The sequence below is a fragment of the Trematomus bernacchii genome, unplaced genomic scaffold (assembly GCF_902827165.1).
Source record: "Trematomus bernacchii unplaced genomic scaffold, fTreBer1.1, whole genome shotgun sequence".
In the NCBI taxonomy this organism is placed as follows: Eukaryota; Metazoa; Chordata; class Actinopteri; order Perciformes; family Nototheniidae; genus Trematomus; species Trematomus bernacchii.
The window spans coordinates 3,183,707-3,254,948 of NW_022987689.1; the positions used below are offsets into that span (position 1 = coordinate 3,183,707).

The 71,242-nt window shown below is 41.2% G+C and overlaps 4 protein-coding genes across 8 annotated transcripts; 3 read left to right on the top strand and 1 right to left on the bottom strand.

Annotated features, from left to right (window-relative positions):
* The first annotated feature begins 7,794 nt into the window (after nt 1–7,794).
* LOC117488833 (aquaporin-4-like) lies at nt 7,795–12,293 on the top strand. 3 transcript variants are annotated; one of them, XM_034137969.1, is made up of 5 exons: nt 7,795–8,220; nt 8,683–9,100; nt 9,179–9,343; nt 10,135–10,215; nt 11,178–12,293. In XM_034137969.1, the coding sequence occupies exons 1-5, from the start codon at nt 8,162–8,164 to the stop codon at nt 11,427–11,429; spliced, it is 975 nt and encodes a 324-aa protein (XP_033993860.1). In that variant the 5' UTR covers nt 7,795–8,161; the 3' UTR covers nt 11,430–12,293. The 3 variants fall into 3 exon arrangements, with proteins under 3 accessions (XP_033993860.1, XP_033993859.1, XP_033993856.1); XM_034137968.1 differs by having other exon boundaries at nt 7,795–8,071; XM_034137965.1 differs by lacking the exon at nt 7,795–8,220 and having other exon boundaries at nt 8,548–9,100.
* A 6,682-nt stretch (nt 12,294–18,975) lies between these two features.
* On the top strand, nt 18,976–31,348 carry LOC117489033 (BTB/POZ domain-containing protein KCTD1). Its single transcript, XM_034138266.1, has 5 exons — nt 18,976–19,302; nt 24,893–25,071; nt 26,100–26,244; nt 27,750–28,055; nt 30,129–31,348. The coding sequence occupies exons 1-5, from the start codon at nt 19,294–19,296 to the stop codon at nt 30,288–30,290; spliced, it is 801 nt and encodes a 266-aa protein (XP_033994157.1). The 5' UTR covers nt 18,976–19,293; the 3' UTR covers nt 30,291–31,348.
* A 20,716-nt stretch (nt 31,349–52,064) lies between these two features.
* On the bottom strand, nt 52,065–55,371 carry psma8 (proteasome 20S subunit alpha 8). The gene is made up of 7 exons (XM_034137343.1): nt 55,128–55,371; nt 54,108–54,234; nt 53,779–53,903; nt 53,459–53,581; nt 53,230–53,349; nt 52,658–52,720; nt 52,065–52,563 (listed from the first exon to the last, which is right to left on the bottom strand). Exons 1-7 carry the CDS (start codon nt 55,227–55,229, stop codon nt 52,465–52,467), a joined length of 759 nt encoding a protein of 252 aa, XP_033993234.1. The 5' UTR covers nt 55,230–55,371; the 3' UTR covers nt 52,065–52,464.
* A 521-nt stretch (nt 55,372–55,892) lies between these two features.
* Nucleotides 55,893–64,997, top strand: ss18 (SS18 subunit of BAF chromatin remodeling complex). 3 transcript variants are annotated; one of them, XM_034137342.1, is made up of 10 exons: nt 55,893–56,085; nt 56,566–56,642; nt 56,734–56,818; nt 57,667–57,823; nt 58,681–58,905; nt 59,069–59,239; nt 60,454–60,576; nt 62,123–62,253; nt 62,692–62,754; nt 63,494–64,997. In XM_034137342.1, exons 1-9 carry the CDS (start codon nt 56,017–56,019, stop codon nt 62,707–62,709), a joined length of 1,056 nt encoding a protein of 351 aa, XP_033993233.1. In that variant the 5' UTR covers nt 55,893–56,016; the 3' UTR covers nt 62,710–62,754; nt 63,494–64,997. The 3 variants fall into 3 exon arrangements, 2 of the variants coding, with proteins under 2 accessions (XP_033993233.1, XP_033993232.1); XR_004556533.1 differs by having other exon boundaries at nt 62,123–62,754; XM_034137341.1 differs by lacking the exon at nt 62,692–62,754.
* The last annotated feature ends 6,245 nt before the right edge of the window (nt 64,998–71,242 follow it).

The following is a 71,242-nucleotide window of genomic DNA, read 5'->3' on the forward strand; positions in this document are numbered from 1 at the left end:
TTACTGAGGAAAAATGGACTTACAGTCTCCAGTTGTGACATGTACTCATTTAGAAAATAAACATCAATCACAAAAAGTGTCAAACTGGAAAGTTAGAACCTCAAATTCCTTGAATGTAACAAGAGGCTCCGAAGTTGATATGATACTGTCTATGAGCAATACGTGGATACTGTCTGAAAGCCTAGGAAACTACAGTATCAATGTTTACTCACACCAGCCCTCCCACAACAGAGAACAATTTGTTCCCCTCTAATGCGCCTGCCCTTTGCGGAAATCAAAAAGGGAAAGATGTAGACAAAATCACTCAACAGTGCTTAGTTGCTGTGAAAGCAAGATATTTATGATCTTTGCTCACCGGGCGGTATAACAAACTGATCTTGAGAGAACAGGACAAGCTTGGCAAGAAGGGTTTTTCCAGGAATAGAAGTGTCCAAGCGGCCCTGCAATTAAATTCTGTTGACAGGGTATGACAAACTCACAATGCCACTGTGCATGTTTGTACTATCTTGTAAAATGTGCAACTATGGAGAAAACTGTGTTTGTTAGAGAGTCTACAGTAGTTTCTTGTTTGTTGTTTTCCAGCCGAGTAATCACACTGTAATGTTGCTGTCTTCTCTATTTGTAGTCTGAATGCTCACATACATTTTATTATTTCTGGAGCTTTATACCAGTACTAGCAATGGAAAATCTTATCAAGCCACTGAATCTCTTTGAAGTCAAAATGAATGAGCGAGACAGAGCAAGAGCGGAAGAGAGAGGTCTTTAAACTAAATCCCCAGCAGGTGATGACTTATGCCGAAGATGATGCGATTTTCTCGTAAAAGCCCCTCATGACACGAGGCACCGTCACGGAATGAGTGTGGAGTGTTATCCAGACTAGGTGATCTATAAGGGGAATATACCTGCAAATAATGTGTGTCTCTTTAAATGAAAATAGATTTTCTGTGCCTTCATGGTGCACATTTTGCTAACTTCCAGCAGGGACATTTTCTGTAATGGTTTATTAACATTTCCTGCCCTGCATGTCGCGAACATGGGGACGACCAGAAAACAACAATGCAGGACAATAGTTATCTGTTCTGTGTGGGATTACAGGCAAACCCCCCTTGGCCATCAATGGTTATGTCTGTGTACAAACACTAGGCATGTTAATGCTTTGTAAATTAGGTTGAGCCTTTCCAAACCTATGATGGCCGCCCCAATCAAGGGGCACAATGGTCACACTGTTCTTCATCTACTGAGAATGAAGTGGCACTGAATGGCAGGATGATTTAGGACCAGCATTCTCCACTAGGGGGGGACTCCCTGGCTCTGTGGTAAGATGGGTGAAGGCAAAGTAGGCCACCCTCACTCATAGAATCTGCCATAACACACTGACAGGTCAAATATAGTCATAGTATTTATTTTAATTAGTGAGCTGAACACACTGTGAATGAATTTTCCCCATTTAGGTAAATGTTATGTTCTTTTATAGAAAATGACTAAAAGTCTTGAAAAAAAAGAATGAAAAGTTACTTGAATTCAAAAGATATATTGTTTGTTTTTTTAGCTCTATATTCGTTCCACAGCAATGATGCCTTTTGCTCAAGTTAGCCCAAGTAGAACATCTGAGTATCCTCTCTGGATGATTGAATAGGAGTAATGAGGCTTACATGGAATGTGCCCTCTCCCCACAGCAGAAAACATTGGGATCTTGTCAAGTTGTTTTTGTCCAACAGCACTATAATCTCAAGGTCTTTTGAATGCTTCTGAGAGACAGACAGGGAGAAACAGAGAGAGAAGGGGAGAGTGCAGGAAAGAGAAAGTGTACGTGTGTGTTTATGGAGCATAGGATCGTCTCAGACTGCCAGCTACTGGAACTAATTACATTTTGGTCGGCGGACTCACAGGGAAAACTTTTATTGATATGTGCAAACTGAGTATAAGCAGTTAATGTTTAGCATTTAGGCCCTGTGTCATCACGCCCTGCAGCGTTCACTCGAGGCTGCACACAGGGAGATTGGGAAGGACTATAACAAAGTATTTCCCTGCAGTAAAACTTAAAAGTCTTGGCCTAGAGGTGGGGCTGATTAAATACTACAGGAGCAGCAACCGAGTGCAGTGATGCTTGCAGTGTGAAGTGTATAAACTGACAATAAGAGTGAGCAGAGTCTTGCCAGCCAACTCTTTTTTTAAGACTACATTGATTATATGTTGCAGTGAGTCAATCCCACTAACACAAAAGTTCACAAAAGGCATCTCAGCTTTTCAGAAAATCCACTGGAATTACTTTTGGCCTGCAATATGACACTGTAAGATCCTGGTTGAACTAAGCAATAATCCCCTGACTTTCCTTGATGAGATCAACAAAGAAACTAAAAACATGAGCTCCATGGTGGAAGTTCAAATACATCTATACATTTATTGTTTGTTTGTTTATTTGTTTTATTGGCACGTTTATGGGGAAATCACTGGCTCAATTTACATTATATAAAACCTGGTTAAAGAGTGTATAGCGTTGGCTGAGGAAGAACCCATTTAATGTTGGAGCAGATACAAATAACTGTGTGGTACACACACTTTGACTATAAACATAACAAGGGCATGTTTTTGTTGCTGTTCGTTAGGTTCCTTTTCTGATCTTTATTTACATTTTTGATATTGTTAAAAGATTGTTAATTCATAGTATAAAATGTCCATGTTGTTGTTCTTTGGCAGAAACAACATTACGTTTTATACCTACCTTTTGCCATTAGCAGTAGTTTTGAAGTAGGTTTATAATCGAGAATGGAGTGAGATATTTTGTTTGTTGCCAGAGTTCTGTCTGTACAACTTTTGTGTTTGTTGACAGGAAGTGAAAATCAGTCCAAAATCAAAAGTTGAAAACAAACATTCAGATCAGATGCAATCACAGCACAAACAGAATGACAAATACTGTTACTCTAGTTTTATGATCAAAGTTGAAGGCCTATAATAGGGCTCTTTGGGCTATGAATCCATTGCCTTTAGAGTACATTGCATGTGCGTGTATCATAATCCCATTCACTCCAATGGCTCTGCATCTATTTGATTTTCTTTGCAGCTATATCTATTTGACATAATCAAGAGGAAGTGAGAGAAGATGCAGCCGTTAACTGTATAGAGAAGTTTAATCACTGGAAGTTTTATCTATGTGGCTTGTAAGAATACATCATCTTCACTATCCCTGGTAAACTATTCTGGTTGCATGTGTGCTGGATGCGTGCACATGCTAACTGTGCCATCCTCTTGCATGATTGCAGGATTACCAGATTTTACAGTTAACAGCTTGTTTTTCTCTCTGTGTCAAAGGTTAAACGAGCATGGGGGCAGATTCCCCCTTGGTTAATTTACTTCAATAAGAATCAAACCTTTAACATGTCCTGTCTTTCAAGAGGAGGTCCCTGATTTGTCAAGCCTATAGATTATATAACAATGTTGCGATTCTCTTCACTCTGGCATGTCGAAAACTTGGCACGGTGCTGAGCTAACAAAGGCGATAGCTTGTGTCTAACGAAGCATGGCGGTATTAACTCAGCAAGGAAAACATGTTTTCTACCAGAGACACTCTGCTTATGCTGCCTTTGGTAAATCACGGTGGCAGTCTGAAATATTTATTAAAAAAAATATGTGTTTTGAATTACACTGATTTGACCTTGTAACTTTAAGACTATATAAAAATACATATATAAATATATATATAAAATAATGTATTATATTTGGATAGGGTAATAACTTCATAATTAACTACGTCTGAAAGCAGAAGTCTGGGGCAAATAATTGCAAATCTCTTCAGTGTGCATGTCACAAAATGATTTTAAAAGATAAGCCAAATTCTGGAAAAAAAGTCAAAATCAAAAAAAGGAAGTGACATTTAAAGAAAAAGTAACATTTAAAAAAAGGAGATGCATTGTGGGAGATGTAGTTTATGGGCAACGTGCTTCTGTAAATCATCATGTAACCGTATAATAAACATATAATATTCTTTGCAAGCTCTTGTGGGGCCACAGAAAATGAAGTCACGGGCCGGATTTGGCCCCAGGGCCTTGAGTTTGACACCCCTGTGTTAGAATGTATGCACATGATTCAATTGTACGATAGCTTCTTTACATATTTGAGTGGTAAGAACAAACACTCTGGTTGATCAGAAGCAAATTGATGTTGTTCTCAACTCACTTATATTGCATTGGTTGTAACACAGAATTCGAATGCTACAGATCGCTCTTACCAAAATTAAGAATTGCGCTTTAACAAATAACTTAAAACAACGTAACCTTATCTGGAGGACAGCTCTCTGATCAAACAGATATCGCACTGTATCAACAAACACTAATTGACTCAAGTGTAATTTAAATGCATGCAAGTCTGTAGAATTAAGGGAAGCTTTTAATTAGTAAAGAAGTGACTCCTCTGATGTGTGTGACGCCTGGAGGAGCTATAGAAACAGGATAAAGGAAAAGAACTCTGCATGATACTGAGAAACTGTTTTATAATTACTAATGTGGTTCATTAATATGCATGTTTGTATAGTGTGCATATTTAAATTGCAATGTAAAATGAGCAAGCCTAGTGGCCATATTTACCATTGTAAATAAAACCAGATCTCATGCATAATTCTGATATTATGCATATGGTGCATGTTGTATCTAATTGTATGGTGAGTATAAGGTGCTACTGCTTGCTCTCTTATCCATGCTGTTGTTTGCTTTTATTAATTAAAAGTCAAAACTTAGTCGCACTGACATTGGAGGAGAACTTTTGACCTCGAATACCTCATTTCCATAAAGTAAAACTTCATATTTCCCCAACCTTAAGTTGCCCCGTAAAGCGGATGTTAGAATATAAGATTCTCTTAACATGAAAACGGTGCCGCCCTTTGCTCTTGCTTTTGCTGGATGTGCAAGAGGATACAAGTTGGCATTGGTTAAGACTGACAAGTGACGACGATATATCTTCCTCCCATGTCCTTTACATCCGTATAGAGACTAAAAAAACTCATCTTGAAATGTAAAAAATGACGACTCCTATCACAGGGAGGATCATGTCACTCTAATAGTGATGCACAGTTGTTTGCAGTATGCACTCATGATATCCTCACAGCCCCTCTACGTGTTGAAATTCTAGAGGTTTACGTCTACCACCCACATAGCCATCTCTAGGAGAGCAGGTGAAGTATTCAGAGCAAAGGTTAAGTACTGGCAGCACAACAAATCATTCATTTATGTACAGTATGTTCAATAAAGTTCAGATTCTACACATGTTAAACGTTTGCTATGTGTGTGTGTGTGTGTGTGTGTGTCTGTGTGTGTATGTGTGTTATCTTTTGCTCACATGTAGGGCAAACATTTGTATTTTATTCACGTCAATGGTTAAGACAGATAAGAAAAAAAGACTTAAAAATAAGGAATATAAAGAAGTTTATGTTCAATCTATTCAATTATTTCCAAAAAGAAAACCCCATTTAATGCATTTTGCTTAAAGGGGACCTATCATGCAAAATGCACTTTTGTACGTCTTTTATATATGAATATGTGTCCCCGGTGTTCCAGGGAACTCACCAAGTGTCAGAAAACACAACCCTCTCTATTTTCCTCCATACCCAAATCTCTAAAAAAGGGGCTGCAACGGATCTGATAAAAACTGATCCAGATTTGAACACTGTCCTGACGTCAGGACAGTGGCACTACGGCTATTGGGCCAACTCCACCAATCAGGAGGAGACAGCCACGGCCATTGCCGTTCAAAAGCGCTGGAGACGCTGTAGTACATATGCCAGGCCTGTAGATGGTGCTGTTCTCACATAATCTGCCCTTGCAAAAACAGAGCTAAAAAATGTCAAATTGAGCAAAATGAGGCATGGCTAAAATGCATGATCTGTTTGGTATTTTGAAAAAAAAAAAGTATAAATATGACTTATATAGGTATGTTCCTACACTATATTATTCAAATATAGCATGATAGGTCCACTTTAAGATAAGAAGTGCAAGTAGTTATCTTTCCAACACACCTTTTATTATATAAAAATGTAAAATCACCTTCACTTTCCTCTTGACCTTCTTGTTGTTTGTTGGTGAACATAGCTCGTGTTGGCCTTGTGTTGGCCCAAAGGCGCATGAAGGATTTTTAAGGCAAATATTAACTCGTGAAACAAATTACTGCATGAAAACTCCAGGGACTGTTCCTTCAGAGCAAGGTCACTTACAGATTTCATTGAATGCATCATTAGGTTTGGTCACACAAAGTAAATATGCATTGTGTTTCTTGTACATGTGCTGCATGGGTCACTGGCTTTACATTTAAAAGTATTCCCTTAGTACCTCAAGCATCTCTAAAGAGAGCAAAGCTGATCGATTTTGGCCATAGAATTTCTCTCTCTGACTGACAATTAAATTGACGATTGATGATAAATATTTCACTTAATTATTTTATAGTTTAAGATTCTCCAGTAAAAGCCAGAATGAGCATAGATGTTTTAGTTGCAAAGAGTGTTTACATGACAAATTGCATCCAGTTTATTTAAGATTGGGATCTGGCATGATTGCATTTACATTTTTTAGTGCATGCTAACTCTGATTATTAAAGCTAACAACGATGGCTCTGACAGGATGCACCATAACAAGTCACAAGTCAAATACTATGTTAGGAATGTCACAATATTGCCAGAGCTGGACTACCATAACAAGCAGATGATAATGTGATGTGGCATGACGTTTATCAGAATAACCAACCAAAATAATAAACACATCAGTATGTACCGTTCAGCCTGAAAAGTAGCTGCCAGTTGTCGTCTTTTAAACCTGAACTGACAAATAAAAGAGCAAGGTACTTTAGTCATGTAAAGTAGCTTGGGTTTCCTCTTGAGTCTTGACTTCATCTTGAGTGATGCATTGATAATTTTTGTTGTTATGGAGTAGTTAATAAATCTTAGCAATTAATGAAAAATCATCCTATGACGATTTCAAAGGACAACTTTTTCCTCACCATAAAGATAACTTGTTTATTTTTACATACTTATTAGGCCATGTTTCTTTTGGAAGCTAATCATTGAACAAATAATAAATACATCTATGTGTGTTTGCTAGTGTGAAGCCACTTGGTCCAGATAAAATAGAAATGTGGAATTTTATTTGCCTATTTCTCAACTCAACGGTTTATGGCTTCTTGGCTTGTTACACATTCTCCAAACCTGGATGGTAAACCAGGAGTTTGTTGACATGAATTCTAAGATCCAAGCCGTTACACAAAACACAAGACTGTGACTTTTTCCTTTTTCAAATATGAGGTGATGTTGACCAATAATTAAGTTATTTAAGTATTAAGAGTGAAACAAATGTTATTTAGTATCATCTCTTTCAGAAGTTTATGTTGCATACAATATCTTATTGCACGTAGAAGTCATTTCTTGAAGAATTAACATGCAGGTTACATTTTAATGATGCAGCAGGTTAAGCTGGAACAACTTTATTACAATGCCTCATAATTTGTAATGATGATATGTTGTGGTTATATGTGTTTGTACTGTAAATATATCTAAAAATAATAAATGTTAGTAGCATAACATCATACAGTTAATAATTGTACTTGAATAGTTGCTGAGATTTCCGCTGATACTAACACAAGGTATGTTGCATCTTCTATAATATCCTCTTGTATCTTCTAAAAGTGCACTAGGATAATCATTTTTGAATGGGGTAAGTAATATAATATAAGATAAGATAGTTAACAAGTCTATTAAATGACCACATAATAATTTAATGTGGAGTTGTGCAGTGGTTTTGTAAATAATATTGTGCATGCTCCAGTGTGTTATCTAAGCTCTGATATGACTCAGATGCTGAGGCTGACTGAGTTACTATGCGGTCTCACTTTGTGCAACTGTGAAACTGTTTGCACAGCAAGCAGATCTCACGGCTCCTCCCCCTGTGCAGGCTGTTTAATTCCCGTGAGGTGATGCCCTGCTAGTAACTTAATAAAGCTGCTGGATTCAATCCCGGGGCACAATGTGTGGATCATGTTCATCTGACAGACCTGCTCTCTTCTCCAATCCTGCTCTCACACAGCCTGCTGCTTTTCTGTAAGTACTACAGGGTCACACAACCATTTCAACTTTCAGATGTGATCAAGGGAAAGATGTCTCGGCTGCTTGAATAACTCACCAGGATTTATGACAGAGCACACAGCACACACATACAGGACAGAGAGAGTGGGAACAAATTGCATTGGGTAAGTTTTAGCCTTTTGACCTGGGAAAACAAATGACTGAATATATCAAACTTTTTTGCCTTGGAGGTATGCTGATATTTCATTGTGTGTTAAACAATTATCTGAATGTACATTAACCGAGCAGATGCACAAATGTATGCTTATGACGTTCTCCTTATCCTTGATAGTGAAAAATGTAAATGTACAGTATCATCCATCCTGGTTAAAGTTCAATGATTGACAGCAATTAAACAGTGTATGCTTTGACTGTAAGTGCGATAATTTGCCCCTGTACACAATGTTTAAAGAATGCTTTGTATGGCATTTTGTGATGGAAAGTCACTAGCTTATATCCCAAGTGGAGTTATAAATGTTGTGCCCAGAGGCAGCCATGCTGATAGGGTTCAGTACATTTCCAGCCAAATGCACACACCAGGAATACATAAGTAGGTTAATCATTTTGCTCATTATTCTTTTCGCCAGGAGGTTCCTGTCCTGGTGTAACTGTCAGAGCATAATGGTGGCATTTAAAGGGATCTGGACCAAGGACTTCTGGAGGGCTGTGTCTGGAGAATACCTGGCCACTCTCATCTTTGTCCTTCTCGGTCTGGGCTCCACCATTAACTGGGCTGCAGGGGAGGAGAAGCCTCCCCCGGCTGACCTAGTCCTTATCTCCCTGTGCTTTGGCCTGAGCATCGCCACTATGGTGCAATGTTTTGGTCATATAAGTGGCGGACACATTAACCCCGCGGTCACAGCAGCGATGGTTGTTACTAGAAAGCTGAGCCTGGCCAAGGCGTTATTCTATGTGCTGGCTCAGTGCCTCGGGGGTGTCACAGGAGCTGCGATCCTCTACCTAGTCACACCTGCTGCTGTCAGAGGGTCCTTCGGTGTGACCTCGGTAAGAACATGACCATTTCTATTTATGTGTGTATAACTTTACAGTTAAAGTTCATGAGGTAAATGTTCTGTTTCCAAGGTGAACCCCAACATCTCATTGGGACACGCTCTTCTTGTGGAGCTCCTAATCACATTCGAGCTGGTCTTCACTGTGTTCGCCACCTGTGACCCTAAACGCTCAGACCTCGGAGGCTCTGCTAGCCTTTCCATTGGCTTTGCTGTAGCTATCGGTCACTTATTTGCAGTAAGTACCTTCCAGTCAGTCAGATAAGAAATCTTGAATGAGGTAAGAAGGAAAGGTGAATATTTCTACTGTTGCAGTGATTGTTATATAAGTTCATATTTGGCCTCTTACCCTATTGTTATGTTCGAAAATTCTTATACCTCCAGCATCTAAATTACATAGAAACCCTGAAGTACTTACCCAAAATTCCTACAATTATATTAAAACCTACAATACACCAAACTTAGACATTTTATGCAACCACATCTACTATCAGCTGACACATCCTGTGCTCCAAATCCTGGAAAAATGATTCAAAGATTCATCTGAAAAACAAATTCATCACACCACTTTAAAGAATACAAGACTAGTTACAAGTGCAAGCCTCTTTAGCATGTGTTGAAAGCTGGAGCAAGATGCTTCTTGAGAAAGAGCAGGCGCATCAAAGCATCTCTTCTTCTTTGTGTGATATTGTACGCTTCTCGCTGATTCACACCCACGTGCACATCTTTATTGGAGGCTGCCATCGCATAGCAACCAATCTCTGGGGGCTCCCTGAACCCTGCAGAGCAAATGAATGCACAGGGAAATAGATGTTATCTCTTGCACTGCTCTACGGATTTCTGCCCGGGTCTGTTTAGCAAATACATATATACATACATACAGAATACTGTCCTGTGTTACATATATTTTGCAGTAATAGACATGTTCTGTAAGTCAAAGTAGCACAGCATCATACCCAAAGAAATATCTGATAATGTTATGATGTTTGATCAATTGCACTTAAACCAATGCTGTTATGTGTCTTCTAGATCCCTTTTACAGGAGCCAGCATGAACCCTGCTCGATCTTTCGCGCCTGCACTGGTCACTCTTAACTTTGAGAACCACTGGGTAAGAGATACTTGCTTAAAAGGATTATATTTCGTCTAGGAGTTTGCATGGCGAAATGTACCCAGATAGTGTCTGCGTAAGTTTGGCTTGTCATTTATTCAATGTTACTCAAGTATAATATATCAGTTCACTGCTAATTTTATGCCATGGTAACATGTCAAAATGCTCTTAAATTATTGAGAGTATAAAATGATGATGACCTGCAGAGAGTAAGCTCTACAGTAGGCTCGCAATGTTGAAACCTGGTAAGGTCGCATTTCCAGCACCATTGCCAGAACAGTAAAAACAGTTGTCACCTAAAAATATAATCAAAGAATGGTATTACACTTATATCATCGAATGCAAAGAGAAAATCTTGAAAAAATTGAACATATGGCCCTTTAATATTTGACTTCACCTAATGAAGAAAGTGCCAACAAATCTCACAAACTTACAGCATTTTCATCCTCCAGCTACATAATGAGATGTCACTGAAAGAGGTGTAAAATAGTTAGCGCTGAATTTTTGTATCCTGGCAATTATTTCCACTGAGCTATTTTCAGGCAACATGGTGTCAATGATGTGTGTGTGTGTGTGTGTGTGTGTGTGTGTGTGTGTGTGTGTGTGTGTGTGTGTGTGTGTGTGTGTGTGTGTGTGTGTGTGTGTGTGTGTGTGTGTGTGTGTGTGTGTGTGTGTGTGTGTGTGTGTGTGTGTAAGGAGATGTGCTGGGGTTTAACACTGGCAGTAACTGTCACTGTGGCTGGTATCATATTCAGAAGTGTCCTTTCTTGGAGGCAAATGTAGGAAGCTGCAGACACTGATCTACCTGCTTCTTATGCAGGTTGACCCTGTTTTTCCAAATCTGTAGCGTATCGAAAGCAGTTTTAATAGCGATACCAGTGTCGCTTTTTATAGATTTTAATAAATAATCTCCCATGGGTAGAAATGTAACAGCTGGCTAATTGAGGTGTTTGTTATTGCAGGTGTACTGGGTGGGACCCATACTGGGTGCCATACTTGCTGCTGGCCTGTATGAGTACCTGTACTGCCCTGACCCTGAGACGAAGAAGAGGCTGAAGCAGGTCTTCCAGAAGGACCCGTCAGGAATATACAGGGAGGTGGAGACAGAGGACATTGCCATCAAGCCGGGATCTATCCACACTATTGATCTGGAGAAATCTGAGAAAAAGGATCCTTTCCTGGACTCGACGGGAGAAGTGCTGTCTTCAGTATGACTATCACGTGCACTGGAAATGGAGACCAATCTGTAGAGCACAATGACAATCAAACTTTGGAGGATCCATCTTGAGCTTGTCCCCCTACAAAGCAGAAAATAATTTCTGTCCATGAGGCCTTACAGCAAGTCTAAATTACTCTCATTGTCATAAAACGAATATGATGTTATGGCTCAATCCCACAAACATCTACAAACTGTTCAATACTCCTCCTGAAGCCCTCCTTTAATGATTTTTTGTAGCGGTGTTGGCATGTGGCGCACATTGAACGCTGCAGAAAGACGGTCCGCAATACATTGTGGAAGAGAAATATGTGTGAGGTCAACCAATTATGTGGGGTCATCACGCTGAATTGGAGAAGTGAAGAAGAAAATGCAGGCTTGTTATTTTTGGATTAGTGTCACATTTGGTCCATGTACTTTATATTTAATAACAGGAGAGCATTTTCTTCTAATCATTAAGCACATTACAGGTCCCAAGCAACGTAAGCAGTTCTGACAAACTTTATTACCAGGGGTTTTATTACAGTGCTCTCTATTTTCAGTGCATTAGTCAGGGGAAAGAAGTAGTGCATGGACATAGAAACAATTTTTGATGTTTATTATGATTATTGCTACATGATGATTTTATTTTTTCAATATCGTAAAAAATGTGATTGTTAGCTGTTGTTATTTTATAGACCTAGATCATCTTCCTTTTAGCACATATCACATTTCACTTTATTTCAAACACAAGTTTTAACTTGTTATTGAGATGTTTGTCTGATGTCTTTATGATTTTGCGTTTAGCTAGGTTCTTGTTTTAAGCTCACACACTTGCTAGAATACGTAAAAGATCTTAAGTAGTATTAATAAAGTTCCTTTTGTTTATCTCCTCGTCATATCATTAATGATCACTTTTGGGGTTATGTAAACAGGATAGTTGTAGAAATACATCTTCCTTACAATCAAAAATAAATCTAGTGACCATCCCCAAAAGGCTTTTCACCTGAGCTACTTGTTGCTGATCGTAGGAGCTGGGCACTGGGGAGCGGAAATGTTCAGATCAATGATGGATTGGCTCATCTACCTTAGATGATGTCTCCCTATGGCCAGATAAATGTCCAGGATGTGTGATCCTTGTGAGTTAAGTCTCTGAGAATAGCTTCATGTAATCTCATTCCATCAGCAGATAGCACAGGAAATGATACCACTTTGTGATCCGAAATAGGAGCAATCTGTTTTGTCTGAGGTTTATTTCCTTTTCTGAAAGAACAGGTGCAATTCAATTTATTTGTCTGTAATGTAGAGGAAATGATCAGCTTCACTGACCCTACTGCATCAACTGGTGTTGTCTACATGCTGCAACTATATTGAGTTTTCTAGGCCACAACGCCAGTACATTTCAGATACTGAATCAACATTTTTTTTACTCCGACATGGACTCACTTCCCCTATTTCACCTTTCTCCCTATGTAAGTGCAGTCTTTTTGTGTGACAACAGCATCACCTACTGGCCACAGTGTGAACCACCTGCTCTGCAATAATGTTCCTATTTGTATTTCTCCAGGGGAGGGCACCCAAGAGCCTTGGATGTACAGGTCTCACTGCAACCATGGGAAGACATAAGTCAGTTGTATTCTTAAGTCTTAGCCACATTTCATTTGAAATTGTCAACGTTTTTTATTCAGAACTACACAGAAATGATACGTGTTGCACTATAACATTACCCCAGTACTTCAATTGAAGCCCAAACTCATAGTGAAATCGTTTTTAACTCAACCTTGGACATCTTAGAAATGTTGACCCTTTTTTGACTTGAAATGGATCCTGACTGTTTTTCACAGATTTAACTCTTGAATAATAGTGGTGTGAGATTGTTTCTGTTAACAAATTCTGTTCTTCACAGCCTACTGGGGTTAAAAATGGACATCACTGTGTTTCTACGCAGCACTGTCCTTTACCTGCAGGCAAGCTGCTTATATCGCTCAAGGCTCAAGGCCAACAACCTCTCAGCTCCCTTTAATCATCTTTATAGCCCAAATAAATGAGTACATAAATCTGATGCTTCATGCATTAACTATTTCCTCTTGGGACAGAGGATGGTGAATGGGCTCACTCTGTTTTGATTTATTAGCCTGTGCTCATCTGAAGATTAAAATAAGGGAAGGCAGGTGAGGAGAGCAGTCCCTGTTGGATTTGAAATTAGGTTTTGTTCTGAATGTCATATTAGTGACTGAGAACACAAATATTTGTATGCGTCTGTGTTCATACAGAGATAGACATTGGTGAAATTCCATGTAATGCATTTTCATATTCTTGCATAAACGAGCAAAGTGCCAATCATATCCCAAAATGTTATTAGAAAAATGTCCTCTCTGTGACAAACGTCCAAAGGCTTGCTGCAGACATGTCAATTAGTACAAGGCAAATCAAATGTGACAGCAAATGATAGACCATCACTTTTTTAAGCTGTCCGTTTGTTAACATTGTGGCTTATCAGTGAGAGGTTGAGCAGAAAACTGATAATCCATGGACAGCCTTCACAGTTGCTGCCTCCATAATTCATAAATCTACATTCACAGTCATTGCAAATACCAACAATGCCTATATGATGGGATTATTGTTATGACTTGGGCTTCATTTGCACATCTTACAGATGCCAGCAAAGTATATCTTGAAGTGCATCTCATGCTTATCTAACTAATAGCAGATTTCTTGTGACTTGAAAATTCAGATTTTCAATTCCCAGCATACAACAGAAGGGGGAAAAGATAAAACACACACCTTAAAGATCATTAGCAATTAATATTTGGGGATTCATGAAGAAAAACAGCGTTAAACACTTGTTTAATAATTCATACTATAAACAAGAAAGTCTCCCACTTCCTTAATAATTTAGACGTAAGCTAATGTTGATTTATTCAGGAAGGTCTCTGCCACCAGCACCGCCTGCAGTGCCCAAATTTGAATTAAAGTAGGACAGTAGCAGGCGAGTCTGTAATAACATTTGTATAATTTTATTATTGCTCTGGGCTCAGTTCATTTCCTCCTCCAGTAGCTGCGTGAAATTGTTTGATTCTGGAAACTGCCTTGAGTCTGCGGCTCTGGGGTTGGAGGGTGGTACAGGAACAGGAAGGCATGCGACACTCTCTCTCTCTCTCTCTGTCTGATGCTGTCAGACACGTAAACACACACACACACACACACACACACACACACACACACACACACACACACACACACACACACACACACACACACACACACACACACACACACACAACACACACACACACACACACACACACACACACACACACACACACACACACACACACACACCACACACACACACACACACACACACACACACACACACACACACACACACACACACACACACACACACACACACACACACACACACACACACACACACAGAAAGAGAGATAAATAACTTTGTTATTCTGGGTTTTGTAATACTATTACATTGCTCACTTAATAACTCAAGCTGTCTCGAGAATATGATTGATATTCTCACTCACCTTGTCACTTATGATAAATATTTCACTGCATTTATGCAAGATAGCTAGAAAGTGGAATAACTCATTCATTACATTATCAAATTATATAAATATGAGAGTTTGTGTCTTTTTCCAGTAGGGATATTGCCATTTCTTGTTAATATTAGTGAAAGAAAGTCACTTCGAAACAGCTCGTAAAGAAGCTGATATGATAAAATTCCAGCTTTTTGTAACTTTACTACTAAGACATATTTCATTTAGCTCAGGCCCACGAGGAAATATTAAACTTCCTCATCATTTGTAAGTTTGCTAAACTATCAAGTCTTATTTCAAGTTTGTGGTGTTCCTCTATTGTACCGTGATTTTGTTCCCCAATGATAGGACTATCATTTCCAAAATTGTAATTTGCCAAACTCTGATTACTCTAACACAAACAATCAAGTTTGGAAGGTATTAGCTCATGTAACACACACCTGAGACCCCGGTGGCTTTGACTCAGGAGGGGCGGGTGGATAAGCTCTGATTGGTTTCCTCGGGGCCTCCTTCCAACTTCCCACCCGCACACATTCCCTCACTCCTCCTCCCCCCTTCAATTCCTTTATGCAGAGAAGCCCAAACTGCAGTTTGATGAAACACATTTGTTTGACTTAACTCTTGCCTCGCCATCACAGCTAAATCTCGAAGGCCTGTCGGTGTAATGTGGCCCAACAGCAATTGGGTTAATGAGAGGATATATGTACAAGTGTGGGACTTGACCGGAGGAGCTGTTTTCCATTTGAGTTTGGTCTGCTCGTGTTATTAGGGAAACCTTTATTATTGTTGCCCTCTAGTGGGAACCATATAATAGGATTACATTTTATTAGAGCCTCCCAGCATTACCCAAGCAGCCCCCTCCTCTTGTCTCTCTTCACCTCATGGTAGTGTCACCGACTTCTCTGTCCACTGTGGGTGGGACCGGTGGATTCGGGGCTGAAAGGTAAATCAAAGAAAGGGGATGTAAGTAATCCCAAACAAAGGGCATCCCCATCTTTTTCTAAGTTACAGAAAGAAGTGACTTTTCATTACAAAATCTTGATTTCTTTTGTAAAAAAAAAAAGAAACTATTTCATGAGCACAATGGACTCTGACGGGTGTGCCATGCTTGCTCTGTAACTGGTAATAACCCCATTGTAAGAGTGAGTCAGAGACATGTGCATGCACAGCTCCACAGAGTCTGCATACAACAAGCATGAACAAAGACACAAGTGCACAGTATACCGTTTGCTAAAATGAACAAAGGAGCTCCTCTGTCATAAAATGATTACCATTATTAATGTTTAGCCTTTAAATGACAACCTTGATTGTATGGGCTCCATTGGAGTAATTCTCTAGAGCTCCATTTCATTGTGCCAAAGATAATGTTTGATGAACAGTTCTGGCCTAAAATTGTGCAACCCTGCAGGGCATATTGAGTCAGGCTCGGGAGCAGCTTCAGCACTCTTCCTTATACATCCCACTCCCTTACATAACAACAGGCCATTAGAGGGGTGTGGCGAGTATAGACGCAGTTGTTAACATGGACTGAGGTGGAACCAACATCTCTCTTAGCCCATGCTGACTACTCTGTGAGAAAAAAGGAAGGCTGATGTCTATCCGTATATGCAATGGTTATTCACACTTTAACACTATGTAAGGTCATAAAGAGCAAATCATTATCTATTCTTCTAGCTGTTAAAATACATAACTACATATCAGAACGTCTAGACAATTTTATTGTTAAATTGATAATGATGAAACAGGTGCTTATTTTACTGTTGAAATTGTGTCATATTCAAACTTTGAAACTAAAGTTTTGCTTATCTGCAGCCACCTTGGTAAATTGTACAGGTTCATTTTAAATGCTAAAATGCAGTGTAATTGTAGCACAAGTAAAGAAGAGTCAAAACTCAGTTGTGTCTGACTGTGTCTCGGTTGTGACACCAACATAATAAGAGTTCAATAGCAAAAACAGATAGGCTACACATCATTCTTATGTCTTGGATGAACCAACACCAGTTTGATTGATAATGCCTGGATTAAACAGTCAAACAAACATGGAGTAAGTTACAGAGATTTCTGTTTTTGCAAATAAATATATATTGATATATTTCATGTTTGCTAACATTAGCCACCATAAGCTACAGGTCATACCACACCAAGTTAGGCTGTAGCTGGAAATAGTGCAGTGAGTTGGGAAAGTGTTTTAATTTTTAGGAACTTTTTATTTATAAGAGCAATATTATGTGACATATTCTTGCTTCAAGTGTTTAAAATATGACAAAAAATATAGATCACCAAACTAACTAGCTTTTGTTGAGTCCGTTCCAAAATTCCCTTAAGCAGAATAGGTTTTCCAGAGCTTTTCTCTCATGTGTATGCATTAATATCCCTATGATGTCATTCAGGCAAGGCAGTTTCTGTTTGGGGCAAACTCACATCTGTAACCAATCTGGATAATTTGTCCACCAAAATATGGCGCAGCCAGCCAGAGCTCGCCTGCTGTTGCAGTTAGGTCTTGATCTAAGGAAAAAGTGTCGCTTCCACAGCAGCCTTAGAACAATTGCTTTGTTTTTTGGTATCAACCACCACATGTATTCAAAGATCTCCACTGGTTAGCTTCAACAACATCTGATGCATATTTTGAAGGATCCCATTATGAATGGGCTCCATTTGTGTGGAAAATGGATAACGCATGGGATTTTAAGGCCTGGGGCGTTCTCCGTTCACTACAGTTTGTCAGACTAATGGCATAAAAATGTGTGTGTGTGCGTGTGTGTGGGATGATAGTTGAGGCTTGGTGTATCATGCGCCAGCCAGTACCTCAGGGGCACATAACTTCATTGTAACACTTTAATCCTGTGTTTGTTTTCCTGTGGGACATGCAGGTCAAAAAGTGGAAAGTTTAATGGTCCTTGGATAGAATGAGCAAGGGATAGCTGGCCTTCGATCAAAAGCGATTCTGTTTATCATCCACAAAGATGCTGTGAGAGGGAAAATCTTTTGATGAAAAGAACTGGAAAATGTTTTTGTTTGTATACTTGCATCCATCAGTTTCTGGTTCCTTGACGTGGTTTTGTCGTTCCAATGCTGCCTAAACTTGAGAACAAACTTGGATTCAGTTTTCTGTCTGGCTGAACATTAAAGCACACAGAATGTTTGTAAATATTTATGTCAAATTAATGTACTTTCTTTGTGTTTTTTCCTGCTTTTAAAGTTGGGTTCAAATTTCAAAATTGATTTGCTCAAAGAGCTGCAGTTGAAAAAGTTGATCATCTCAACAGTAGGGGGCGCACGAGCAGGTATTTCATCCTTATTTCACTGTGTATGAAGAGGATAACTGTTGAGAATGTAAATAAATGTCGAGTCCAGATGTGCACGGAGTAACACTGTTGACTCAGACAGAATAATTATGCATGTTCCCATGGAGGAATTTTACAAAGGACTGACATTAAACATGTGCTTCCTTTGCTGACTGCATTCGCCAAGTAAATCTGAAAGCCTCAGAAGTGCCTCAATCTTCCTGAAATCATGCATGGTTGAACATTTGAAATGAGCTCGCACATCACCCTCAGGCACTGATTCCGACTTGATTGGGGCAAGGCAAGCTGCAAGTGCTTATTTATACAACTACAACTACGTCATTTGGAGGTTGTCCAAAGGGAGGAAAGAGAATGAAAAGAGTGAGAATTTCATTAACCACATTCCATTAAATTAATAAGTTGATTCCAGGCTAATCAACAAGTTGCCTGATGCTGCGTGGATGGCATGTGTTAAAGAAGCACACCAGATAGATTAGATGTTTGAGAGTAGGAAAAAAAAAAAATCAAAGGACTCCACCAACAATCTATATAATTATCATCATCTGCTGCTTTTCCTCCCTGGCAGAGAAACACTCCATCCATTTGTAGCAATCGCCCGGGGGAATGTTACATCAAAACTAATCATAACGATTAAAATCAGCTTCTCTGCGAGAGGGAGGCAATAGGCAAGTTAGAGGCAGGAGGAGTGAGGGTGTTGTAAATGCAGAAAAAAAAGATTTCTTTATTTTATTTTATAAAAACATAAACTCAACAAACACTGAGGTAGCCTACTGCTGCTGTGATCTGTTCCCTTGCTTGGAGTTGTATCCTGCAGATTGGTTTAGACTGGGGCAGAGACATGAGCTAATTGTATCCTGATCTTTGCCTTGAGGGGTTTCGGAGCCCTGGAGCAAGTATTCTCTGTATTTTGTTCTGTCTACCTTAGCCAAGCTATTGCATTTCTCACTGGTGTAGGAAGAGAAGCAGCTCGTGGGCCAAATCGGACGGAAAAGGTGCACAAAAAGATACTTTATGCCTCTCTATGTATCAGGTAAGCGGAGATTTATTTGGTTTGCTATTATTTCCGAGGCTGGGTGGACTGGGACATTGAGGCACAGCAGCTTTTACGCATGTGCCAAGCGATTCGAGCGGTACACTTCTTTAAAAATTATTTAACCACTTCCTGGCAATTGTTTCTTAGTTACTGTGCAAATGTATGCGCGTGACTGCGATATACGAGGCTTCGATACATCTGGTGTAAATGAACAGCGGATTAGACTGCGATCTTGTCGAGCAAACACTCTACTTGTCCACCGTGTGAATTCGCTTCTGGCGCGTTTCAGGTCCTAACACATCGCCGTCTCCGTGTCGCTGTTGCTGTACAACTTGCTCATAACTTACTCAAATGTGTGTTTGTCGTTTTTATGAAGTATTTTTGAAGTCAGTTTTGTCGTGAAACATTTCTATTTCCTGGCTGCCGCAGATCTTCTAATGAAAGACGCCATTGTGGAGTAATTTTGCCGCAGGCGTTTTTCTTATTCTGTAAACAGGATGTACCTTTTACACACGTCAATGCAGTGTATGTGAATCATGCTTTAATTCAAACCGTGGCCGTGCTAAGAAAATCATATTTATGGATACGCAGATAAAAATAGGAGCGAATTATGTCCTGTCCTGTCCTCTCCTGGCTCTCTGACCGCGCCGTGCGTAATCAACTCCAAGGTCCGACTGAAAATATAGTTTAATAAGTAATAATCTGGACCCGTTTTTCCCATTTGGGCATGTTTTGTGAAAATAACCATCTACTAAGGTTCACAAAGCTTTTACTGGAATATGAATATGTTACAACCCTAACATAAAAACACATTATATCTGGTTACTTAAATGTATCTCACTATATTGTAGGGAGGAGGAGACATTAAATGCCATTTATTAAATGTCACATTTTAAAGAAACCTCTAAGTTTAAGTCACCTGCAATGAAAGTAATTTCTCCCAGTTTAAGAGAGCGATGAATAAACAGAATGAGATTGAGATGTTTGGTTGCCAGGACTGATCACTTGATGGCGCTGTAGCAACAACACGATGCTTATGTACAGCATCTGTACATCTGTGTCCCGGTACAATGACATTTAACAAACACACAGAATCTGGTGGAAGATAAATATTTAAAAAGCAAGTCAGTCAGTCTGCACTTTAGTCCAACATTGGTGCTTTTCCTGCTTAATTGGAAACTCTTGGGAAAAAATGCTGAGATTATATTTCACATTATAGCTCTGCCACTCCTGTGCCTTGGGACACTTTGGTCTGTGCCAGTGAACATGCACCACTGTCTCCAACAGCCTGCAGCAAAACAAAACTGATCACACTTCCTCATCTGTGTTGTCATGCTCATGCACTGCTACAATAACTCCACAAAGAATTATGTTGAAGTAGACAGTTAAGATGCCCAGCTTGTTATATAGGGGTAATAATGCGTTTCTGGTGCTGCTGTGAAATTGGATGTACAATGTAAAAAGTTGTGTCCGTCCCTATTGCCCTTTAGTCATTGTTAATGGAGTGGCTTGGGTTTTACAACATTGTTGATTCTGTAGATCTTCAGACACAGACTGAACAACCATGACCCAGAGGCATTGTAAATGATAATATCCCTTGTTTGCCACCTTTGCTTTTCAGGCTTAAAAAGAGGTCTATCCAGAAAATAAAATGTATCTTACCTCAGGAGCAGGTCAGCAAAGTCGGTTTCCGATGGTAACTTTTTTTCCCGCTAGGCACACTCTACATCCTTTCCCTAAACAGCAAAGTAGTTTTCACACTGAAAACCTTTCTGCATTTTTCGCCACAAATATGCAGAGCTACTTTTCCTAATAAGAAAAAAATAAAGTCAGCTTTAAGTTATGATGTGTGAGGTTGACATGACGCAAACTAAAGAACTATGTGTACATGTCGTATAAAATATCTGTAGTGAAGACAATGTCTGACATTTTATTTAAAAGTCCTCCTTATAATGCCTTACGACCATTTATAAAGTCCAAAGTTATACACACCTGACCAGACAGCCTGCCTACAATATTTACAAAGCATTCTGTCACAACAGCCTCTACACATTATTATTATTTTTTTTTTTGCCTCAACAGTCGGTAGTGGCTGAACTGAACCTAAAGTCTGTATTTGTCTGTGTGTGGACATTTGAAACAAATGGCCATGGGCACCAAAGCAGAGACAACCCATCCAGATTATGTAAATACCAGTCTGCCTGCCTGGAACTGAATGTTAATGCTCTGATCTGAAATGCTAATTGTGTCTTGTTGTGCGATATGTTGAAACAGTGAAGAGCTGCATTGTGGGATGGAAAATTGAAAGCTGGTTTGTTACTGATGTTGATCAGGCCCTTTGATTATTTGCAATAGCAGGCAGGCAATTGCTTCCTAAGATTTAGGAACATTTGTGGATAACACCGTGCATTGGCTTACTAAAATGCAACAGTACTATAGTGTCTGTTCCCTGAGATGTAAAGAAGATGTTAAAATCATGATTTTGCATAAAAGGATTGAAAGACTCAATGCCAGCGATGGAAAAACAACTGGAGTAACTGGAGCAGCCCAAATACTTCAGGCTTTGATGCCCTGTGCCTGTTTTAGATTTATTTGTGCATACTGTGGTGCAACAAAATTACACAAGCTGGATAAACGAGCAAATTTCCTGCATTTTACTTGTTTTACAAAACTTTGGGAACACGTCTACAAAAACCCCCATATGAGAGATTTTTGTAACACTGTGTTTATTCAAAATGGCAACAGGTAGGAGAAAGTGCTGTTGTGGAAAATCGGCATTGCACATCTCGGTTGATGGGTGATATATAAGCATCACTGATCAGCTGTCCATCAGCCTTACTGATGGATTGGTGACCTTTGAACTGTCCTTGAGATTGAAGTTTAAAAGACAGAAATGCGATGTGGACATCAGTCCAAAAAAAGGTCGACAACACATGTACCTTTAGTTACAACAACGCAGTATGATTTTGTGATATAAGAGTATTCCCACAACCCGGGGCCCCCCCTCCACCTACCACCTACCACCTACCCATGCACCCGTTTTCTTTCACTCTCTCTTCTCTCTCCCCTGCAATTTTCCATAATGCCTTACAGATTTTACACTCAATCCACCTTTGCGATGACAAGGCTTTGAGGAAATCCAATTCCACCAAGCTGTTTTCAGAACTTACTCTCCACAGGCACACACTCACTCTCACACTCACTCACATACACACAACCATCTCCACAAATTAGTCAGGGAACAAATTACCTGCATTCTGAGTGTGATCCCACGCACTTTGCCGGCTGCCTTACACAGGTCCCCTTTTGAAGAGCAGCCATGTGATTTCTCTCTCTTTTGCCCTGCAGGCCCCTTTGCCTTCTGCGAGGGATTCTGGAGTTGAATTTTAAAACTATGTATGGCTGCTGCCTGCGCTTATCAGCGCGTGCACAAGCGGCATGCAAATCAGACCAGGATCACACACCGCATTGGAGGCCTACACTCAAAGGCAAGCTTAATTGCTAATTGGGTATCTAGGTGTGAAACTCACACTGCCAATGAGAAGCAGGAATATGGATGTTTTAAGGCCAGTGGTTGAACTAATTAATTTTAATCTGAATGTTATTAAAATGTGTGGATTCCCTGCATTTTCTATGAAGAAAACAGCCCAGGAGAGTGCTGTGGCAGTACTTTTAACAGCAATTGGACATATTGGGGTCTGGTTTTATAATCCATGATGTCATTTGTGTGGTTTTGCAATGCTGATGTGGTCAGCGGAGGTGTTGTTTACACACTGCAGACATCCTGCAGTTACATTGATGTTAATCAGGCATTTAGCCAATGAGAAAGGGAGGGACATAGTTCTGTTTTTAAGCAATGTTAGCTGGTACTTTAGCAGTGATGTTCTTCTTATGTGCAAAAAAGGCACTAAAGTTATTATTTTTAATTCTGAAATTTAAAGAGTGTTTATGCACTTTAATAAAAAATGCAAAAAAATGCAAAAAAAACAAAAAACTATAACAAGCTGCTTTTGTGTGATTAGAAAACTCATGATCAGTCAGGTGCTTCTTAGTGATGTGTGTGTGTGGGTGGAGGGTGTTGTGGGGACATTTATGTCCAGGTAGTTGAGTGGGCTGGTCACCACTTTGGACTTTGTGAGTGTGTTGTGTTGAAGGAGGGATGACCTGCTGATCAATGGGCAGCAACATCAGGAGGAGTGTGATGCGCGCAGAAACTCTGCTCCAAAAGGGCAAAGGCCAGCAGTGACAGGTCCAGATGTGCGCGTGGACCCACATCGCGAAACCAGACTATACTTTCTTGTTGAGTAGGATTTGTTTTATCCTGAAAATGCGACGCACATACCTGCTACTGAAACAGCGACAGCCCAATAGAGCCCCGGGCGCTACAATGCTAATGTTGTCGGGGGCTTTGACTTCTCCCAGCCATTGCACAGAAGCTGCTCTGTGTGACAGCAACGGCGCCGCTCTTCCCCCGGTGATCGCTACCCCGCTTTTTACGCCTCTCCACATTTGGCAGGTGCGTTTGAAAAAGCCGACCGCGTCCTATCTCTTAACCTCAACGTCTGCGCTGTAATGGACGAAACGGACATCATGGATTTAACGCACCAGAAAGCGAGAAAGCGCCCGCGTCCAATCAGTTCTGTGGATGAGTCCATGCACGCTCCCCTCAAACGGCTCCCGATCCGAGCGTCGGAGTGCAGGGAGCCCTCTCTGATGTACAGAGGAGAGCCGGTCCACGGAGCATCTCTCAAACAAAATGACCACTCGTTGACTTCCTCTCCAAACACAGTGATGCCGCCGCAGGTAAACGCGTAAAAGTCTGAAATTGCGAACAAAAAAAGAGGAAATTACTGGGGTAGAAAGTGTCTGGGGTCGTAGTGTCACTTCTGCTTGAGAAGCGACACGTTGCTTGTATTGAATGCAGTATGTGAATACATTGTCTTCCTGCTGTCCTTAAATGTGGAGTGCGCACTATTGTCACGCACCCCCAGTCCCGTTTCCTGTTTTCATTTACATTAAACCCTTTTAAAATAATTTTCTTAAAATGTTTTTGAAATATGTTATATTTAATCACCCTAAGTCATAGAGATGTCACAGACATATTTTCTTCCATCTCCACCCAAGGTCTTAAACTTTTGAGGGGTAAAGTAATTTTCTCCTCAGAGCCCTGACAGAAATTGTCTCCTAATGGTGTTTGTAGGTTAACAGGCGACAATTTCACCAAATCCTATTACCCTGTTCAAATCAAGAGTCATTATTGCTAATTTCCAAGACTATGAGATTGATGCTCCAAATTAATTTGGTTTTGGAGATTATGGCCCACAGGAGTGGATGCTTGCGGGCTGTGGCAACATTCAGGTCAAGGTCAGGCTGCTCTAACTTGCAGAGAATAATATCTTCACTCGTGACTGTGAAGTGTGTTTTGTTACAGGAATTGTTGAGTCTAATTATTTTTTCCAATTTAAATCGTACTTATCAAGTCCCCTGTGGTTGTGTTTTTTATAGTACATCTTGATATGCAGGAGAAAAACTGAATTTCATACATCTATCTGTCTTAACATTTTCTCTTTTGTTACATGTTTTGCAGGATAATCGCTGCAGTATGTCCAGGCCCATGATCACACGATCACCGGTGTCTCCCTTGAGCAACCAGGGCATCCCAGCACCTGCACAGCTCACCAAATCCAATGCGCCTGTGCACATTGATGTGGGCGGACACATGTACACCAGCAGTCTGGCCACCTTAACCAAATTCCCAGAATCCCGGTGAGTCTGCTATACCATGCACCTGTATTTAAAGTGTGATGGAGATAATGTTAGTGTTTTTATTTTTGTGTCTAGTATTTTGCTTGAAACAGGAGAGCATATTGTGGAAGGCGCAGCGTCTTACACATTTTCTTTTTAAAGCCGGATGTATCAGCGTTAGAATGTCATCCTGTGACATTAAACAGCCAAATGTCACATCCCATCAAATCACAGAAATATCTCATGGGTGCACTTGGTGCAAAAACGGAGTATAAAGGAAATGTTTACTGCTTCTATCCAACAAATCTGCAGCATCAGTTGCTTTTTAAATTCACAAAATGTTTCCCCCGTCTTAAGTGAAGAAAACAGTTATTTAGGGGGTATACAATTTAGGAGTTCAGAATGCAGTGCACAGACAAAAGCAACTTGGTTATTCTGACAGATGTCACAGCAGCAGTAAAGGGCCAAAGGGCATGGGGCCATCTGGAGGCTGCGAGGCCTCACTGTCGCTCCCAGCCAGGGCCCGGGGGTGACTGGCACCCTGCCTCAGGCAACCAATCACCAGCTGGCCCTGACCTTTTCAGACCACCTCTGTTTTTAATCTTTCTTTCTTTCTTCCTTTCTTTCTTTCTTTCTTTCTTCCTTTCTCTCTTCCTTTCTTCCTTTCTTTCTTTCTTTCTTTCTCCTTATTCTTTCCTTCTTTTCTCATGGTGGATGGTTGTATCAAGCTTGCTAATCTGTTCATGTGTTCATGTCTGTGCAAAAGTGTGAAAAACATTTCAGAGCTTGGGAAATTGAATGAGTCAGAGCCCTTTGCAGATGTTCTTGCTTAACTGTATGATTCTTGCCTCTCTATCTTCCGTTTACCCTCTCTTCTCTCCCACAATGCAAGGTGCAAAAAACACAAGCTAAAGAGAAATATACTGAAAATGCCGATTCTATAGACTTGTGCTTGCAAAAATCTTGAATGTAAGATTGTTAATGTTGACATTTTGTCCCCCTCCCTCCCTCCCTCCTTTTCTGCCCCCCCCCTCCTTCTCTGTGGGTAGAATCGGTCGTCTCTTTGATGGCACAGAGCCTATAGTCCTGGACAGCCTGAAGCAGCACTACTTCATTGACAGGGATGGACACATGTTCCGCTACATCCTCAACTTCCTCAGGACGTCCAAGCTCCTCATCCCAGAAGACTTCAAAGTGAGTGGATGGCCATCCTAAAAAAACTGTGAAAGTCCCATCAGCCAGTCAGCAGTCCTACAACTTAGCGCACACAATGAATGCTAAGGCCGTGGAATGCCTTTGGTTGTTGGTCCTCTTTGAATTGCAGAAAATGTTTCCCATGCGGGGGACAAAATATCAGGGCAAACAAAGCTCAATCATAATGCCTTTACTCATCATGGGATGAGATTTGGTCCCCTCCAGCTCTCATTGTCCAAAGATGTTTTGATATAGACAAGGAAAACAATAAGCTTGCATCAAGACAAATAAATAAATGCTCTGGCGCCCACGACCACATTGCATGTGCTAGATTTCATCAGCGCTCTGTGATCTCAAGCCAAGTGTCCATCCAGGGTGAGTCTCACTGTATGTGACACATTAGCATTCCTTCTTTTTTTTTTACTCTTATGTGTCATTTAGTCCGTAATTACTTAACTTGCCCTGGGAGAAAACAAATAACCACATTATCTGATGGACTGTCCACAGTGTGACTCAATCAGTAGAAAGCATGTCAGTTAAAATAAGCAAAGACAAAAGACAGACTTGAGTTCAAGCTCAGGCTATGTTCACGTTGAGTAGATTTAGAGAGGCGCATGAGAAAACTTGAATGTGGTGGGATTTAGGCCCTGCAGTCCTGCGGGTAAAGGATCTGCTCCTCTACCCCATGCAACCCTGTGTTACATGTCGCACTACATCTCCTCTACACTGGATCTTTTGTAATTGTAGCTGAATGGTGTCTTCGCAAGGCTTTATTGCTCGTTCATGTAGAACAGTGGTTTTCAAACTTCCTTGTTGTCTCTTATTTGGTTCAAATCCACATTAGAAAGTAAAACACTACCGTAAACGGACTATCTTATTCTGTTTTTAGGTTATTTGGCTCTCTAGTATAGCAAGATTGCATTTTGGCTACCGGCCTTAGCCCATTCAGTGTAGTCTACTGGAGAAGACTGTCCTTCTATTAGTAAGCTTTATTTATTTTTTAAATGAATGAAAGAACAGAGAAGAGATTATAGGCTTTTGGCATATTAGGTATCGGTAAATAAAAAGCTTTTAATCTAATAATACTTTTCTACAAATGATCTTAATGCAATTCACAAAACCAAGCCACTTAATTGTCTCACCTTGTTCTTTTTTTTAAAATGTATATACAGTATGCAAGATTTCTGACTGCCTTTTAACCTGACACCTTTACAGTTTCTGAGAATAATAAACTCATATTCAATTACATTTTTGTAACCCTTTTCAAGAAACAGTGAAGAGCTGACAGGACATTTTTGATAGTAAACTATATTGTGAGTGGTTTAAACCTATTTGCCCCAAGTCTACCTTAAAGAAAACTAATGGTAGGCGACTGATGACAAAACTTGTTGTTGTTGGTTAACCTAGCAAAGTAAGAGTTGACAAAATTGCAATATAAAACAGCACGTGTTAGATAATAAACATAATATACTAATTTGTGAGCACCCTGTGCCCGTCTCCTGCAGGACTTCAGTCTGCTGTATGAGGAGGCCCGGTACTTCCAGCTGCAGCCCATGCTTGCTGAGTTGGACAACTGGCGCCATGATCAGGATCTGAGCCGGGTGTCGCGCCCCTGCGAGTGTTTGGTGGTGCGAGTTGCACCTGACCTGGGCGAGAGGATCACGCTCAGCGGTGACAAAGCCCTGATTGAAGACGTGTTTCCGGAAATTGGTGACGTCATGTGCAACTCCGTGAATGCTGGGTGGAACCATGACTCCACGCACGTCATCCGATTCCCACTTAATGGATACTGCCACCTCAACTCTGTGCAGGTAATGGGAAACAGAGCGCTATACTGTGGGTGTATTCCTCAATAAGTATTTACATTCAAATGTTCGTTAGGTTTGTTTTTCTATTTTTTTCGATTGAGTTAAAGGCCCAAGGGATTGACTGAGGTGATGATCATTCAACTTTTTTCATCTGCCGTTATAATGTAGACTTTAAGAAATGTTCCTGATGTCTGATTGCAAAATCTTATCTTTATTTAATCTAATCAAGTCACAAGAACAGCCTTGCGGAAAAATGAGTTCTTTGATGAGTTCATCAAAGCATCAATTTAGCAAGCCATCATTACACAAGTCTACCACCATCTTTACTTTTTTAAGATCTGACCGGAATAATAATTTGGAGTTTGGCTCTCGAGATGGTGGAACGCATGCTTTCATACATACCATTGTAGCACTTATAATATGGTCCTCGTCTCATCCAGCTTTCATCTGTGTGGGCGTGATTGTTTCAAAGTTTCCCTTTAAAGCTGGCATCAGTGCCGACCCGCAGAAAAAGGGACAGCAAATTGGTAAATGGTGGATTTCAACCCATTTAGTAAAGGAATGGCCGACACCTTGAATTGGGTGGAGAGTTACATGAATGTGCAAACTTAGGGAAAACTGGCTCACAGTAAGAGGAAGTGGGCAATTCAGTTTGCAGTGACACTCTTAAGTAGACTTGTGATGATTCCCCCGAGTGTTTTAGAGGGTTGTTGGATTTATGCTCATTTTTTAATTAAAGCCAAGCAACTTCACATATTTGTGTTTGTTACATCCAAGAAGCAAATCAGCAGAACACATTTTTTCTAAAATCTCTTACCAAATAGTAGTTACGCAGATCCAGAAGACTCCGGTCCCCCACTGCCGGCAGATGCAAGTAATTGAATACCAACAATTCTTTGAGGCTGTGCAGGCCATATGAGGGTATTTTCTATGGAAGCAAACCTCCAGCAAATTACTTTATCATAACCATTCAAAGATATGTTTTTATATATACTGTTCATAGGATTGAATATGATACTTTTCCATCCATACTTGTAAGACTTAAACAAAGTTCTACATTACTTAAATTATGTTGAATCCATCTTTTATTTTCAGCATGTATTTGGCAATATTGTAGTTCCCCGGTTATATATTGATATTCCACTCATTCATTGATGGTAACATCTCCAAAAGCGCATCAATAAACAATGGAGGAGAGGCATAATTGAAAAGATTTCACAATAACTTGGACTGTGTCTCCATCTCCCTCCCAAAAAACACACAAACAAACCCGTCTCTGGAGTGTGTGAGTCGTGGAGAGCGAGCAAGAGAGTGAGCATGCTCCCTGGCAGGTTGTCCCCAGGCAGGGCCCATAATCCTGTTTGGTTATTAAAGCACGCCGGCGGTGGATGCTGTATCTGCGGCTAATGGAGGCAGGGCGGGGGTTTTGAGAGAAGGAAGGGGGGCAGAGAGAGCTGCCAGCAGTAGGGGGACCTTTGTAGTTTTGGCGGAGGCTTGGGCCTGGGGGCTAGGGGAGAAATGGGGAGAGGGGGTTTTGCTCAGCGGCCCACACTGAGCCAAGTGGCAGAGAGAAAGCCTCACTGCTCCCTGGGGCCTCTTCGATGGAATGTGATCCTACTGGCCCCCCGGACACGTCTGTAGATGTCTGCAAGGCTGCGAGATCAGGAACAGCTACACACACACGCAGACAAACACACATGTACACCAGAAAACAATGAAAAGGAGGCATGAGGCAAACGAGAGGCTCTTAGTTTTGTGAAAGTCTCATCCAAATTCCCGTCACTGTCCATATGATGCAACTTACTCCTAAAGCTGTTTCTGTGCAGTGTGTAACTACAAAAGTTTGGGATTTGTGGGTTCCTGTTTTGCAGTAGTAAACTAAAGTTAAATGTCTTAGCACCACATTTTATGGAAAGTGACCGACCTCCATGAAGGATTTTCCAGGTTGGCAGTGATTATCAAAGATAGGAGTAAGCACTTCCTGTCACAAGAGTGTTGAAAAAGTATTCTTATGAAGCATTTTCCTTCGTGATTGATGTATTGCTTCTGACACCTTCCTCTTTCTACCTTTTTCAGGTTCTAGAGCGTCTCCAACAACGTGGTTTCGATATCGCCGGCTCCTGTGGCGGCGGCGTTGATTCATCCCAATTCAGCGAGTACGTCCTGAGGAGGGAACTGAGGAGGACGAGTCAGCGAGGATCCAATTCAAACAGGATAAAGCAGGAGCAGCTGGACTAGAAACTTCCCGAGCAGCAGGAGGTGCTAGACTTTTCTGTGGCAGCCAAACGCTTGAAGCTGCAGAGCTCTGAGGACTCACTTTTTCTTCGTTTCCTTGTTGATGTTTTTGTTTTCTTAAACTTGAGAACCATCTAAAATAAAAATGAAATGCAACAGGAGATTTTTTGCCATAAGAAGAGACAAGACATTTGATAAGTTTGAGATTGCAAGGACATTTTTGAATGTCTAGCCCCCCATAAACCAATTTAAAAAGGGATTTATTTACGGTAGATCCCAAAACAAAGTTTGTTTTAAAACTTGGAGCCTACATTAGGTTGAATATGATTTCTATTATACCCTTATAAATTTAAAAAAGGCTTTTATTTCTTATGTAGTATGTGACATTACGTGTCACCAGTGACTTGGTTTTGATGTCTCACTGGCAAATTGGCTAAGTCTGTTTTTATCCCTTGCTGTAAAAAGGTCACTAATATGTGACAGTACAGAATGTCTCAGTTGTCATAAACAGTTAGTTTCAACAAAGCATAATTTTTCACAAATCACATGATGTTGAATATTGTGATACCAATGAAGTGTTTTCTTTTTTTACTTGAAAGTTTTTTTTTTGATTATGCCATAACATATAGTTGACATTAGTGCCATCAAAGTTAAACCTCAAAGATAGGTTTCTATACGCAGAAAAGAAAATAATTTAGTAAATTATAATATCACAGCATTGGCCTCATTGGGGAGTATGAATACTAGCCCCCATGTGCTACTTTGGGGATCATTTAATTGGATCATAATATTCCTCAGAGTCATGACCTGTAAACTCTTCATTGTATACGTGTTTGTGTTTTTTACATTTAATCTTTTTAAAACAAATGTGTTGCCTGGACAAGACTGAACAGATTAAAGCTTATTGTACTACCCACTCCAAGATCACTTTTACTCGTAGCACATATTGATATGAAGTTGGATATAAAGTATTTCTAAGATGACTGACCCACCTACGCTCCCTAGATTTGAGTAAAGAGGAATGTAGCACAAAATGTGAAATAAATCTCAACTACAGTTGTCATGGTGTCTGTTCGCTGTTTTACATCGCTGTAGGGAGTGCTTTAACAAGTCTGCATGGTTAGATAATTATTCCTTACATTTGAATTTATCCTACATCTTAAAATCCTTTTTAGCATCCAGAGTGTGTTCAGTGGCAAAACACTGCTTTTACATAATGTAGTATGTTAGCTCCCTACAAAAAGGTAAAGCTAACTTTACCAAGGCACTTTACCTTGGAGGATTTATGCTGGTGCAGCAGTGACTACATGGGGCATTCTTTACTTAGTTATATTGAATAGAGCCGACTTCTCCACGCAAGTCCTGTCAGTTGTGCTTCCACATATCCCTGCAGGGCCAAAATCCAAAGTGAAATCCCACACGGAGCCCTGTCGTCTTGTCTTCATCCCTTTTGGCAGAATCTCCACTTTCTTTGGCTATCTACGGTTTATGCTATATGTCTCCCTTTCAGGCCTCTTTGCCCCAGATTCCCTTTTGACTGACTGTTATTCTCATAGGCTAGAGGTGCAACTGTGAGTGGTACACGGCAATGCTTTGCTCTCAATCATAAAATCAAAGTATTCATGGAGCAAGCATCCAACACATCAACACTCAGCTAAAAATATTTGAAGACTCAAAAAAGTTCAACTCAGGACTCAGTTGTTGAAGGCAGTATATCACTGATGGGTATTTAAAACAAGTAACAATCATTCCACAAATTCTTTGACTATTGATTATTTTAAATGAGCAACATATGAAAGGCTAGTTAATCAGTTGCAAAGACTTTATAGGAATTGTATGGGAAAATATAATTTCTCTTGCCAAGAGTTAAATAGGGAGATGATATAATTTACACTTGAACGTGATAACAATCCTTTAATCACATCAACTCTCAGCATGAAAGCAAATACCCGTTATTACCAAAATTCCTATAATACATATCAATAACAGTTATGTAAGAATGAAGATATAGTGTATCAGGGTCGAAAGTTCCCCAATGGTTGTCCATAAAAAATAAACATTGCTTTCCTAAAATAAAATCCTGTTAAGGGTGGTGTAAGAGAGAGAATGAACATGTGTTTAGTTGAAAATTCAGCTACTTTTTGTGCACCCTTTGTGATTTTTAAGTGTGTTACCTGTGGGGCAGCCGGATATAATGAGACTCTGTCCAGCCCTATCTCTTCTCACTTCCTGGATTCACAGTAACTTGAAAAGGAATTAGAGATATCCTCCTCTGCGGTCACAGCCTGTTGGAGAAAAGATGAATGGCATTAAGAGGCTGACTTCCAGTCCTTTAGAGGACAGGGGGTTTTGAGGAGAATAAAGTAATTTGAGATCCTCCTCTTTTCTCTGGTGTGTCTGTGATCATGTCTCTCTCACTCGCTTTCTCGCTAGTGATTATTTCCAGTCATCAAAAGGCAGAGTAGGGCCTGGAGAAAGTGGCCGTGGCCATCTTTCCCTCGCTCCTCAGGCTCTGCTTACTCACCACTAGTGAAGGTCAGCGGATGGACTCATTCACCTCGTCTTCAAATCATCAGCCCTCACAATGCTCGCTTCTTTAAAGCGCTGTGCAAGCAGTGGCTCCTGTTCCTAATGAATGTCCTAACTAAATACACTTATAAGATGATACACTTTATACTCTGGATGTAGTCCTATTCTCTCCGCAGTCCCCTCTCTTGTGCTGTGTTGATCTGTAGGTAATATTCTGTACTGTAGGTGCCTCCTACCTTTATTGAAAAAGCCCCTTGGCCATTTTATGCCAGCAAGATAATTATAAATGTAACCCGTGGCAAAAAAGCAAAACACAACTCCCACATCTCTCCCTTGCCATTTCTCTCTCTCTTTCTCACCCGCTCTCTGTCTCTCTCCCTCTCACCCTCTCTCTCTTCCATTCCTCCCCCTCCCAAAGCCTCGGGAGCTGATTTCAAATGTTCAAAGATATCTCATAGTGAGGCTGTGAGATTGAAGGCTCATAAATACCTTTATTATAATATAATGGCCACATATTTCTAGCCATTATTCCTAGTGGAGAAATTAGTTAATCTGTGTGATGAATGCCTGCACAGTCATTGGGGATTTAAATGTTCTTAGATGGACAATTGCTGGTAGGATAATATCTCAAATGGACACTCGCTAGTAGAATAATATGTCACAGTGGCTTTGCTTGAGTTATAGAATAATGTCTTAATACAAAAAGTGTAACCTGTATTGATGGGTTCTTGGGCTTGAACTTACTTAAGGAGAAGGCTGTATGAAAGAAAAATCCCTTTTGCTTTTGTTTCTGCAGTACCACATTAACACATAATCCTTAACGTCCCCCAAGTTTTTTATTTTGTAGGAGCCCAAGGCAACTTGTAATAATCCACTTTTAATGTTTAACAGATTGTAACCCAGTAAGCTTTGATGGTGGTTTTGTCAGCGTGGCCTTACAAGATATTCTGGGAGCAGCACACACATAGTGAGAATAGAAGTGGAAGGCTAAACGACCAAATTACAACATTAAAAAAAGCTGAGAACTACCTTCTGACAGTCACACCATGTATCTCCTAATTTTCTAATATAGTTTCTGGGACTCCTAAATAGTACCTCCACACCACTTTTAAGGATTTTTAAGATACTCAGGACTTTAAGTGATACACTTGCAAGACACATGTTACCATAGACGCTTAGGCCAAACGACAAATCAATCCAGCAGAATCTAAGAATCACATACATTAACCTCATAAAAAGGTCAAACATCAAAAACACTGGATCCTAGTCCTTTCCTTAATGTAAAAAAAAAACATATAGTCTACACTACAGCAAGACCTGTTTTTCTGTGAGGCTGTAGTTAGCATGCTAACACATGTTCACAATGGCAACGCGTCGCTAACATGATGATGTTAGGCTGCCTATTGGCCCCAAACACAACGTAGGCTACTTTGTGTTTGTTGATGGGAATGCCAATAGTTTCACAAGAGGATCACCAAAGTTTTCCTAATATATCCTGAGGGGGGAGATTACTGTCTGTATGACATTTGAACCTGAAGATTGAGGAGGATCAATGCGGATTCCGTCCTGGTCGTGGAACGACGGATCAGCTTTTTACTCTCGCAAGGATCCTGGAGGGGGCCCGGGAGTACGCTTATCCGGTCTACATGTGTTTTGTAGATTTGGAGAAGGCGTATGACCGGGTTCCCAGGGAGTTACAGGGAGGTGCTGCAGGAGTATGGGGTGAGAGGGGGTCTCTACTCAGGGCCATCCAATCTCTGTACTCCCAAAGCGAGAGCTGTGTCCGGGTCCTCGGCAGTAAGTCGGACCCATTTCCGGTGAGGGTTGGCCTCCGCCAGGGCTGCGCTTTGTCACCAATCCTGTTTGTAATATTCATGGATAGGATTTCGAGGCGTAGTCGTGGGGGAGGGGGTCTGCAGTTCGGTGGACTAAGGATTGCACCACTGCTTTTTGCAGATGATGTGGTTCTAATGGCTTCATCGGTCTGCGACCTTCAGCACTCACTGGATCAGTTCGCAACCGAGTGTGAAGCAGCTGGGATGAGGATCAGCACCTCCAAATCTGAGGCGGTACTGCAGTCGCTTTACCGCACTGTTGTGACGAAAAGAGAGCTGAGCCAGAAGGCAAAGCTCTCTGTCTACCGGGCCATTTTCGTTCCTACCCTCACCTATGGTCATGAAGGATGGGTCATGACGAAAGAACGAGATCGCGGATACAAGCGGCCGAAATGGGTTTTCTCCGCAGGGTGGCGGGCGTCTCCCTTAGGGATAAGGTGAGAAGTCCAGTCATCCGGGAGGGACTTGAACCGCTCCTCCTTCGCGTCGAAAGGAGCCAGTTGAGGTGGTTCGGGCACCTAGTAAGGATGCCACCTGGGCGCTCCCTAGGGAGGTGTTCAAGGCACGTCCAGCTGGGAAGAGAGCGAGGGGTAGACCTAGGACCAGGTGGAGGGATTATATCTCTTTGCTGGCCTGGGAGCGCCTTGGGATCCCCCAGTCAGAGCTGGTTGATGTGACCAGGGAAAGGAAAGTGTGGGGCTCTCTGCTGGAACTGCTACCCCCGCGACCCGACCACGGATAAGCGGGAGAAGATGAATGGATCGATGGATGGATGACATTTAATGGAAATACATACAATAGCTGTTGAGCTATTTCACTTCTAACTATAAATGTCAACCTTGGTGAGGGTATCACTAACACCACTATGGAAAGAATGTTTGGGAACCATTAATGTCTACACACTTAATGCTGTACCAAAGTCCCTACAAAAGTGGTTTAACAACAGACCAACCAACAATGCCATTGTCAGAGCCGCACAGCTCACATGCACCATGCAGCAGAACGGCTACACTTTACTTGCCTCTTTTGTCAACAGTTTTACACCAAACTTCATCAAATGCTGTACTTACCTCGTGGTGATTGGGCTGTAATATGTGACAGTGCTCCAAGTGGAGGATTTGTGGTAGTGCTGCACAATATGCTGCACTTTCCATTGTTTATTTATCAGTCAGGCCTTGAGTTATGGTGTGCTTGCAGTGAGGAATTTTAGACCGGACTATGGTCGCTGCAGGCCCCTTGGCATACACTGTACACTGAGAGGGAATCATTTATATTCTACTCCAGAGGTAACAGTAGAACATGAGATTGGGAAACAGCTCAAACACCACTCTGCTTGTGAGGCTTAAGGCACAGAAAAGTCAAGTAGTTTTTTTGGGGAGGGCTGCAGAGCATATTCAAGTAAGTTCTGTTTTTCTTTTCTGTTTTTTTTTAAATAGTTTCTCCAAAAAACATCCTTATATATACATGTGGTGCTCAGTTTTACTTTCATTGTGGCACATTTTACATTGACTCTGAACGGCTCGGTGGAGCTGTGATGGAATGCAGGCTTTACTGAAATGCAGCAATGAAATCTGACCAGTGGAGCTGCCTGTAAATGCTATAGGTGCCTCATTGTAACCTGTATTGAAAAAGCCTGGAGGGCGTTTTAAGCCATTGAGATAATTGCAAATGTGTCCTTTGGCAAACACATCAGCAAACTTGCCCCCTCCCTCCCTCCCTTCCTTCCTCCTTTCTTTTACTCCCTCCCTCTCTTGGCCGAGAATTAATAAGGGCTACCTATCCTTGATTAAAAGGCCTCAACTGTATACTGTGTTGCTCACCGGTAGTGCCCCTCCCTTCTCCAGCCTTTCACATGGGCAGACCTGCATGTTAGGAGTGCTCTAATGATTCTGGAGCTTGCCATTCGAGGGCCACCCATCCATCATAGTGGTAAGGCCAGCGGCTTTATTATAATACAGAGGACAGACATGCTCTGAGGCTATGTGGGACACAATAGAGGTCTTTCAACAGACCTATAAATACATGATCTGTCAGAGTTGCTGTCCTGAGGGCGCTCTCAGCTAGGCTCAAGCCCTCAGGTCGGCCATCACTTATGCTAAGATATGCGCCAGCCCCCGGGCTAAGGCTAAGGCTCAGTTCATTTCAGCCCCTCATCAACCACCACATTCTACCTCCAGCCATGAGAATAAATAAGAACAAGATGAAAAAAAAGTGATTCATTATGATGGAAAGCAAAACCTTAACAAAACAAACACATGGAGGGAGTGAAGACAAACAGTGATAGGCGACTATTGACACTTTGGCAGCAGCATCTGAAAAGCTGTTGGGTAAATAAAATGCAGGGATTTTGATCCAACAACACACTTCAATATTAGGAAAAAGCTGGCCATAAGTGTTAAATGCTGAGACATTTGTTGTATATCAGACCTGTAAACAACTATATTCAAAATCACCACACCTGTGTGTGCCCTAAATAAAAGGCAGATCTTCTGGATGGTTGTTTTTGAAGGAAGGAGTGGAAGATCACTGTCTTCCATCAGTTTTCCTATTCCAATATCCTACTTTTCTAAATATATTTAAGTGATATATGCAGCACCTCCCCCTCCTGCTCCACTCCTCACCTTATCTCAGGTGAGAATCTCCTCTCACTCTTGCCTCCAAGCCAAGATCAGCAATCTGGGTGTTGGTGTGTTCTTTTAGAGATTAGTGTGGATGGAGGCTGTTGCATGTTAGAATAATAAACAGGTGAACACTTTAACTCTGCATAATTTTCTATCTCTGCGCCACCTTAATGTATTAAAATCATATTCTGCCTCGGGACAGAAAACCAGTAGCAGATTATGTCCAGGGCACGGTGAGGGGAAACCAAATGACAAATCCGACCATCCGCACAACAATGATCACCTGGGCAGGAGGTTGCTATTTATCATGCTTTTCACCAACACCCTGGAATATGAGGGTATGATTCTAGCTCTCTGAATTGTAAGTATTGCTAAAGTGACTGGTGATGTGGTAATGTCATGTTTACACTGGAACACAGTTGGCTGTATCTGCACACAACACCTTTCTCCAGACACATGTTCAGGTACGCACCCCCCCAAGTTCTTCCTATTCCCATCCAGAACGTACCCACTACACCAGCCCCCTCTTCTTTGAGTACTCCAAGGGTTATTCCGGTCCCCTTGACAGCTAAGCCAGGTAGGGGGTAGTGTTCATAATAGCTGGTGTTCTCATCTTTAGTTTTTAGTGCCCCTTCCTTTCACACACACATACACACAACAACGCCCCCTGCACCAGCCTCATCCACCCCCAAGCGTTCCCTCCCCAGCTCTTCTTCTTCCCCCAGATCTCTCTTTGCCACAGCTGCTGCCTCCTGGCCTCGCCCAGAGTCTTCAGGAGGCTTCCCAACTCCCTCTCCTTTCCCCTGCAGCCAAGAAGGAAAAGCAGGCAAAGGAGGAAAATAAAACTTCAGGCACACCACGCAAGGCCATCTGGGTAATCTTGTTCAAAAGGCTTGAGGTGATAGCTGCAATTTACACAGGCAAAAAAAGAAAAAAAAGAAAAGGGGGAAAAAAAGAACAGACCTCATTTCCATACCTACCAGCCTCAAGGAGATGAAATTGAATAAACTAAGAATTAGAAAAGAATTACAGTAAAACCAATACGGAATATTCAACATTAGTTCATTTTGTCCTTGTAGCACCCCCCTCCGCTCTATCTCACACACACTCACTCACACACACTAGCATTGTGATTTACTAAGAAAGAGAACAGTTCGGGTGACATGACGGTGCCATGGACAACTAACAGTAGCACACAAGTGAACACACAGCCACATGCACACATACACTAACGCAGCTCCACTGAAATACACATGCAGACACACACAGCCAGGGGGGGAAACAATATTTGTGATGAAAGCAAATCAAACTGAAGCCCAACATGTTAAAGTCAAGTTGATTAGTGTGAAAATGTAAAAGCATCTTCAACTGGCATATCCCACAGTCATAAAGATATGTTAATTTGCAACTTAATGGCTGAAAGCATAATTTTGCTTATATAAACCTTGAAACATGCTGCATTTTTAAAAATGTGCCTTAATTTAATGAAGTAAACACCACCACAAAACAATAAATGCCCCAATTAAAAAACAGGCATGAAGAGAAGTGTCTATTTCCCATTTTGCCCCCGCGGACATATGTACCCAAGCGTGTCTGTGCATTTACCCACACGCAGGAGCATATGCATCGTGTGCAGCTCATAAACATCATGCCTTCACGTTTCGCATTAGCATATGTGCCATGTTGTTTAAGATGTAGGTTATCTGGTGTGAGATCCAGGCTACATGTTTATGGCGATATCACTGAGCATGCATGCATTTGTATGTGTTGGGGGTGGAAGTATGTAGGATTGTATGTTAGTGTACGCCAGTGAAGCTATGGTGTTACTGTATAATTAGTACATAATGTAGTCACAGTTACCATTCCCAATTGCATGCATGTTATTCGAACATATTGTGCGTTAAAGGCAGGATGTGCCATCCTCTATTCTTCCTTCCTTCTTTGCCTGCCCCTGCGTCTGTATGTCATCTGGCCTGCTTCGCACCCCTTGGGGGCATTTCCCATCAGGCTCGCTGTGCTCCAATGTGTCCCGACAGACCTGATGTGATCTGAGTGGCTGACGGGTTTGTCCCTGCTGCCCGCTGTCTTTTCTCTTCCCTGTTTCACTTACACACATGTGCCCAAGAAACACCCAACCTGATGCAGGCTGACTGGAGGTTGCACCTCCTGTGTAAATCCTGCAAATCACTGCATATGTTATTATGTGCTACACGTGCATTCACCAACAAATGTTTTTAGCATGCATGATACCTCTAGACAAAAATCTCCATCTCCAGTTCTGTCTTGAGTTTCATTTTTGTAGAACGTGGTTACGCGCTTCACTTTTACTTTTAGTATCCATTTGAATGAGTGCATAAATGTGAACGTTCAATTATGAAACCCCGCTGGAGAGAAACAATGCCCTCTTGGTTCAGTAGCCATATAACACACACATAGAAGCCTGAGGGGATGCAGAACGAGTGGGGGTTGTGGATACCATGAGACTAGGGCATCAAACTAGGGCTTAGAGACAGATATATACCAACTGGAACCTTATACCTACAGGGTGTGTATGTGTATCTATGTGTGTCTGCTCACATCCTTGTGTTAACAAAAACTCACACATATGGAGGAAGCAAGTGTCATACGGAGGAAGGGAGAATGCTGTAAAGGGAGTATACAGTTTTGTTGCGACTCTCTGTGTGTATGTGTGTTTGAATATAATCTAATTGCTTACTAGTGGAGGACAAAATTGTTTTGCCTGCAGGTGTAAGTATGGATAGTGCTGATGAGAACTGGTCTGATATCTCAATCCACCAATCAGCTATGCAGGGCCCATCCCCAGTCAACCTCTTGAAAACATCTCTTTCACGTACTGACACTGCAAATGTAAGACTACAATGTTTTGCTTATAAAATGGGACAAATTGTTGTTAATTTCATTTTCTTAAATGGACAATGAAAATGAGAATGCTTTAAAGTCTGTGTTGAAGTACAACAGCAACGGAGAGCACCAGGCTTTTAGCCTTTAATTAAAAAAAAGATCAGGGGGATTTTTATTGATATTTCTCTGCGCACTTCAGGCACAGAACCATAATGCCCCAAGTCCACAGTAATGTTTTTTGATCAATGATTAACTACCTCAGTCTGGATCGTAGATCACCTTTAGGTGCTTCTCACAAGCTAGTTTGTCTTGTGGCCAAAATGAGCCACCACATGGAGGAAATGGCTGCAGAAATGGCTTAGGGAGGACGGTGACGAAGCAATGTTATTATTCTGCTCGTGTCTATTCAAGCAGCAAGTATTTGCTTGAACTCAAGGTAAAGGTCCAATACGACAGGTGCCTTCTATCATTAATTTGCTCTCAGTGACTATTAAATGATAGATGGCGTGCTTAGTTTTACTGTATTGCTCAAACTTTTTCCACATGAATAATATCGCAGCTGTACTGCTTTAAGATGACACATAAGGCAGGCCATTTCTGACATGATGTTTTGACACTGTCAACTCTGAAAATTCTTCCTTCAAAAGCCCAAGGACATAGTCGCCATTTTGGGGGGGGGGCAAATGTGACCCTTACGCTGTTTGTGATCATTCTAACGGCCTCGCCGACAGGAGGGGAGGGGTTTCAGGAGGCCAAGCAGGTCAGGAGTCACTCGAGTCATGTGACAACCCCAGGGCATTGTTGGGAGTGACAGGGAGACCAAAAAGCAGAGCTGTGGTGGAGCTGCAAGCCCACGGGTGAAAAGGAGGTCAGTGGCCACAGGAAGCAGAGCAAAAGTGCCCAGGGCTACTGTCCTTAATGAGAGCACATCCCCTGGGGTGTTTATCCCAGCAGCCCAACTGCCACATGAAACACTCCAATCTATATAGAGCCCTGTAGGCACAAGAGAGCAGCCATTTTCATGGTCCATTCCCTAAGCCAGGAGCCATCTTGTGAGGTAAATAAAAAAACTCAAGCACAAAGATGTGCAGCTTGGTACGGGGCCAGTCCTACTACATCTTTTAAACTGTACTCCATGAGTTCCTGTCTTACAATTTGTGTGGTTTAAAAGATCCGTACTGCTCAAGTCTCAGTAGGGGCTTCCTCCAAAGTATTGTAAATGGATTTATTAATAAAGTTTGTTTGCTACTGAGGAGCAGAGGCTAATAAAACGGGAGCCCTATAGGGCGAATGGAAGGAATACATTTGAAAATAAACTTTGAGTAACTCATTAGATTAGGAAAATTACAAGAATAATAACCCTGAGCACTGCCTAGGGAGGGAAATCTCATTAACAGGTTTTTCGATTCCTTCTTTCAATACATTTGTTAAAAGTGCCGGGGAGTGTTCAATTATCACCCGCACTCTCACCTCCGAGACACAGGGTGACAAGAAACCCTAGAGAAACCTGCAGGGCCAGGGAGGGGCCACGCACACAGCACACACACATAATATCAACACACATGCACATAGCGTTTCACTTCATTCCCCCCTGAGTAATGGGCTTTCTGACCATTTGTTTAATACTGTCAACAAACAAGACAAGAGCTGGAGGGGTATTCAGGCAATGCAATCCCACTATTGAATGAGTATGAAACACACACCAATGTTTACTCTCAGGTCTATACATGTTCAAATGTTCATACCCAAAAAAGAAACAAAAAGAATGTCTGCTACAGCAGGGTTTCACCACGAGCCCCACAAAAGTTTCTTTCTTTCATCTGTTTCAAATCTTCCTATTGGCCTTTGGGCTACATCCTTGAGGCAGGAGGTTAGGAAGGCTATATTTGCTCTGGAACCATTTACCGTACCCTCCTCCCTTCAAGACATGGAAGAGTGTCTGAAGGGGGGTGCAATTTGGCCCACCTGGAGTGCTGTGTCTCCACCCTACCCCCCTCTGGTGGTAGTCACCAACACTGTGCAGCATTTGTGTGCCTCGCAGGCTTCTAAAACACAGCAACAGAAAGACATCACAATCTGGAGATCAAGATTGAATAATGCCAGCTTCCGAACACCCTGTTGTAAGTACAAAGCTGAGAGAAGGGTTTGAAGCACATGTGGCTAAATTAATGATTTTTAATGGAAGCGCTGTTACTATATACATGCTAGGTTTTAAAAAGCAGAAATAAGATGCTGGGTAAAAAAAAGTTGAACTGTTTGCTCTAAGTGCACAACTTACTATTCCCATGTTTATTTCTGGTACCAACTCACTAACAGCAGAAGCAGCTACACCTGCAGCTAGCACCTCTTGCCAGCTAATATTGCTTAAAATAACTTACAAGATCCATGCAAAGAAGGTGTAAATGGACTTGTAATCATAATAACTAAGACAGCTTAGTAGATTGCTAATTAAAAAGTAAGACTAACATTGAGCCATATGTTGTGGGGCTGTCTACAGTATATGTGCCAGATTCTGCACAGGCTACAATCTATTCGTGTTATAACGTCAAAAACTGTCAAATCTAGTTTTCACTAGGCTATCCACTTCCAATTTTTCACTCAATTTTAGGATATCACCCTCTCTTTTGTCTAAAAGTGTTCCTAATAAATAGCTATTGCTGTTGCTGGTTTACAATATTTGGTCATTTTAGTCATTGGGTATGACTTAAAGTGTGATGCAAACAACATTAAAACCACTATTGATATCAAAGCTCTTATGTTGAAGAGTTTGATTAAATAACAAACATGTATGATGAAAATGTGGTATATTTACACACATTTTAGACAGGTCTGTTCTCATGTTAAGAGGGAAGAAGATTTGCAGATAGGTACATAATAATTGTTTTTAAAGGCTCTAAGCTGGAGGCAAAACAGAAGTCATTTATTTTGTAGCCCTCTAGCAACAAACCATGGCGTCATTTGTTTTCATTGCTCCGTTGTCTATGCGACCGTTAAAACTGCAGCTTGTGCTGGGTTTGTTTCATTTTATATATTCGGTCTGACAGAGGAAAATAAAATAAAGGGAAAAATCAATCCTTTGAAAATATATATATTTTTTATCAGGGATATAGTGTCTGGTGTTGTGGTTAATTTAAGAACAAAAGCACACAGTGGTGATGCCACAAAGAAACAGAAACTAGGAACAGATAGCATCATAGATTTGCATTGGCAGTCTGATCTATCCCTATGTGTGATGCCCTGTTGCAAACAACAATTATGAAATGTACACGTTTTATTAAGCGGGACAATATCCATACCTCTTTTAAGTTTTTTGAGCATAAATGCAATGGCAACAAGTAAATAGCTAACATTTGGCGATGAACGAACAAAAACATAGTCACATGACTTTACGTCACCAATGCTAAGACTTGACTATGGTGTATTGATGTTTAGTAGTCCCATTTAGCCACTTGGCATTTCCTTCATGTAAGACGCATAAATGTGTCCGAAAATACTGAGCAGGGTGTTTATTGACATAATTCATGTCGGAGAAAAAAACTAGTTCTAAAAACCAATTTTGAGACGAGGGAACCAAAAGTGCACATTTATTTAGCTACAATTGCTTTGATTTATTTGGCTGTAAGTTGTCTACTGTACATGTAGATTTAATTGTGCGGCTTGTGCTAATGGCATGGCATGTGGACCTAGGAATGGCACTGTACCATTGGTTCAATACAAAGTTTTCAAATTCCTTCATTTATATTAGTATCAAATATTCTTTAGAAAATGGCTTAATAGTTATAAAATAACACATTTTTTGGTATAATACATCTAATAACATACTACTACATTGGTTTTGTGTTGTTATTTCACATAACTAAGACTATATAAGTGAAACAAAGGCAAGGTCAAATTATTCCATGGGACATACATGAAGGGTCCCTGTTTTATACTCTGTCTGGTATGGGGTCCTTAACAAAAAATAAATGGATAACTTCTGGGCAAATAGACTCACAAACAACCACCACCTGTACAAGAATGCATATTATCTGTGCGCAAAATAAGGTAAAAAGCAAAGACTGAACCAAACGGAGTAATGATGCATTCATGATAGAATGTAGAGCAAAAAACACAGGCATACACAGCCAAAGTTTTAGTGCTTAGTTTTGATTCAGCTCTTCATTTGCCACAGGGCCTAACTCCGGTTAGCTCCAGTATTAGGCTCAATTAGAACAAGATCCAATTAGAGGGCTCCTTTCCCCTGGGGCAAGGAGAGGCAGGAAATGGAGACTGAGAAATGTATAAGTCGACAACATGCGGACACAGCCAACATAAACAAACTTACTTTGTTGATCTCTGCTGTTGCTACGCAGGAGTCCTCTGGGAGTTAAAGCCCTGCTAGTCTAAGCTATGAGATAAAACAAAATAAAAAAAAGCCCTGCAGCAAAACATGAACTCTGTGAACACAAGGGCTCCGACACCATGAAGGGAACGTCTGGGCCCAGAAAATGAAAAGCCCACAGGCGTTTTCCATTTACAGCAAAAAATCCAGCACTAGCTCCTAGCCAGGGTTAGTATCAGACTCTCAAAATGAACACTTACACTACGGGGGGAACAAATGAGTAGCTTTCTATTGTCGCTCTATTAAATCTGCCGGTTAATAGACATATACCTTACTACTGACAGAAATCAATAATGTACAATAAGATAAAGGGCATGGAAGAAAGCGAGAGAAAAAACAAAGGTATAATTGGTGAAAGAAAAGGAAAGAGAAAAGACAAAGATCCAACTGTGTGATTCTGAGCTCAGTATTTCTGTCCTCCTATCAGTATGGTTAGAGGTGGTGATGGCGGCAATGTTGTGAGAGCTGTTTGGGCTTGCCCTTGCCTCGGGCTGCTAGTGTTCCTCCCCCGGGCGGTGTGTGAGGGAAATGGTGTGTGGTGCGAGGGTAAACCTTGACCTGCCTGCCAGGAGGCTGCACACGGAATGAAATGAGCACAAACAAAGCAGGGGAGAGAGGAGGAGGAGGGATGTGAGGCAGCAGTGGAGAAGGTATATGGCTTTACTTGAATCACCCGCTACACCCCTTTTTTTCCCGTTGCTGTCTGATGTGACTCTGAGTGGCAGGATACACCGTACATCCACGGCGGGTCACACACATCTCTCTGATTGAGAGTGTTCAGGTGTTGTGGGTGGCATCCTGGAAACGCTGCGAAGATGGAATGTGAAATGTCTCCCTTCATGCTCTGCCAAGTTGTGTTTCAGGGAAAGATGGAAATCCCATTATGTCAGATGCCTAACTTGGCCCTACAAACTCTGAAACTCATTTGTGAAATTTAGTTCAGGTCTTAATGAGTTGCAAAGTGGCTTTTGGTCTTATAAGTCTGCAGAGGATATATTTGGGGAGGCGAGGGAATGTGCAGAGGATTTTGAGTTAACTTTGTAACCCAACTATCAAGCTGGAAACCTGAAGTTATTATTCAATTTTGCTTACAGTAAATGCTGTGTTTAAACATATGAGAATTTCTTCATCTTTATCCAGTAAGGATTAAATACATTTCAAACACATAATCGCTGTAAACCAGCGTGTTGACAGAGAAGTGTTTGCCGCATCACCCTGCTTACCTGTGAAAAGCCCAGTGAAATCCATTACATACTTTAGAGACGACTCGTGAATGGAATAATTAGCACAGCATGCTTTCCGCCCGGCTGGAAGTCTCTCTCGATAATGAACAAAGGAAAGGAAATTAGCTTTTGTCTCATAAAGTCACAACTTCAAAGATCCCTGCCATTGCATTAATACAGCCATAGCCTGCAGCAGCACGGGAGAGAATAAAATAAGCACTCTCACTCAGACCCCATTCCTATCAAGGTCTTTCTCAGGACAAATACCGGGAGCTTGGCTCTTAAAGACCACACACACACATTGGACTGGATCAGCAGGAGAAATTAGGAGAGAAAGATGTATGCAAATCCAATCCAAACCAGCTCTCATAAAACAGTAAAATAGCCTATTTTCTATGTGGATTCAGACACAAAACACGTTATATGTTTTTTACTAATGCAAATATAAAACGTTCCAGGTGTAACACTATTCCAATGCATTCTCTATCCATGCAGCTGGATGTATACTTAATCGCATCAGGTCAACACTTGGGCCTAGGGCTTCCCAGCTGTGGCCCCAGCAACCTATACCGTCGTCTCGCCTAACTGCTGTTCCAGTCAGCTCCCCTCAGGAGTGTGAGTGGTACAGTGATCTGGTGCTAGGTCATCCTGCCTGGCACTACAACAATACAGCACATTAAATAAAGGCCCAAGCAGCCAAGTGTTTCTGGTCTGGCTGATGCTATTTATCGTAACTGATACAGTTTAGGTCAGATATTAAATCATATTGTGGGATTTTCCAAAGTTAAACATCTGTATGTTAAATAAAAGCACATGGCGGACAAATTGGAATTAATATGTAAATACAAACTAGAAAATTATCGTTTGTCAACTTCCTCATTAACCACAGTCTTTTTTCAGTTGTTATTGCCATTGTCTCTAAGCTAAAGGAAGCATCACTGACGACCAGAGCAAGGCGAGGTTTGTCCAAGGCTCTCTCTCCTTGCGCTATCTGCTCCTTTATCTGCCAGGATCAGTTGTTAGTGCTGGCAGTTTTCCTCTCCTGTCCTCTGGAGAGAGGTGGCTCTCAGCTGGAGAGAGGCGCCAGAGGCTATGCACTGTCGTCATTGTGTGGAGAAACACATGGAGGACTTGAGAGACTCAGTGCAGGTGCAGAGAGGAAGAGTGAGAGGGAACACACCTAAGGGGTTTGATTTTTTTTTTTTTTTACTCACAAAAGTCAGGCTTGTTTTTTGAGGGGCCTTTTAGGTGCAGGGACATTTGTTGTTGGGAGGACAGATTTACTGGAGGTACACTACACTGGAGGGAGGGAACAGGCCCTCAGTTAGAATGCTTTGCCTCTAACTGCGAGAGACATTTGGTTACAGACGCAGGCTGCAAGAGTAAATAACATCTTCAGCGCGGAGGACAGATGCAGGACAGCGCTAGCATGCTGCTAAAACAATCTTAGTACAATTATTCAAAGTATTACTTTGTTTGAATGTTTAGTAGCATGAGGTGTTGGACTGTGTGAGGTCATGTTTTCTTTCTTCAATCATAGGGTAGGTTATTGTGTGTAGAGGACACGCTAACGCTGATATCTTCACCTCAGACTGGGAGGTTTCCTGTGAAAGTGATCCTTTTGCAAACTGTTTGTTTAAAAGCTGACAGGCTACAAGAGTCTCAGTGACAGCATCTATTCATCTCAGGGTGTCAGACGGAGAGAAAACGAGGGAGGGATAAAGAAACAGAGAGGAGGTGGATGAGAGAGATGTGAGAGAAAGAGTAAATGGGAGGTTGGTGTGCTTTGACAATAGGCTAGATTCACCTTCAGCTTTGAAACATCTTCTGATCATGGTGGTAGCAATTTTAGAAATTCATCTGGCGAGTGACTGAATGAGTACTGATGTTTTCATCACTTTGGTTTTAATTATATGTCTCACTCAGCACTGTCTTCCTTCTACTCGGCTAATTTAGATTGAGATCCTTCCAGGCTTTCCCCTATCTTTCATGTCCCTCCCCTCCTTCTCTCCTCTCTGCATCCCATCAGCCCCTTTGTAGAAAAAAAGAGGAAGGAAAAAAACCTTCATGTCTGTGACTTTCTTGCCCTCGAGCATATGAAGCCCTCTTTTATTTTGATCATCGCAGCACAATGGATTCATGCCATTCTGGCAACTTTATTCAGTATCAGCCCAAATTTACATACTGCTTAACAAGTTTGTGCGTGACTGTTGATGCCTCTGATCAAAGTGCTTTTGGAAATCTTTCTCATCTGATTTTTTTCCTGTCCTTCATTTCAAATGCATGCTGCAGACAGGCATCTTTAACTCAGGGGCAAAGAAAGGTAACCTTAGTGCTGCACAAGCCCAAATGTCATCCAACAAGGAGGGCTCATGTCCTGGGGATAAAGATAATGTAATCTAAGCAGTATACAGTGTGTGACTGTGTCTTTGAGTGTGTGTGTGTGTGTGTGTGTGTGCGCGCGTGTGTGTGTGTGTGTCTATGCTAGCCTCAGTGTTTGTTGGAGGCTTGGGTTTGGGGGCGGAGGGAGACAGGGGATGACAAAAGTCAAAGCAGTCATGTGTCATTTTCGGTGCTGAAGGGCTGGGACCTGCCTTCAGGGCTGTCCTCTCTGTCAGACGCACTCACATATCTGCGCTGAACTCTCGCTGTCTCTTTTCTTTTGCTCTCTCCATCCTTCTCTCCGTCTTTATCTAATGCACACGCATATATGCAGCTGTATTTCCATGCGCTAACACAACAATACTGTCCTCTAAGTATAGCATAACATGACAAGGTAGAGCACCATTTGTATAACAGGGGTAATGTAAAACAGCACATTTTTAAAACATACATGATTTCTACATGACCATATTGCATCTTGATCTTCCAAAGGGGCGAGACTGGACCAGTGACACAACATGTAACCACAAACACTGTCAGAGTGGAGGGCGAGTGGGAGGAGATTTTCTGACAAAGATCAGGTTGTAAATCAAGATATCAGAGACCACGCTACAAACCAATGGCCCATAACATTCCCATGATAGAATTGGACGCTGCACAGACATCTTACTGTAGCGAACCAATTGCAAGTTACCTCCTTTTAGAATGATACAGTACATTCGTAAACATACATGGCTACCAGAGCAAATAACACAATTGAAAACATTAAATAAATGAGAAAGAAAAATGGATTCTAAAATACAATGAAAGAGGGTGTGGGTGGAAAGAGAGGAATCGTGGGAATGCAAGATTGCACCTCCCTCAGGCAATCGAATTATCCTATGGGCTGATGGTTCCTCCTTATGCGTCGGCTGACATTTTCCTGTAACCCCATCCCGTGTAATGCTATGTGATGTGTGTGACTGGCTTCTGCCACGGCCCTGAGAGGCCATGGGGCCCGGGGCCATGTGCTTTTGGCCTGCAGCATCCTGGGAATTGTTTATTTTAGCTCTGTCTGCTCCTTTTTGCCTCTTCGTCTCATTTTGCCTTCTCCTTCCTCGTCTCTCCTGTTCTGCCTGTTTCTGGCCCAGTGGTGTCTACTTTCAATTAGAGGAGAATGCACTTGTATTCTCCTGTGAGACAAAACCCCTGACAGGTGACTCTTGAAGGGTAACTCCAGACCATGCCTTTAGTCTCTGCACACAAACTGTTAGTATCCCAACACCTTTCATGGGACACAAAGGTAAAATACTACCAAAGCTGTCGGTGGTATCTGTTACTCAACGGTATATGTTGCTCTGTGTAATGATAAGAAATAGACAAAAAAATAACTGTTGGAAATCAAAATGTGCTGTGTGTTGTGCATGTGTATGAGGGAGAGGGAGAGAGAAAGGAAAACAGATTTAAGGACAGAGAAGATAAGATGTGTGATATGAGATAATAGAATGATATTCAAAATGTATCCCTGGAGCTAGAAGTTAAAAGAGGACATTAAAAGAGAACATAGTTTGATCGCTTATGGATATGTAAGCCAGCACACCAATATACCCAAACTTTACTTTATATTGCTGCAGAGCCCTAAAGGGCAAAAGGGAAGGCGGGCAAATCCGCTATACACAATGTGTGTAACTGTCGACATGTGACAAGCAGAAAAGGGACAGTGTTGAGAGCGTAGCCTTTTATGACCCAACACACTTTGACAGCTTGGCCATCGCTCGAGGACACAAGCAATGTTGCTTTTTCATATGACAATTTAAAGCAAAACAACTCTGCCTCCATGGATTCAATTGTTCAGAGAGCCTTTGTGGCTGTGTGGTAAAGCACATAGACGAAAACATGTCAGCAGCCCACTGATTCTGCTCGCTGTTAGCTACAAGAGTCATACTGTCAATCTGTAGGACGAAAAGTGAGATGAAAGTGTAAGCGATATGATAGGAACACTGCTTTTATGCAACAGTGCGCTCTGCTGGTAGAAGGTGAGAAGAGTAATTCAGCAGCAGCGGTGAGACAGTCTTAACAGAAGACTAATGTAACCTCGGTTCCACAGGGATGCAAATGTCTGTGTGCTTTTACCCTTGAAGCAGTTGCCTTATTTGGACCTAAGGACATTCTGCACTGACAAATGTTAAACATCCCAGGAGGGGCATACTGTGAAATATGGCCACAGGGTGGCACATTAGAATGACAAAAAATGTAGATCCTCAAAGTGAAATCTGCCTGTGACATGGAAATAAGCTAGAGAGAAGAGTATTGGATATAAGCGGGTCAGACTATTGGTGTTAGATGCATCCAAACACTAAAATCCAGATATAACACATGGAATGTTTTCCCCCCCGTGTATGTTCGCACTACAACGCAAGAACACACTTTGCCTAGAGTGCAATTGCATGACAGATCAAGAGAAAAGGAGATGTGGGCAGTTTTTAAAAAAAAGAATCTGTTGTGTGTTCACATTAATAGTGTTTGCTATGTGTATGTGCAATTGGCCTCTAAGCCGTGTGTGTGTGTGTGTGCATACAAACAATGCACTCAGTCGACAGCCTGCAGCACTGTGCATTCTTGCTTGGAGAGTACATGTCCTCAGGCCTCGTTCCTCCGCCGATGACCTCTGGTGAAGCCATTATTTTCTGCATTAATGATGAGCAGCAGCCAGCGATGAGAGAGATGGACTTTGTCCCGAGGCACAGTAGCGCTGATTATGGGCAACAACAATGCCGACAAAAAAAAAAGAAAGAAAAGAAAGAAAAAGAAAACTCTTCCCAGAAGCAGTTCAAAAGACTAGGAGTCCTATCAGCAGCACAAAATAAGCTGCCCTTGCACTATTGACAAGATAGATCAGATAACCTCTGTAGCTAGAGGATTACCTAGAATAAACTTTATTAAACCGTAAGCTTGTTTTGTCTGGTGGATTCAGCACCTCTTTGACTGCTACCTGAGCATCATCAAACCAGTGCCTGTGACAGTAATCTTAGCAAAACTCTGACTTGAAATGCATTAGTAGGGCAATTAGTGTACGGATGAAATGGCTGTAAGTCAAACAAACTCCATTTTTATTGCCCTCCTGGGATTTGATGACATTAGGAATGGCAAGTAATATCAGATGCTTAATTGATGCTCTGACATCAACCTAAACAACGACCTATAAGACTCACAAACAAGACAAATTGCAGACAAAGTGCAATTTCTCTAGTCAAGGCATCCAGGGCACCCACTCAGGAAATCCTGGCTTGGGGAGATGACTCTAAATGAAGGACTTTACCATTCACCATTATGTCTTTGGTGAGAGTCAGAGGGAACCCCTGGGGCTCTTCAGCACAGCACGGTACAACTTTTCAAAGGGCTCCAGATTAAAGTCACTGAAAGTTCCCACTGGGGTCTGAGGCCAGGATCCCATTAAGCAGCCCTACCACACCGCCGGCCATAATTGTGTCGTTGAGAATTCAGAGCAGCGGTTGCTTGATAAGCGAATTTAGGGTGAAATAAAAAAGGAGAGGCAAAAAGGGGGTCTCGTTGGGCCACCATTAGACACTTCATTCGCTCATCACTAATTTGTTTTAAATGACTGAGGGAGAGGTGAGCACTTTATAAAGCAATCTGAGCTACCTTTTTTCCCTGTCTTCCAGGTCTGTGACAGAATGCTGATAAATGAAAACCATTGCACTTTACAGCCACACGGTATACTGCCGCTAGTAGTGTTTTAAACTGTAGTTATCTTTATCGCAGTACTTGCTTTGCAGTAGGATAATCAATATAGAGGTGGGACCCATTCTTCTGCCTTTTTCTCTTAAAGAAACCGGCCACTGCACCAATAGTTAAGACCATATTATTCAGTCTTATACACTATCTAGAAAAGCCAGGAGGCATAACAAACTGTTTGAAATTGGATTTTGAAATCACTTAAAACATTTTACAAACAAGTCAGCTTTTATTGAGCATTTCATTTTCATGTTTCTGAATGTTACAAACTGGTTTATTTCAACATTTGAGATTTATCCCATCGGAGCTGTTTTGTGTATGATATAAAACATCCTGTAAGCGTGGTTTAAGAACTAAACCCTAACTTGAGATCTATGCATTTGCTTTTTAAACATCAGTCAACTCAATAACTGAAATGATGGGTAATTGATGTTCTTTGCAGATGACACGCAAAACATTTGAACAACATGAACAGATCTCAAGTTATGATTTAGCTCTGCACAATGAAATTAGTGAGAGAAGTAAACCCTCTAAAACTTACTAATATCTGCAACCCAAATATTCTATTGTCATTCAAGTGCAATAAAGAAAAGGTCTCAGTTGATTGCTTCAAGTGGATTTGCCTTTCTGCTTCTTCTTCTCTGCCTCTTCCTCTTTTTCCTTCTCAATCTCAGCCACCAGGCTCTCAATTTCCTTGGCTTCCAAAATCTGCAAAATGTATAAGAAAAAGCCATTATTAGCAAATAAATAAATAAAAGATTTATAAAAATACAAAAGCCAATTATCATTTGCGGGAACTCACCTTGAGTGGCTTGTTTCGTCTGATAATAGCAAGTTCAATATTTTTCCCTCCTGACTGGACAACCTGTAACGAACATATACGTTGAATTAAATATCCAAATAAATCACAGATATTAACTCCTGTAGCATTGGACTCAAGTTAATATTACGGTTAAACACAAAAGACAATGCTAAACTATTGTGACTATCTCGGTAAGCGTTTCATTTAGCTTTAAAAATAACAAATATTTGAATAACACTTAAGTTATCATGGAAAAATAAAATTTACAAATTTAACAATGCGCAAAAAAGGCGGTTTTATGGAATGGAGGATTAGATTCTGGCAGAAGGTAATACTCTTTGACAAAGACAGGACAGTATTAAATTACTGAAGTGGTACATAAAAATACTTGGAAATTATCTTATCATTTGTAACATGCTCACATCTTAAAACACCTTTAAAAGAAAGGTGTCATTAGCTACATACAGTATATTTAAATGGAAATATTACTAGAATGCTTTACAATAGGATTACCCTGGCGAAGATAAAGTGAGTTAATTCAAATATAGGTCAGTACTAATTTTTAACCTTACCTCGAGCAAGGCTTTGATAGTCAGCTTGATTGTTTCATTGTCCCCAGCAATGGCTTCATCTGTGTAATTCTTCTCCAGGAACTCCCTTACAGTTTTTGCACTACGACCGATGGCATTTGCCTGTTTTTTTCGAGTAAAAAACAGATTAAAAATGAATTTCATATAAACCGTGTACTTGACTTGTTGTACAAGTCTAACCCAAATCAAAATGAAGAGCAAGCTCACTGACCTTCCAGGCATGGTAGGTTCCTGAAGGATCTGTCTGGTACAGCCTGGGGGTTCCATCGTCGTCAAAGCCAACAATTAACGCAGAGATCCCAAATGGCCTGCGCCCATTGCTTTGAGTGTAGCGCTACAGATATGACCGATGTAAAGACAGATGTGATTGGTCATTCTTTACACACCTTTATAACAATCAAATAGCGTATGGTTTCAGTTTTTCTGAACTATTCTTAGAGCACACAAACTGAAGCTATTTTATGATCACGCCCACTGAATATTGTCTTTTAGTAAACTGATAGTAAACAATAAATGAAGATGGTAAGGTACCTGTTTCAGTGTGGCGATGTAGCGTGTGATGTATTCCACTGTGACAGGGTCCTCTACAGTTAGCCTGTGGCTCTGGCACTCAACCCGAGCTCTGTTTATCACGATACGGGCATCTGCTGTCAGACCTTTAAGACATTAAAAGAGGTTAGTTGTATGTACAAAATACAGGTAAAATACAACAGAGACAAAAACCTAATATCTGGTATATACATCAGTAATAACGTAGTGGAAATGATAACTTATATTAGTCAATTTGTCCACTGTGCCATGTTAAATAAGAAAGGAATATTCAGTTTAGAATATTTTCAAGGTTTTATTGTTTCAGTTACCTGCAAAAGCCATGCAGACATGCTCGTCCAGGGCACATATCTTACGGACAGTCCTTTCTTCCTGCAGCTTTGCCACAGATTTCTTCTCGACACCAAGGACAACAATGTCTTTACCTCTGATTCCCACCTGCGGAAAAATAAATCAAACAGTCAAACAAATAACCAGTCTTCACGATGCCTTCTTTGACCACAGTGACCACTTTCAGAAAGGGTATTTAATGGTTTAGATTCCCATCCCACACAATTATTACAGTGAGGCCCAAGTATTATATCGAGCCTTTTCAACAAAATCGTCTTTCCATTATGGAGATTTCTATCACACTATTAAGCTGCAAGCTACACTTCTGGGGGTTAAAGGGTAAACCGTGAATAAAGCAGGATTCAATAGACGTATTAGACATTTGGACAATACATTGATTCTTCCAGAACTTCCAAGAGAAGCTATACAGTTACACTAATAACTGCACAAGTTATCTCGAAACGATGAATAGGCAACTCAGTGTATTAAAGACTAAAGTTAGACTTAGTTAACATACCTTCCGTTTAATTTAGTGCAACTAGGAGGCCGCCAAGTACATACACATGGGAATTAGCAAGCAGACACAAAACTCACTTACATTGTATTGTTTAACGTTACGCAATTGGAGTAGCAAAATATTATTTAACGGACCATGTAAACATAAAATAATGTTTGTGTAAACGGTGAAATACCCTTAGTTTATCATTATCACAATGAAACTGAAACTACTGTCAGAGTGACACAGCGACAAAATGTTGGCTAGTTCTCATCTTCAGTAACTCTTATTTCTTATTGTATTAGTTACATAAGGAAGTTAAAGATGAGCAGTCCGACACGGTTGTTAAAAATCACAACATCTGAGTGAAAGAGATGTTGTTAAACAACAACATTAGATAACTAAATACATGACTAACAAGAGAGCTTGCTACTCGCTAGCTTAGCTTGTTGGCTAACTGTCGTGCTAACGTTAGCTTAAGCACTTGTTTCATTTTCGGACTTACAGCTGTGGAACCTTTCTTTACAGCTTCCTGTGCATACTCCACTTGGAAGAGATGACCATCTGGAGAGAAGACAGTAATAGCTCTGTCGTATCTTGCCGCCATTGCACTGCAACACAAATACAATCACGAGAAACAAGGAGACTTCCACCAAATGATTCAGCTAGTTAGCAATTTGTGAAGCCGCCCGCCGTGTGTTGAAAACTGCGCATGCGCACGACCTCTGAACTGGGGCGATACCAACAGTGGGGGTTTGCTAAAGGAAAGTTGTACATATAATTTGATGATAATAATAGTCACTATTTGATTTGCTCTGCGGAACAATGTTTTCATCTGAAAGTTGTAATACAAAATACAATGTTTTATTACATGTGTGGTTCGTCAGGTCTAATGTGGAACGAGGATGCATTGTGTGAACAAAAATCATAAGCCTAATAAATAGTTTTACAAGCTATGATTGGCTCAAACTTCCTGCACTAGCATGTATAATAGTCAGAAACATATTTAAGATCTGACTGTTCCCCTTTTTGTTGAGCAGTCCATTTCCCGTGGCCACTGGGACTAGATCTAGACTGTTCCACTATAAGGAAAATAGGTGAACGTGTAATTCAATTAAGCCACAGTATGTATGCTTTTGACTACTTAAATAAATATGTTGAAGTATTGTATTTGTTTTTATTGAATCGTAACCGAAACTAATATCGTTGTTCTCGAACTAAAAAAATAGCATCGAATATGTTTTCAAATGTGACCAACTCCCCCCCAAAACGGACCACTGCATTACAAAATTGAATCCTTTTCTGAACTGTTTGAGCTCTACCGATTTGTTAAACGTGTTAGCTTCTTTTGAATTTTATGCTCTGGTTCCCCTCTAACTTCCTAGAGTATCACCATGTCGGTGGCGTTTGCACCTCACAGGCAGCGTGGAAAGGGTGATATAACACCCGCTGGAATACAAAAGGTAATTCATATTTTTTAGCGCGTCTCGGGATGGAGGCAATGGTATTAGACGGTGCTAGCCTTTGAGCTAATATATGTAGCAGTGCCCATCCATGTCCAACTGTGAATACATCGGGAACAAATGTGCAGGGTCAAAGCGCGGTGAATATGAACCTCTCTGGAGTCAGTGCGCCACGTGTCGACGAGGGGTTTTAGGTCGATTTACCGGACTAATGTGTAAATGTACTTGAATTGAATGAGGGCCTGTCGTTTTGTTAGCCAAGGACAGCTAACATTAGCTAGCAAGATGCGTCTATTGTTAGCTAGAAACGCACACTCGCATATAACAAAACGCCCCCATCCTCCCAATTGTTTTTCAAATTAGAGCAGAAAACCCACCAGAAATAAGAGTGCTTACAATAAAAAATTACGCCGTCTAACTCATTGTAAATGTTGTGTAATTACGCGTAACCTTAATGAATCTCTGCATTTGCTATTCCAGTTATTAGACGAAAACAACCAGCTTATCCAGTGTATAATGGACTTCCAGAGTAAAGGCAAAACAGCAGAATGTTCACAGTAAGTTATGAAAATCCCTTACCTGCTTGTTGCAGTATTTTGAAGTTAACCTTGACTTATAACCTATATGGATGACTCTCCACCTGCCCAGGTATCAACAGATGCTTCACAGAAATCTAGTGTACCTGGCCACGATAGCAGACTCCAATCAGAACATGCAGTCACTCCTCCCTGCTGTGAGTATTGGTCCTTGCTGTTTGTTTTGAATGAATGAACTGTGTATACCAGTGTAACCTCTCTGCATCATAAGGTAATGTTGAGCTCTTGTTTTAGCAAAAACTTTAGGAATTGGTTCAGGTAAAATACCAAAATATCAAATCACATTTGTTAAGAAGCTGTCATGTTACACATATTGATCATCTGACATGAGTCATTTCAAATGTATAATGTCCCACACTAAATCATATTTAAAAACTAAACTGTTTAAAATGAAAATGTATTATGTCCTGATTATTTTCATTGTTTTGCCCCCAGTCTGACTCTTGTAACAAGATATCTGTTTAACACTTTATCAGTTTGCTTGTTATAATGAGTACTACAGAGCCTGTGAAAACAGTTGTATAATGAGTTCTGTTCTTCTCAGTGGAGTTTTCCAATGTCTGAAAAAATAACCCCAGTGATGTCAAAGTTATGGAAAGAGTTGAATTCCACATTTTTAAGCTTGACCCATACAATGGAGTTTAAAAGCTAGATGCATTAAAGTGCTCCTCAAGTATTAATGTTTGGTATTGAAATATCTCGGATCATATTTATGAATGAAACACCAGTTTGGACGTGTTGTGTGCACTTCAATTTGTAAAATATACTTATTCGGGTTTGCTAAGATTAATTTAATATTTTTGAAAATACACAGACACGCTTTTTGTAGTCAATCATCATTGATTAATTGAAGTCATCAGTTAAACTCCATGATACTTTTTTGCAGAGATCTTTTATCTGCTTTTCTTCTTGAGTTTTCTCTTTCCAGCGGATCAGGCTCAGATGTGTTTTGAGTCAGCTGATGTGTGTTTTTTTCGGCCTGCAGCCGCCCACTCAAAACATGCCCATGGGCCCTGGTGGGATGAACCAAAGTGGAGCCCCCCCTCAGCCTCCTCATGGTCACAATATGCCCTCTGAAGGAATGGTCAGCGGTGGCCCTCCAGCCCCTCACATGCAGAACCAGATGAATGGACAGATGCCTGGTAAGTGACCCCCCCCCCCTCACCTTCCCTCCCTCGTCTTTCTCTCTTCTCTCTTTGCCCTTCTTCTCCCTCAGTCCCTGTCTCTCTTGGGTTGCCTAGCAACACCATAGAACTGTGAGAGAGGTTGCTCTGCTGAAGGATGATGTCACCTTTTTGCCAGCGCTGGTGGTCTTGGACTTGTCCTTCATTTGATCATGGTTTTCCCTCCATTTTCTCAAGTATCATGCTTTTGTTTCAGCATCTGTTTTGTATGTTTGCAAATGTAAAAAAATATAAAGAGCTTCAGCTTTTTTTCTATGACTGGACTTAATGCTATAGACTTGGTTTTCCACTGGTAGTGTGTTCACTGTTCAGTCATTCAGTGCCATGCTGTTTCCTGGATTTCCATTAAATGCTCAGGAATGAACAGGAATGATACTTTTATGACACTATTATAAAGAAGGCATTCTTCTTTAAGACTGAGGCCTTTTCTTTTTTTAGCTCCTGCACCATGAACAATTCTAATGGAAGTTGTTTCATTTGTTAATATAAGGTGTTACATTTAGCATTGACTTTTGTCACAAGCTTTAATATTGCTGAAAGAGAGGAATGGCTGAAGAGATAACCCAACACAAATGAACTGTTTAAACAGAGGTGCAGGTGATTCATAACAGTTACTCGCAGCTTTGGTGAACCCCAAACCTCCAACATGTCTCCAAGGTCATTTTTATTTATTTAAAAAAAGCATTTTCTGTGATATAAAAACAGAGCCTCAGCTAACAGTCATTTACAGAGCAACAGTGTTATGGAAATGAACACAAAAGTATGTGCAGAATATATATCGATGTGGAGAGTCATGAATCATCTTTGTTTTCCAGGGCCCAATCACATGCCCATGCAAGGTCCCGGTCCCAACCAGCCCCCGAACATACCCAGTGGCTCTATGAATATGCCCCCCAGCGGCCATGGCTCGATGGGTGGTTACAACCACACTGTCCCTTCATCCCAGGGCATACCAGCCCAGAGCCAAATGAACATGACCCAGGGCCAGCCCATGGGTAACTACGGGCCCCGGCCAAACATGAACATGCAGCCCACTCAAGGTAAAATACCCAATTTGTTTGTTTCCCCTTGTTTTCTACTTTATCATCTTTCTTATTGGTGTGTCCCGCACATCATTTAACTGCATGTGATAAGCGATGAACTGCTTGCATGTTTTTTTCCGTTTGTGTAGTTTAAGGGTTAACTGTTATTGTTGTTCCATAGGCCCCATGATGCATCAGCAGCCTCCCTCTCAGCAGTATAACATGCCTCCTGGTGGCGGTGGACAGCACTACCAAGGACAGCAGAACCCAATGGCTATGATGGGACAGGTCAATCAAGGGAACCATGTCATGGGGCAGAGGCCAATGCCTCCCTACAGACCCCCACAGCAAGGTATACACGTCAAAGTGTGTCTGTGAAGCGTGCGAGTTGTGAGTGTCGGCCTTTCTTCTCCCTAACCCTTCCTTTTTTTACTCTTGTTCTTCTCAATTTCCTCAATTTCCACTTCTGCAGCTCACAGACATCTTGATGACTAAACATGTAACTCAAAGGGTCCAATTATAAAATTAGTCAAGGGACCCAAAGTAAACCTTCAAACAAGAACTAGCGACAAGGAATCCATCCTCTCCACTCTTCCCCTCACACAACCGATCCAACAACACCTTGAATCTACTTGTGTGTATGTTGTGTGTATGTGTATGTAGGACCCCCTCAGCAGTACCCAGGGCAGGAAGACTACTATGGGGACCAGTACAGTCACGCAGGACAGGGAGCCTCAGAAGGTAGGAGAACCCTCCAGTCATTTGGAGAAAACCAACAACCAAATAAAACCCAGGTGTTGTGTTAAAACACAAATGATGCAAAGAGACTGCGACAATGTTTCAGTTTCTTCATTATTTTCTGGGAAATCAAAAGTAACTTTGGGCTCAATCAAAGAAAAATAATATGGCCTCTAATTTCGAGAAAAACACCCACATGCCAGAGTGCACTTTCCAAAAGATGCTGCAGTCAGTAGATAAGTTAGCAACTACCCAGTGTCTTCAGTCTCCCCCTACTGTGGCTGTTGCTCCACCTGTTGCTTTGAAAGGAAAGTCAGGGACAGAGTCTTGTGTGAGTCTCAATGGCAAAAGTTGTGTTTTAAGTAAAAAGGTTAATTCTTCAGATTGTCATTGAATAAAGATTGCAAACATTTTGAGCACACTGATTTGCAGAAGAGCTAGTGACTTGTAAAAAAAACAACAATTGTTTTTTAGAAACAGGCTAACACTACCGTAGGTTCTAAATACAACACTTGATATACTTCCAATTTTCTCCATGTTGGTGTGTTTATGGGGTGACATATTACAGATCCAAACCAACAACTCCTTCTCTTTCTTTGTTCAATTAACATTGACTTATTTGTTTCCTTTTATTTTTTCTCTACACTGACTGCCCTTTTCTTTTTTTTACCTTTACCTTTTACATGTGTTTTTTCTTTCAAGTCCAGCCATTTCAAAAACAATACGCATGTTACTAATACACGGCTGGTTTATGAATGGCTGTTTTCTTTGCTGTTGCTCTGTAGTTGTAAACGTGTTTCTCACATGGCGTGCTGTTGCCTCTTGAAGGTAATGCCCAGTATGGCCAACAGCAGGAAGCCTACCAGCAAGGCCCCCCCCAGCAGCAGGGCTACCCCCCTCAGCAGCAGTACCCAGGGCAGCAGGGCTACCCCCCACAGCAGCAGGGTTACGGTGAGTTGCCTTCTCTGGATTAGGGGCACATTTCTGTCCTGCAGGAGGCAGTATCGTCTCTCTTTTATGTACCTTTTTTTTCATCTGTTGAATACTAATTCCTCCTTGGTAAGTTGCTGGTTACTGCCCCTTGGACATGTAGCTGTGCCAAATGCATGTCAAGACATCATCAAAAGCAGGGAATGAAAGAAGCACCTTAATGAATGGTTGGGGATTGGAGCTTGGTGGAAGAGAAATGTAATCAGTATAGTGGTGGCTGGCACTACATTTGCATTTCTCCTGGTGCTTCAGTTTGATATGACACACTGTTCTGAGGGAGTGGGAGCTTTGGCTGATGGGTACAGACATTGGGCAAAGTGTGTGTTGACTGCCAGCCAAACATTTTGAACTCCTAGCATTTTGGATAAAAAGTAAAGCAACATGTAACCAGTACATATCCTAAAATAAAATCATATTTATAAAAAAAAAAAATGTGTAAGGTATATGACAGAAGATTGTAACTTTAACTGGTTATGGCTTGACTCTTAATAATTGAACAGTCATGGAGATCTTAACACATACAAATCATGAATAGATGAAATTCTGGGAGTCTTAAGTTAGAGTTGACTTAAACTGATTCCATATTTATATGTTCAACTTTAGATTATTCACATCGAGTGTGGCGCTTCAGATTGAACCAACATGAATAACATAAAGCAAGGAAAAAAAGGTTTCCACTTGCAATGTAGCTTTTTGGGCTCTTGCAGCTATTTGGTCTTTTTCCTTCATCATCCCATTTTTCTCCGGAACTTTCCATCAGTCACTGTCTGTCTGAGCCCGAGCTCCTGTTAGTAATGAGCTGGTGGAGAGGCAGAGGCTGTGAGGTGAGATCCATCTGGCACACACGCATGCTTCCTCTCGCAGGCCCCCACAAGGTTATGCTCTACAGCAGAAGACATTATGAGCTCCTAACGATGCTGCGTGGGTCTCATTTGACTTCAGCCACAGTCAGGCTTTGCGTGCTCCTCCACGGCACCTGCATAGATAGCTACAGTGTATGTGGGCTGATGAAGTGATTTTTATTTTTCCCTCCTTTTTTTTTTTTAATGAAGCCTGCTTCTCTAATGAAGACCAACAGAATCTCCTTGATGTCTTCTTGCATTAGGGAGCCACCACCCAGCTCCAACCTGACTCACCCATTCTCATTTTCAATCATTACCGAGTCAGACGTGGAGGCAGCCTAAACAAATGGGTCCGACATACCCACCATCCTCTCTTTGACATCCATCAGCCTTTTTGTATTGCAGCCCATTAGTAATAGTATACTGAGGGATTCCCTAGAGTTCTCAGAGTAACAAGTAGGACATGGAAACAGTTAATGAGCAAAACTTGGGCCGGTTTCACACTTGGTTTCTTCACTTGAGTCCAAATCAGAGTTCAGTTGTCCATCTCATTTTAAGTTGGTATTAAGAATAACACTACTTTTTTTCAATAAATAAAGGGGCTACACTTAATTTTGTTGACTCAAGCATTTTCTGTCAAATAGATTTTTCAATGTTTGTTGTAGGTCCTGCCCAAAGTGCCCCAGGACAGTATCCTAACTATCCTCAGGGGCAGGGGCAGCAGTACGGAGGATACCGCCCCCCCCAGCCTGGACCCCCACAGGGCCAGCAACAACGCCCTTATGGCTATGACCAGGTGAGTATTCCCACAACACCGGACAGTCACAGCGACTAGTTGCCACATCGCTCTTAGTTCGTCCCGTATTATGTGTATTCCAGACTTAGTTGTATATTTTGTTTAGTGAGACCAGAGACCAATGTAAGTGTTAATCGTTAAAAGGTCAATATTAAAAGTAGGATGTTTTGCATGCTCATCATATTGTGGGGTTGAACCTGTTCTCCCCAAAAGAGTGTACGTGTTACTTTTGTCTTGTTTATTGAGTCTTAGTTATATATCATGGCTTATAAGGAATGCCACTTGAGTGAAATATGAGGTCTTTAAGAGAATTCTTCCTTAAACTTGATGCAGACTGCTCCAGTGTTTAAAGGGAGATCCATTTGTTGCCCTGTATTTCCTGTGGTCTTATGTGGGGACCACAGCTATACTTTGATATTTGTATCTTTGAATATTCAGGGGCACATGAGGAAATAAAGACCCGGGGATTTGAACCCCTGACTAGCTCTGTAAGAAGCAAAGGTAATGGTTGCTGTGAAGACCTCAACGTCAAATCTAGACGTTTGACCACCTAGCTTTAATTTGCATTTGTTATGTTTCTTCTATCTCTCTTTTGTCTTTATCTTTATTCTATCTTTCTCTTTTTTTAAGTTTCTTTTTTCTTTTGTTATTAACCAGGGGTCGAATTGTAAGTTATGAGGTCAGAATCACAGCATGCTTAGTCTGCAGGGAGACAGCGGAAAGCTTACTGCTTTGGCTGTGTCCTTAAACTCTACTATCTACAACACTGGTTTTAATGATGACTGTGCTTAGGATAACATTATGCATATTGGAATTCAAATGTTTTGTATAAATGCCTTTTTAAAATAAGTTTGTTTTCAAAATTGGTGTCCATTGTCATTTCCATCAATGCCAAACACATACTTCGACCCCTGTTTTAAGAATGCATCTGATACTACTCTTACCCTTACACTGTCTCACTTGAAAATAAGTGTCCACTTTCTAAATGGGACTATCCTGGGTCCTCAGCCATGTTGCTGCCTGAAGTAAACATATAGAATTAAGAGCTCTCAAGTTGTGAGGCAATGCTGCCACCTGCTGGTCAAAACCAGCAGATGCAGCCATAACTCATGGTTTGCATTGTGATATGGTTGAAACCACGGATGATTTGCACCCGTTTGAGAACATTTGTAAATATAAGCTTTTAATATCTGTTTTTTTAATAGACCAGTAACACAAGTCTTTCACATTTTCTCCACAGGGCCAGTATGGAAATTACCAGCAATGAGAGATGGTCCCAGCAACCCACACCGCTCTGCTCTGATCTGTCTGAGCTTTGACCTCTGGTCAACTGCAAAGCAGACTCAAATGATGGTTGTAGCTCGCTGAGATTCTCTCTGACATGAACATACAACACTCAAAAATACAAGATACGTTTTCCCATCTCTTTGCCTATAAGATGTATTCTTTTTATCATGTACATTGACTTGATAATGTCAAAGTCCGCGATTCACCCTCCGGTCCAGTATGTCTCACAGCAGCAATGCCTTAAAAAATGGAACTGCCTTATCCTTTAGCATTGCAGATTGTGAAACGGACTGACAACATTTTCGATATCAAAGACAATTTAAATGAACAGTTTCAATCTACTGTGGTGCATTGTTTCTCTATCCTTTTAGCTCGATGTTTATAAGAAGCAATAATGCCAGCAGTAGGGAAATGTGTGTGGGGGCTTGAAGATGAAAGAATGCACCAGGTGAACTTCCTGCTAGGCCATGGTACGTGTCTTGATGTATGTGATGATGTAAAAATATATTTTATGCTTTTTAGATCAAGCTAACTTTGTATAAGACATTGGGAACTAGTACTAAAGCTGTGTTGTTTATTTCATGAAGTGTATGTGTCAATGTTTTTTTTTAATGATGATGCCATCCAGCACATTTAGTTTTTTTATATTGAGTTGTATTCCTATTCAATTGGATCTGCTACGTCAGTGACGTGTGCGCTGTATGAATTCTTTGTGTAAAAATGAAACATTAAATGACATGAACAGAAAATCCGTGAAGGAAAAATACAAACATCATCCCTGGAATTAGAAAATGCTTAATGTCTGGCAGCACATGGACTTGGTGGATTCTGTGTTAAGCTGTGTATTTAAGTCTGAAAACAGTCAATGTCAAATGTTGGTCATGAACAGATTTTTACTTTGTTCCTCATACCCTGACAGAATAAATGCAACAGGCTTTTATTTGACTATCATGCCCTAATAGGTGAAATGTAGCAGATGCCACTGCAAATTGTAAGTCCATTCTCTCTGAGCCTTTTCTCTTCAAAAAAGCACCACAAATATTTCTGACAAGTACATTTTGTTTTGTTAGTCTTGCTAATGCTGGAATCCCCTTTTCCCTTTGAATAAACGTCTGAGTTGATGTCATTCGAATAGTGTTGTGTGTGAATAATAGAGATTGTTACTGTCAAATATGTAACATAAGATGTGAAAATAATGTTCTCAAATGGATTCCTTAGTTTCACAGTAAAGACTGGTTGTGCAGTTTTATATCACTGGCTTGATATCTGTTTCATGGTGCATACTTTATTGATCCCATCTGTACAGCGGTGTGAAGAAGAGGAATTCACTGTCCTCCGATATTGTTTATATGGCTGTTTTAATATTTGGCATTCTGCACCCCATTCCAAGTGGTCACATTTGTGTCATGGCAATGTATAACTGTACATTACAATAAATTGGAAGAATCTTTAATACACCTTGACTTGTTATTTATAGCATTTGACCTTATATTGAAATTAACTGTGAAGTGCTAAATCATTCATCCTGACGACAACATACATAAACAAGATGTGCACTATTGGTGCTGTCATAATGTGACAGTATGATATAATTGTTCTGTCTTCATCTGGTATCTGGTAATCAGCTTCCTACTGATAATGACCCTGCACCGCTCAGCAGCATGTCTGCTTTGTCCAGATGCATCCAGAGAGGTCCAGAGCACATTTACACCCAAAATTACCTTCCGTGTCCCTCCTTCCCCCTCTGCTCCCTCCAGAGAGGGAGAGGGACTACCTGTCACATTGGGGGGAGTGATACAGATGGTACACCAGATGTGTGGCCGAAGCACATGATGGGAGAGTGGTGTTGGTGTTAAGAGGGCCACAGACTGCTTGGGTTGCCTTGGTGCGGATGATGAGTGTGTGTGTGTGTGTGTGGGGATGCAGGTGCTTGCAGCAGAAGGGAAGTGTGAACTTTTTGAGCATGCCTACGTATAAAATGTATATGTGCATTTGTGTATCCCTGGTCAGGTTTAGTGGCATCTCCTATCACCCCGCCATCCTGCTGCTCCACAGCTGGCCGCCCCACCCTTCCCAGCTGCCACTGGGGCTCCCCCCGGCCCCTTTGCCTGGCAGAGCTGGCGTTTTGGGCGCTCCCCCACCAGTCCTCCCTGGCAGCTGCTGCCCTCAGCTGCGCTCTCGCAGACGGTATTGGGGTCGGACAAAGTCACTCCTCCTGTGACTGTGTCTGAGGCCATTGGGGGAGGATGAAGAGGTGGCAAGGAGACTCTTACCTCCTATGAAAGATCTCATTTAAACTCTCATGAATTTAAATGGATGGACACAGAACTAAAAGTGAGGTATAGGAGGAATTCTGCTCAAGGATTTCTCTAAATGATTAGCGTTAGTGTAGTCCTGCATAGAAAACATGACTTGGGCTGTGTTCTTCTAAATGAGTTATTAGGAGAGATACAGAACAGCATTGCATTACATCATTTGAGAGGATGATTATCTTGTTCAATATTTTGATAATTATAATTCAGGGCACCTTTCAGAGGAGGCTCCTAACCACTGAGGAGAAAATGACATTGTGATCATAGCTGGCAGGCAAGATGTGATCTCTCTCTCTCTCTTCTCTATGTCTCTCTCTCTCTCCCACTAACTCTCCCTTTCACTCTCTCATACCCACACTCTGTGTGACAGAAAGTCTATGGGGAGGTATAAGAGGTAGTTATGGGGGGAATGCAGCAGCCTCCACAGTTTAATTGGAGATGTGTCACACTAAATAAATGGTGCAAAAACAAGCGCTGACTGGAGGCTTGAGGGAGGGGCCCTGGGGAGGCAGCCTGTTTTATTGGGCAGGAGCTTTGCACCGCTCTAGGGTGAACCGGGGCTATGCACTGCTGAGATACCCTCCAACCACCAAACCACCAGGCCTCCAGAAGACTACTGTGGAGGAAAAAGACAAAGACATTATTTTAACTCTGCAGAAAATCCTCTTATTGGTACTGAAGAGAAGGTGTGGGTGAACTTGGTGACCCCATTGTTTCTCCTCCAATGAGGGTCAAATCATGGTCCTCATCTGCAATTTCAATTGCTGCACACTGGTGAACAAATCCATAATTGTAAAATCTCCAGCAAATGCTGTCTGCCTCACTTGCTCCAAGATCTTATGCATGTCAATTTATGTTTTGAGAAGACAGCAGCCAAGAGCCTCCAGCCAATCCCATTTCCCTGTGTAATCCATACATGACCTCCAAGTTGCCAGGAGATGTGTTTTCCAATATTCTATCAATGTTGATATAACTGTTGTCTCGCTATGCTCATGCAGTGGATGTGTGTGTATGTGCACCTTAGATTCCAGAGTTCATGGCATGAGTTTTGATTTACCTCTACAGTGTGCCGCAGTAATTGGATGTGACACCATTCTCTCTGCTCTCCCCGGGGAATGTAACAGGAATCTGACTATTATGGCCCCAGTCATGAATATGTCACGACAGCTGCAAACAAAGGCCCGTGATTTGGATAAGACCCCTCTGTATGTTGTCTCTGCGCTGATATATGAGATAAATGCTGCAGGGGTAAATTAGTTTTCTGTAAAGCAATTTGCAGTGTTTACAAAGAATGATTAATTGCCATTGTTTGGAGAGAAAAAACTAAGGTATAGAGACATAGAGATGTTCAATATTACACGTTCATTATTATGCCTGCCAGATACTTACTTCCCTCACAGATATTTGTGTAAACCATCATATCCAGTTTTGAACGACTGAGAATATTTTTTGGACCTGACATATACAAACAGGGTGATCCCCAAGAAAGACATTGTTTTTGCATGCATCTGATGTGCAATGCTTTGTTTAAATCCCATCGTTTGTTAAGGGTTTAGCCATCAAATCAAATTGAGTGTGATGTTTTGTATGTCTTCTAGCCTCATAAAAGTAGTCTCTGAGTGAAATAGCAGGTATGCTGATATCAGTATTCCCACAGCCTGCATAATTGCTGTAATTTGCTTTCCCTTTGGGTAATCTGTAAACATGGCTGTTTTGATGTTTTTGGCATCCTCCATTGGCTGAGCTCTCCTCTCCTCCAGTGGAGCCCCCATCCCAGCCCAGGGTGACACAAATAGATCCTTCCCCAGAAGGTGCACGTAGTTCCACATGGGCACAATCAATACAGCCCAGTAACCACTGGAACTGTGGCGGTATTAAAAGCACCCCGTGAGCTGGTTCTCACCATGCCGGCGTTTTAGGGAAATAAAGCTATTGATCCTCCGGGGCCTCTGGTGGAGCATTAACCTGGGCCGACAAATTAGAACGTGCTCATCTGGACACATCTGCCTGCAATGTTCCAAAAAAGCCAGTCCCAGGGAGAGAAAAGGAGGGCTGTGAGGCCTGCTGCTTCCAATGATGAGTAGTGCGCTACTTGACGTCCTTGTCGGAGCGGGGGAGGTGTCTGGATGCCCAGGACTTCCATTAGAGGCCCAGGATGGTGGCATGGGTCGATGTGGTAAGGGTTGGTTGGGGGTACTCCATCTTAGATCAGTGTGGTTCCTTCCCCCTGATGTAGAGAGAGAGGGGGCTGACCCACAGTAAACCTAAGCTCCTTACTGGAAGGACAATGAAAAGCTGCTGCTTCAAATGCTCGAACAATGTCAAAGACCTTTGCACAATTTGATATCAAAATATCAAAAGACAGAATATACATACTATTCTGTTTGAGATTTTCATGCACATTCCCTATAAATCACAATGCAAACAGTAAATATCCATCTTGTTTGAAGTATTATGTAGCAGGATTTAGTACAAAAGTAAGCTGTAATTTCCATTTTTAGATAACATTTGTCTGCAAAACCTGGAATTACACTTCCCTCCATGGACACCATGAGGCTATCCGAGCCATTGATTCAAATGTATCACTTGCTGTGTGTCAGAGAAATCAGTAATTATATTTGACTAGGAGATCAGATACTGGATACACAGAGATCGAAACACAAACACAGTTATATGCATTTACGTGCACTGACATAGTTTTAGTAAAGACCTTTTTGATTCGTATTCCTTTATTTAAACCATATTTTCCTGACATCAACCCACCTGTATGACATTTGACCCCGGCCTGACCCCTTTTCCTTTAACTTCGATTAAATATGAATTTTGGAGTTTCATTTTACTTGTACACAACATTTAAATGTCACTGGAACCCTAAGAGCTGTTTTTTTGCGTAAGAAACATTAGCATGATTAGTGTTTACTGATCAAGAGAATCCATGTATCTCTCCTAACAACACATTTCACCAGCTATGCTCACACAGAGACACTTTGGAAACTTTCCTTCTCTTTTTTTCTCCGCCTGCCCTACCAGTGGGAAGCCTGGAAGTTCTCTGCCCCAGTTCTCCATGTCCTTGAGAGTTGTGCCTTCGGGCCGGGGCGGGTGGGGTCCCGTGGTGCACAATGTGTGCTTCTCACTCAGGCTCCCGCTGTACTCCGCCGCCCCTGCATGGCTCTGGAGACTTGCCAAACTCTGAGGGGTTGTCCGTGCGAGTGGGGGAGCGAGCACGTTACCACAGAACCGCTCCAAACATCTCACTTCCTTCCCCCATGACGGTCGACCGGATATAAATCACTCTCCTGGATTGGCCGACTACAATGGGAAGCTTGGGAAGATGTTGTTATGAATAATCAGTGTAATTGCAATAAACAGTGTGAAGTGATGTGCAAATGACTGAGGATGTTGTTCTTCCACATCCTGCTTTGCAAAGGTTAAACGGTGTAGTGTGTGTGATGCCAGTTCAGTGAAGTTAACAAAAGCCATGTAAGATAAAAACACATTATTCAACTTTTGTTTGATTATGAAATTAACATAAGTAAGGGAAATTATAGAGGGTGGTCATAATTTGTAGCTGTATATGTTTGACAAATCCCTTTATATTTTATTCAGTACATATGCGGTGTGTTTTTTCGTAATTAATATGGATATTGGCCGACAGCAAAGATAAAGATCCATTTTCTATATTTTGTCCTTGGATTGTGCACTCGGGGAATTCACTCCCCCTTTTCTCTTTCGTTTCCCTGGCTATGGCATGGGGAATTGGTGGGATAAGAGGCTATTCCCTAAATAGCCCATGGCAAGAGGTATCCTGATTAGCATGCTGCCTGCTCTCTGGCAGCAGTCCTCCAGGCCACCAGCGCTATCACTTACGTGCTGTTTGTATTTGTAGTTGATAGTGTGTGCTGTTATAATTGGAATGAGCTCAGGAACCTCGTTTGCTTTTGATCCGCTGCCAGCCACTCAGAGTGCTAGTGGGCCACAGCTCTCACCTCAACACTCCCAGTGGATTATGGGAAACTGCAACGCTTATGTTCTAAAAAGCGCCTGACAGCATCTCACTCAAGGTCGAACAATACAATGGTAAGTGTGGAACAAAAAAAGATGGAAAAAGTTGAACAGATATTTGATGTACACTGGATATTAAGTCAGGAACTGGAAAACATCCAGACTTGTGGAACTAAGAGGCAAAAGTGAAATTTAAACTCTCAGATGACATTAGCATAAAGATGATTTCCATGGACACAAGCTGAACTTTGATATGAGAGGGTGCAATCAAACAAACAACTATTTTACAGCACACATGGAATACGAATAACATCAATGTTATAATCATTAAAATGTCAGTCCTGGTTTAATTGGCCACAGCTGTGGTTCTCGGTGGATACAGCAAGTGCAGATTATTCTACAACAAATATTTCCAAAGTAACTTTTTCAGAAATATAACAAAGTAGTAACTATCTACAGTGCAACCAAACAATACTTTCTTGTTTATGAGACGCCTTTTTCCTCAAACAATCAGTTTCAGCACAACATCAATGACATTGCGTTTCTTGTTTCTGATTCAAAGTAAAAGCCACCTTATTTTTTCGCCAGTGGATTACTTTTAATATTAAGCAGCATATAAAGAAAATGTGATGCTTGCATAGACAGGGGTGAACTGTTACAATCAATGAGATAACATTTGGACTGGATTACATGCTACTTCGTTTCTTGCAAATTCCCTGTGCAGTCATTTGAAAACCAGGGCGGTTAAAGCAAACTCTGCCACCTACAATAAAACAAGCCTACTCATATGAGAGGATATTATAGAATACAATGAATGACTATTGCTGAAAAAGGGCTACCATAATATTTATATTAATCATTATAAGATTTCATGATTTCATGTTATTATAATCACCTGCGAGATTTAAGCGATTTGAGCACCGGGAAAAGCGCTATATAAATAACATGTATTATCTTTATTATTACACCTTAATCATTGTTCGATTCAAGTGTTTCTAGTAAACTGTGACTGAAGCAGCTAAATGGAATCCAGCCAACATATTATTATGAATACCAATCTTTTGCCTAATGTGACAAATGGTAAACAGTGTTTTACAGCATAACTTTAACACTAGCTGAACACATCATCATTCTGTGATTCAACACGTACAACCAAAGTTTACTTTCCACAGTATCACTCATTGGGATCTCATCAAGAACTTAAATGTCAGACGTGAAGAAGAGTCTCAATTGATGTATGCTTGAGGTCCATTTCCTCTCACTCCATGACATTTCTACAGTTTGATCTGCTAGCTCAGCACTTTTCAAGAGTGGACCAACTCCAGGGACTTATGGGAGTTTGATGCTCCCTCGCTGCCAAATGCCAGCAGGCCAAATGAAAAAAGATA

What these genes read in the sequence shown, in the direction of transcription:
- LOC117488833 (XM_034137965.1), top strand. Translation starts at nt 8,570, where the DNA reads ATGTTGTGCCCAGAGGCAGCCATGCTGATAGGGTTCAGTACATTTCCA. An exon ending in GGTCCTTCGGTGTGACCTCG is followed by an intron (nt 9,101 to 9,178) that starts GTAAGAACATGA and finishes TCTGTTTCCAAG; the next exon opens with GTGAACCCCAACATCTCATT. An exon ending in TTAACTTTGAGAACCACTGG is followed by an intron (nt 10,216 to 11,177) that starts GTAAGAGATACT and finishes TTGTTATTGCAG; the next exon opens with GTGTACTGGGTGGGACCCAT.
- LOC117489033 (XM_034138266.1), top strand. An exon ending in ACCAAATTCCCAGAATCCCG is followed by an intron (nt 25,072 to 26,099) that starts GTGAGTCTGCTA and finishes CTCTGTGGGTAG; the next exon opens with AATCGGTCGTCTCTTTGATG. An exon ending in TCATCCCAGAAGACTTCAAA is followed by an intron (nt 26,245 to 27,749) that starts GTGAGTGGATGG and finishes CGTCTCCTGCAG; the next exon opens with GACTTCAGTCTGCTGTATGA.
- psma8 (XM_034137343.1), bottom strand. Translation starts at nt 55,229, where the DNA reads ATGGCGGCAAGATACGACAGAGCTATTACTGTCTTCTCTCCAGATGGT. An exon ending in TGTCTGCATGGCTTTTGCAG is followed by an intron (nt 53,904 to 54,107) that starts GTAACTGAAACA and finishes AATGTCTTAAAG; the next exon opens with GTCTGACAGCAGATGCCCGT. An exon ending in ACATCGCCACACTGAAACAG is followed by an intron (nt 53,582 to 53,778) that starts GTACCTTACCAT and finishes TCATATCTGTAG; the next exon opens with CGCTACACTCAAAGCAATGG.
- ss18 (XM_034137341.1), top strand. Translation starts at nt 56,017, where the DNA reads ATGTCGGTGGCGTTTGCACCTCACAGGCAGCGTGGAAAGGGTGATATA. An exon ending in TGCAGTCACTCCTCCCTGCT is followed by an intron (nt 56,819 to 57,666) that starts GTGAGTATTGGT and finishes TTCGGCCTGCAG; the next exon opens with CCGCCCACTCAAAACATGCC. An exon ending in CCCACAGCAGCAGGGTTACG is followed by an intron (nt 60,577 to 62,122) that starts GTGAGTTGCCTT and finishes TGTTTGTTGTAG; the next exon opens with GTCCTGCCCAAAGTGCCCCA.